This window comes from Lolium perenne, chromosome 6 (genome assembly GCF_019359855.2).
Source record: "Lolium perenne isolate Kyuss_39 chromosome 6, Kyuss_2.0, whole genome shotgun sequence".
Taxonomy (NCBI): Eukaryota; Viridiplantae; Streptophyta; class Magnoliopsida; order Poales; family Poaceae; genus Lolium; species Lolium perenne.
The window spans coordinates 69,340,677-69,412,765 of record NC_067249.2 but is presented as its reverse complement, the minus strand read 5'-3'; the positions used below and the strand labels follow the sequence as shown (position 1 = coordinate 69,412,765).

Genomic DNA, 72,089 nt, shown 5'->3' with positions numbered 1-72,089 from the left:
GTTGACCACCATACCTAATGTTGACCAGGTTGACCAGTATAGTGTTGACAAGAGGGGACTTTGAAACAAAGGGAAGATGATCCACTTTTTGAGAACTTGCAAAACAACACCAAATTGACCACCACCACCACCATTCCATCTCTATGATTATATGAATGAGATCCACCAAAGGAATTTCCAAAATTTGAAAACTTTTCTCTTTCGGCCATTTTCACAAACACCTTGTGAGCAGAATCAAATATGAAGCCCATGCTGGATTTTGGCTTGGACTTGGTCCAACCCTGGCCCTCCTCAGATGCTCTGGCACCTCCTCTCACCTTTCAACACTAGTGCCACCACTTGCCAGCCCTGCACCTTGCTCAGCTTGACCAGAACACCATCATGTCGGCCACCATGTCACTCCACATGCTCACCTCCTCTCCTCTCCCTTCTAGCCGGCAACACCATGTCCTGGAGCTTGCCCTCACTTCACTGACCCTGCTGGTACCGGCCACTAGCCAAGGAGAGACCAGCACCTGCCAGCACAGGACACGCCCATGTCAGCCAGTGACGCCAGGGTCGGCATGGTCGCGACGCAGAGCGCGCCAGAGCGCCCCGGTGCCCCATTGACCTAGCCCTCGCCTCGCCATCAGCGTCCGCCAGGAGAGTCGCCATGACGCCAGGAACCTGCCAGACACGCTCCCTCTCTCCCCCGTGCCCTGTAGACGACGCTACGGTCGACGTCTTCTGCCACGGGCACAGGAACGCGAGGACGGTGACGATCGCCACAGACCCCCATTCCCTGCGCCATCAAGCCCCCTGCACTCGCGCTGACGTCGCCCATCCACCTGCGTCATCGCCAGGACCGCTCCGCCACTCCATCGTCGTCGTCACCATTGACTTGCTCCACGCGCCTCGGCCTTGCCTCGCCCCTATAAATGCCGACGCTCCCTGGACGATTTAAGCACACCCACTCTCCTCCCTCACCTCACAACTCCTCCTCGAGCAGCGCCGCCCCTCAATTTGAGCCGTAGCCGCCCAATTGCAAGCCGGAGTTCCGCAGCACCGCCGCAGAAGCCGCCGACGATTGCGTCCTCCCCAAGCTCTCCCTCGACCATCATCGGCCTCGCCGTCGTCGACCAGTTCGTTTGCCCGCCTCGCCGGACTCGCTAGACGCCGGTAAGACCTCTCCCTGGACCCCCATGGCCGCCAGTAGGGTTAGGACCTCGCCGGAGCTCGTCGCCGATGAGGATGAACAACAGCCGTCGATCCTTCTTTTAATCCCATGGCCAGCATCTGTCCATACCGTTTCGGGAATTCGTAGTCACTGACAACCTTGCCCCTCCTGCCAGGTGGCCCGTCGCGTGCTTGGCGCGCCAGTTGGGCTGGCCCAACTCCTTTTCCCCCTCTGCGGCCCAAATCCTTTCCCGCCTAGCCCATCTCGTTTGAATTTAATTTAAACACTTTCAGTCAAAATTCAATATTGTTGCTGAATTAGAAATTGAATATTTTCAAAACCACTGAACCAATTTTGACAAACTTTATATTTTTGGAAAGCTCATGAAAGGCTCCACCCAACCCCACTAGTTTCAAACCTAGATCTGTTATAGAATTAAAGTGGGAAAATAAACAAGACAGAGACTTTTCTGCCTTAGAAAAATTATTAAAAATCAACCCTTTTGAATTTTGAGGTGATTCCAACTCTCATAATTCACTTTTCAAATACTCTAATTGATTATGTAAAAATATGATAGGGGTACTGTATATGATCATGGGTTAGAATCAAATAATGGTTATGTAGCCATTACTAGCCCATTTAAATTTTTCCAAATTTAAGATTTTAAATCTATGAGGTGTAGCACCTCATTTAAATCATCTTCTCAAGTTGTATGAGGTAGTGTGATGACCCTGGTTGCTTGGTCTCATATTTGCTCACTTAAGAAAATTAAATGTTTGCCATAGTAGCATTTAAATTGTTCCAACAAATTATTAAATCTTATGGGAGTGTTTCTCTCATTTAAATCTTGTCATTGAACAATTCAAAATGAGGTAGAGGCTCTGGTCATTTAGGTCTCATATGAATTGTTGATGATATTAAATCTTTACCATGTTAGGATTAAAAGGTATGAGGTGTTCACCTCATTTAAATCATTTTCTTAAATGATAAGTGTGAAGAGGTTGACTTTGGTCAACCTAGGTCATATATTGTTCATGAGAGAAATTTAAATCTTAATAAGATAATGAGAGGAAATTAGTTTCTCTAAGTAATTAAAAGTAACACCTTAATTAGTATGAGAGGAAATTATTTTTCCTAAATAAGAAAACAACACATTTACCCACTTAATAGTAATGAGTGATGCTAGTTTACTTGTGTAAAATATATGAGGTGTTTCACTTCATTTAAATATTGTCCCAAGTGCTTTCATATGAAGTTTGAACCCCTGGTCAAATACTCTCACATGAAATACTTGGAGATTTTAAATCATAATAGGCATTATTAAATGGTATGAGGTATCCCTACCTCATTTAAATCATTTCTCAAATGATGATGATGAATGGTTGACTTAGGTCAACATAAATTCATGTGTGATGGTTTGAGAAATTAAATCTTAAAGAAGATTCAATGAGAGGAAATTATTCCTCAAGAACTATATGGAAACTATCATCTAGATATAAAATGAGAGGAAATTACTCTTCCTCAAAGCAAGACCACCAATGCACCAAATGGTATTAATGGTGTGAATAGAATAGTTTGTGTGAATATATGTGATGTTTGGAATAGCCGATGAATTGTGTGGTGATTGTATCCTCGTATTCGTATTTTAGACGCTAGTACCGAGGAGTATCCAGAGGAGGAGGAAGTCTACTTTCAAGGAGAAGAAGACCACTTTGATCACCTCAACCACCAAGGCAAGCTAGTATTCTTGCAAGCTATTACCAATGCAAGCTAGACTAATGCAAGTTATATTGTTGCAAGCTAATATTCTTGCAAGATAATACTCTCGCAAAGTGCAAAGCTCCCATGAGCAAGGCATTACCCCATTTACTTTATGCTTATGATCCTATTTCCCAGTTTTACTTTACAAGCTTTATTTACTTTTGTTTTATCAAAGTACTTTTTGGTTTATGATTCGCTTGATTAGTCTTGGATTAGTACAAGAGTATCAAAGTTAGCCTAGAAGCAAAGCAAATTACTTAGCACCCCTCATAACTAGTGGCTAGTGCTCAATATTAAAAGTGACTACTCTAGTTGGGAACTTGTGAAATGAAATGACTTTGAAAACCTTGGAATGATGATTCATTCTATTGAAAGATTTTGAAGGTGAATATGACTGGTGAATGACATGGTGAACTTTACAAAAACTGATGGTTGGGTTCGGATGCGATACCATTTCCAATTTTACAAGTACCCCCGCAATACCTGATATGGGTAGGGCTTAACTAGAAGTTTATGTATCTTAGTATGGGTTCCCTCTAAACAAGCGTCATCGGGGTTATGCCAAGGGCTGCCTCCAAAGAAATATGGAATGATGTGATATGACGTGAATATGAGGTGAATGTCCGGCCCAAGCCCTGTGCAGTTCCCAGGCTGACAGTTTGTCTTCACTGGGAGGCCAAGCTCATGGGGAGAGGTGCCTATACTAGGATATGTAAGTGAAAGGTTATGGTTGGTAGTCCGCACACGGAGTGTGATAAATCAGGGCCAGTTAACCCTGACGGATTATTGCAAATGTTGTGGCACAAGTGTACGACCTCTGCAGAGTGTAGAACTATTCGAATAGCCGCGTCCACGGTTATGGACGGTTGGAAAGGCCATACTGTTCCGTCATCAGAACTTTTCAAAAATGTGACATGTGAAGGGTGACTTGTGTTTTGAACTTGAAAGGTGAATGGTAAACTTGACTTGAATCACAACTGAGTTGTGGGAATGACACTAATGTTCCCACTTGAGTTAGTTAGCAAATGAAGAGGCTTTTACTAATTGTTTGTGAACTAAAATTGGCTTTATGCAAATAAACTTAGAGCTTAGCATCCCCTTCCATAGTTGATAATACTTACCTTAGTATTAGTTTGCGAGTACTTTAAAGTACTCATGGCTTTGTCCCTGGCTATTCAAATGGCCAGACTATGAAGAGGAGTACCAGAACCCGGAAGAAGGACAGCAGGACGTCTACGACAACTAGGATCGCTCCTGACGTCAACAGTTGCCTGTGGAATAGATGGACTACTACTACGCTACTTTCGCTTCCGCTATGTGTTATGTAATGAATAAATAGAACTTCTATTATTGTAATGAGACTGGATCATGTGATCCTTTATTTGTAAGACGATTATGGTATGTAATGAATGATGTGTTGTGATATCAATCTATTATGTCTCGCAAAAACAATATTCCTGGGATTGCGATGAATGGCATAATAGGCATCTGGACTTAAAAAACCGGGTGTTGACAATGTTCCTGTTCAAGTTGCTACTAACTGCTTGATATTAACTGATTTTGTTGTGTTGGAAATGCCTGAAGATGATAATATGTCTATTATTCTTGGGAGACCTTTTTTTAACACCGCAGGGGCTGTTATTGATTGCAATAAAGGAAAGGTTACTTTTAATGTTGATGATAAGGAGCATACCGTCTATTTCCCCAAGAAGATTGATAAAGTATGTGGAGTCAATACTATTTTTAATGTGAGTACTATCAAAGTGGGAACTATTGATTGTCCTATATATGAGCCTAAAGAAGAATATCAAACTCTCGTGATTGGATCCATATCAATACAATTCAAGGTAACATGATTGATTTGAGGTTTATTTCTTCTTATGCTATGTAAAATTTATTTGGTGGCAAGACCTGATCAACCTTGTTAACAAATACTTTTTATATGCATAGAGGAGGTAAACAACATCTCTTTCTTTCTTCCTCCACTTGCTCTAGTTGCTGTAGCACTTTTAATTTGCAAAGTTCCTTAGTTAATTGGAGATTTCAAAATTTTCCTGGCCAGTAATAATAAACTTAATACCCAGAAATGTGTATTTTTCAAAGTTTTCAAAATTTCACAAAAATTATACCGTTGGTCCTATTTTTCGACGAGGCACCTGGGAGCACCAGAGGATGACCTGTGGGGCACCACAGGGTGCCACACCACAGGCCGGCGCGGCCAAGGAGGGGGGCGCGCCACCCTGTGGTGTGGGCCCCTCCTTGCCCCACTATCTCATCTCTTTCTCCCAGCATCTTCTCTCTCCCAAAAAACTCGCACCAGGTTTCTCTCACTCGTATTTTTGCTCAAGAACTCCAGATTTCTCGATCTCTTTGCTCAGCCCAGATTTCTGTCTGAAATTTGGCCCATTTGCTCTCCGGTATGTGACTCCTCCACCTATCCAAGTAGAATTTTGTTTGGTTGAGTATATCTTGAATATTTTGCTGCTGTAGGTAACATGTTTAGTGAGCTTGCATGCTTGTTCTAAGTTGTATAAACTAGTTTTGATGCATGATTAGTACTCTAGCAAGTTCCTATAGTAGTTCCCCTTGATTATATGTCACCAAATCAAAATTTTATATTGTTTGTTGAAAATTTCAGAAAATGGAGTGGAATAGATATCAATTGAACCAACAAGAATTGGAGGTCCAACAAGTTATGAGAGTGAACCGTGAAGAGGGAGTATACCCCTCTTACTACCCGTGCGCGGATTTCATGAGAAGCGCGGGAATATTGGAAGATGTTCGGAGTCTAATTTCTCGAGCAGGGCTGAGTGATTTTGTTGAAGGAGAGCCAAGACAATATGCAAAATTAACTATGTATTTTGTGCAGGACTTTAAGTTCAATTGGTCGCGATCTAACCCCACGGTCCAGTATAAAATTTACAATAAAGCTGTCAACTTGCCATTCAGTGATTTTTGTGCAGCAATTAGAGTACCGCAATGGGGATCATGCGAGAAGATAAGGGGATCGCCGCAAGAACTCTTAAACCTCTTCAAGATGATTTGCTATGGAAGGAGTTTCTCAGAGGATAGTGGTAAAATCACTAGCATTCAGCTCCCGGCTATCCGCTACTTTGCCTATTTCATTACTAAATGCGTTCTTGCTAAAAAGATTGGCGGTAAACTATCTATCCCGGATTTAGCTTTTCTAGCTGCGGCACTGCAAGGTAGTAGGACTTATAATTTGGGGGCATTGATAGCTTATAGACTTGCTACTAACCGTGAGAAAGGTGGAATTTGTGGAGGTCTCATCGCCTCTCGTTTACTAGCTTTTCATAATGTAGAACCTCATCATTTTGATATTCCATTCTCCATAGAAAAACTTGACATAGCCTCTATGATTAAACATGAATTTGTTTCTGATTCCTCCAACTTGGGTAACCTGTTTTACAAGATGACATTTTATAAGAAAGTCTGGAGAATAACTAAGAAAACTGAGAAACTAGTAAGATTGCCTGCGCCTGTTCTGTCTAACCTTGATTCCAGGGAAGATTGGTCGGTCACAGAAGGTGCACTGGATGCACACATAGAGGGAGGAGGCCATCATGCAAGAGACGACACGGAGGTCGAGGAGCACCTCGACTCATCATCCGATGCAGCAAGTTCCTCGCATCAACATGTTGGGCATGTGGAGCCTCCACGCTTTTCTTCTGCACAGGAACTTTACTATGACTACGCCATGAATTATCCACCGGCGAGGAACAGCGACCCTCGTTGGGGTTGAACTCCACTTAGGCCAAAAGCCTAAGCTTGGGGGGAGGTATACCGGCATCACTCATTCTTTGCATATTATGGTTGCTGGATACTTGTACATACTTGTTTAGTCTCTTTGAGTGGTTTTCTAATGAGAGGGAGATGATATTTGGGGAAGTGCTGCCTGAAAACAGATTCTGGACTGTTACTAGAAAAATTCGTGCGCACAGCCAGAACGTTATTTTGAGCTGCCAATTTTTGTGCAGGTTCCCCAGGTTGTTATCTAACTTTCATTAGTTGAAAACTTTTCGATCTGAGCAACGTAAGATTTTTGTAAAAATCGATTTCTGTACTGCTGTCAGGTTTTGGCAGATTTCTGCCATCTCGCTTTTCTGTGTTTCTTCTAGTTTGCTATTTCTTGATTTTTCTTTGTTTCCTTTCCAAAACACAAAAAGACCAAAAATATTTCTGTTGTTTCTCTTCACCATTTGTTTGCTTTGGTTTCTTGCATTTGTTTCGCTTTATTTGCTATTGCTAGTTTGCTACAAGAAAACCCAAAAAGATTTTGCTTTGTTTGTTTGTTTCCTTTTGTTCTTGTTTTCAAATTCGAAAACACCAAAAATATTTGCTGTTCTTCTTTGGTTTTGTAAAGTTCTTTATGAGTTCAATGGTCTTCGATGGCTGGAGCATGGTTTTCATTTCATATTATCCAAGCTACACAAGTGAAAAGGCAATAATGACGATCTACGACAATCTGATTGTGGTGAGAGGCTAGTATGAACTCTATTTGTTTTCATTTTTGTACATATACTCATCCATGTGAGCATGCTTAGTTGGTTCATGTGAGGTATATGTTATTTGAGAAAGTCTAGTAGTTCATGATCTCTCATGTTTAACTCCAATTTATTAATATGAGTAGCATGTCATGGATGTTTGCTTGCATTGTTTTATTCATAAGTAAGTATGGCATTGTGGTGTCCTCCTCTGAATAATTCATTTATATCGACTTGGCACATGCTCACGCATGCATATGACTGAACAAAAAGTCAATTAAGCCTCGATGATCTATATTGCTTCAGAGTTCTTGTATCACTTTTATGCCTCCGTTAATTTATTTTGCCGCAAGCATGATTATGACAGTTTCTGCTCTCTTGATTTGTCGCTCCCTAGTCTATTGCTAGCCTTCACTTGTACTGAGCGGGAACGCTGCTCGTGCTTCCAAACACCTCAAAACCAAGTTGTTCCAAAGTGTCCACCATAAATACCTATGCATGGCATTTCAAACCATTCCAAGTAAATTCTCATGTGTTACCTTTAAAACTTTCAAAATGCTTCTCAATTTGTATTTATGTTTCATAGCTCATGAGGAAGTATGTGGTGTTTAGCTTTCAACCTTGTCATTTACTTTTGACGGACTCTCATATGGACTAGTGGCACATCCGCTTATCTAATAATTTTGCAAAAAGAGCTGGCAATGGGATTCCCAGTCCCGAATTAATTAACTTAAATGGACACTCCTCCATGGTTTGTGATTGTTGGATGGCACCCGAAGATTCGGTTAGCCATGGCTTGTGTAAGCAAAGGTTGGGGGGAGTGTCATCATCATAATAAAACTAAAATAAAAAGGCACTCCTTCATGGTATGAGATTGTTGGCAGGCACCCGAGGATTCGGTTAGCCATGGTTTGTGTAAGAAAGGTTGGAAGGAGTGCCACATAAATATGCAAATAATTCATGGGAGCCGCTCTTGAGAATCCGGTTGGCGAGGTAGTTAGTGTACCCATTACCATTCGTTGACAACAACAAACACCTCTCAAAATGATTTTACTCCTGATTTCAAAAATGAAAAGCTCTAGCGCATGTTAATCCCTGCTTCCCTCTGCGAAGGGTCAATCTTTTACTTTTATGTTGTGTCTCCATTATTTCTTTGAGCACTATCTTGAGAGCACAACTGTCATTCTTAGTATAATATGCTTGTCTCAAAATATGATTGATTGTGGTATAACTTTGATGCTTTTATCTTTGACAATCACTACTTCTAGTCTTTCTATGAACTCCATAGGTGCCTGGGCATTTATGTTTTGCCGATCAAATACGGGCAAGCGAGATACCACTTTATCATACTCTCTTATGAACATTGCAATCCTGCTTATATACATGATTCATGATGCTTATTATTAATTGTTGGTACCTCTCCATGATTGACATAGCTGTTAGATGATCCTATTTGCATATATCTCATTATGAACTGCTTAAGTATTAGCCATAGCATGAGAATATATACATCATATGAGCAAATGTGTTCGTGAAAGTTCTTTTTATCGCTCAGTTGTTAACTGAATTGCTTGAGGACAAGCAATAAGCTAAGCTTGGGGGGAGTTGATACGTCCAAAACGTATCTACTTTCCCGAACACTTTTGCTATTGTTTTGCCTCTAATTTGTGTATTTTGGATACAACTAACACGGACTAACGCTGTTTTCAGAACTGTTCTGGTGTCTCGTTTTTGTGCAGAAATCCAACTTTCGGAAAAATCCTCGGAATTTATGCGTAAGGCCCTATTTTCCCAGAATCGACGGAGCCAGAAGGTCAAGTAAGGTGGAGGCCCGAGGGCCCCACACCATAAGGCGGCGCGGCCTAGGGGGGGCCCGCGCGGCCCTATGGTGTGGCCCCCTCGGCCGGCCTCCGACGCCCTACTTCGGACTATTTATCGGCCTCGACCTAAAAACGCACGGGGAGAAGTCGAACTCGCCAGAAACCCTCCAGAACGCCGCCACATCGCGAAACTCCGTCGCGGGAGCCAGAAGTCTCCGTTCTGGCACTCCGCCGGGACGGGGAATTGGAGGAGATCATCGCCATCATCACCGCCAACGCCTCTACATCAACCAGCCATGTTTCCCCCATCCATGTGTGAGTAATTCCCCCGCTGTAGGCCGAAGGGGATGGTAGGGATTGGATGAGATTGGTCATGTAATAGCATAAGATTGTTAGGGCATAGTGCCTAGTGTCCGCAATTGGTACTTTGATGATATTGTTGCAACTTGTTATGCTTAATGCTTGTCACTAGGGCCCGAGTGCCATGATCTCAGATCTGAACATGTTATTGTTTCATCATGATATTCATTGTTTATTGATCTTACCTGCAAGTTGTATACACATGTCACTGTCCGGAACCGATGGCCCCGAAGTGACAGAAATCGGGACAACCGGAGGGGATGGTAGTGATGTGAGGATCACATGTGTTCACGGAGTGTTAATGCTTTGCTCCGGTACTCTATTAAAAGGAGTACCTTAATATCCAGTAGTTTCCCTTGAGGCCCGGCTGCCACCGGCTGGTAGGACAAAAGATGTTGTGCAAGTTTCTCATTGCGAGCACGTACGACTATAATTGGAACACATGCCTATTGATTGCTTTGTACTTGGACACCGTTTTATTATTATCTGCAAATGCCCTGCTATGATTGTTACATGAGTTTCTCTCATCCATGCAACGCCCGTTCATCCGTCCCCGTGCCTACAGTATTTTAATCCTGCTGTTTACTAAAATCACTACTGCTGTCTTTGTTACTCTGCTGCTGTTATTTCACTATCACTGCTATAAAACTGTTACTACTGATAAACTCTTGCGAGCAAGTCTGTTTCCAGGTGCAGCTGAATTGACAACTCCGCTGTTAAGGCTTCCAAGTGTTCTTTGTCTCCCCTTGTGTCAAATCAATAAATTGGGTTTTACTTCCCTCGAAGACTGTTGCGATCCCCTATACTTGTGGGTCATCATCAGTCACTTAGGCCATTGTATTCTTGTATTGCGTTGTTTTGTATGACACTTCATACCAACCAATATAGTACTAATACCCAAGAATTTCATAGTGTGACTTAACTAGGAATACAACCATAACATGTATATCATTTATATACACCTGAGCTAGACTTTCTAGTCTTTTCTTTTCTTTTTGCCAAAATATCTTTTGCAGTTTCTCTTTTAGCTTTCCTCATTATTCAGAAAAACACTTTAACATTATTAACTTCTAGGTTTGTTGGTCAAATACCAATAACCTTGAGGTTCTTACTTTAAGTTGATCATCATATGACAAGTGTTTCAGATTTCACTATTAGTAACTTTGTAATATGATGAACAATTTCACTCATAATTTTATCCATTATATCATGACGACTGACACGCGTACAGCACGCGACCGTTGGGAACCCCAAGTGGAAGGTGTGATGCGTACAGCAGTAAGTTTCCCTCAGTTAGAAACCAAGGTTTATCGAACCAGTAGGAGTCAAGAAGCACGTTGAAGGTTGATGGCGGCGAGATGTAGTGCGGCACAACACCAGGGATTCCGGCGCCAACGTGGAACCTGCACAACACAAACCAAGTACTTTGCCCCAACGAAACAGTGAGGTTGTCAATCTCACCGGCTTGCTGTAACAAAGGATTAGATGTATAGTGTGGATGATGATTGTTTGCAGAAAACAGTAGAACAATTGCAGTAGATTGTATTTCAGTATAGAGAATTGGACCGGGGTCCACAGTTCACTAGTGGTGTCTCTCCCATAAGATAAATAGCATGTTGGGTGAACAAATTACAGTTGGGCAATTGACAAATAAAGAGGGCATGACCATGCACATACATATTATGATGAGTATAGTGAGATTTAATTGGGCATTACGACAAAGTACATAGACCGCTATCCAGCATGCATCTATGCCTAAAAAGTCCACCTTCAGGTTATCATCCGAACCCTCCAGATTAAGTTGCTAACAACAGACAATTGCATTAAGTATTGCGCGTAATGTAATCAATAACTACATCCTCGGACATAGCATCAATGTTTTATCCCTAGTGGCAACAACACATCCATAACCTTAGAGGTTTCTGTCACTCCCCCAGATTCACGGAGACATGAATCCACTATCGAGCATAAATACTCCCTCTTGGAGTTACTAGCAAAAACTTAGCCAGAGCCTCTACTAATAACGGAGAGCATGCAAGATCATAAACAACACATAGATATAAATTGATAATCAACATAACATAGTATTCTCTATCCATCGGATCCCAACAAATACAACATATAGCATTACAGATAGATGATCTTGATCATGTTAGGCAGCTCACAAGACCCGACAATGAAGCATAATGAGGAGAAGACAACCATCTAGCTACTGCTATGGACCCATAGTCCAGGGGTGAACTACTCACTCATCACTCCGGAGGCGACCATGGCGGTGTAGAGTCCTCCGGGAGATGAATCCCCTCTCCGGCAGGGTGCCGGAGGCGATCTCCTGAATCCCCCGAGATGGGATTGGCGGCGGCGGTGTCTCTGGAAGGTTTTCCGTATCGTGGCTCTCGGTACTGGGGGTTTCGCGACGAAGGCTATTTGTAGGCGGAAGGGCAGGTCAAGGTGCGTCACGAGGGGCCCAGGAGACAGGCCGGCGCGGCCAGGGCTTGGGCCGCGCCGCCCTACATCCTGGCCACCTCGTGGCCCCACTTCGTTGACTCTTCGGTCTTCTGGAAGCTTCATGTGAAAATAGGCCCCTGGGCGTTGATTTCGTCCAATTCCGAGAATATTTCCTTACTAGGATTTCTGAAACCAAAAACAGCAGAAAACAAAGAATCGCTCTTCGGCATCTTGTTAATAGGTTAGTTCCAGAAAATGCATAAATATGATGTAAAGTATGCATAAAACATGTAGATATCATCAATAATGTGGCATGGAACATAAGAAATTATCGATACGTCGGAGACGTATCAGCATCCCCAAGCTTAGTTTCTGCTCGTCCCGAGCAGGTAAACGATAAAAAAGATAATTTCTGGAGTGACATGCCATCATAACCTTGATCATACTATTGTAAACATATGTAATGAATGCAGCGATCCAAACAATGTAAATGTCATGAGTAAACAAATGAATCATATAGCAAAGACTTTTCATGAATAGTACTTCAAGACAAGCATCAATAAGTCTTGCATAAGAGTTAACTCATAAAGCAATAATTCAAAGTAAAGGTATTGAAGCAACACAAAGGAAGATGAAGTTTCAGCGGTTGCTTTCAACTTTTAACATGTATATCTCATGGATATTTGTCAATGTAAAGTAATATAACAAGTGCAATATGCAAGTATGTAGGAATCAATGCACAGTTCACACAAGTGTTTGCTTCTTGAGGTGGAGAGAGATAGGTGAACTGACTCAACATAAAAGTAAAAGAAAGGTCCTTCAAAGAGGAAAGCATCGATTGCTATATTTGTGCTAGAGCTTTGATTTTGAAAACATATAGAGAGCATAAAAGTAAAATTTTGAGAGGTGTTTGTTGTTGTCAACGAATGGTAGCGGGTACTCTAACCCCCTTGCCAGACAAACCTTCAAAGAGTGGCTCCCATTTTATTTTTATTTTTGTGTGGCACTCCTTCCAACCTTTCTTTCACAAACCATGGCTAACCGAATCCTTCGGGTGCCTGCCAACAATCTCATACCATGAAGGAGTGCCTTTTTATTTTAGTTTTATTATGATGACACTCCTCCCCACCTTTACTTTCTCAAGCCATGGCTAACCGAATCCTTCGGGTGCCGTCCAACAATCACATACCATGGAGGAGTGTCTATTTTTATTAATTAATTTGGGACTGGGAATCCCATTGCCAGCTCTTTTTGCAAAATTATTGGATAAGCGGATGAAGCCACTAGTCCATTGGTGAAAGTTGCCCAACAAGATTGAAAGATAAACACCACATACTTCCTCATGAGCTATAAAACATTGACACAAATCAGAGGTAATAAATTTTGAATTGTTTAAAGGTAGGACTCAAGCAATTTACTTTGGAATGGCGGAGAAATACCATGTAGTAGGTAGGTATGGTGGACACAAATGGCATAGTGGTTGGCTCAAGTATTTTGGATGCATGAGAAGTATTCCCTCTCGATACAAGGTTTAGGCTAGCAAGGCTATTTGAAACAAACACAAGGATGAAGCGGTGCAGCAAAACTCACATAAAAGACATATTGTAAACATTATAAGACTCTACACCGTCTTCCTTGTTGTTCAAACTCAATACTAGAAATTATCTAGACCTTAGAGAGAACAATTATGCAAACCAAATTTTAGCGTGCTCTATGTATTTCTTCATTAATAGGTGCAAAGTATATGATGCAAGGGCTTAAACATGAGCACAAAAATTGCCAAGTATCACATTATCCAAGACATTTTAGCAATTACTACATGTATCATTTTCCAATTCCAACCATATAACAATTTAACGAAGAAGAAACTTCGTCATGAATACTATGAGTAAAGCCTAAGGACATATTTGTCCATATGCAACAGCGGAGCATGTCTCTCTCCCACACAAAGAATGCTAGGATCCATTTTATTCAAACAAAACAAAAACAAAAACAAACCGACGCTCCAAGCAAAGCACATAAGATGTGACGGAATAAAAATATAGTTTCAGGGGAGGAACCTGATAATGTTGTCGATGAAGAAGGGGATGCCTTGGGCATCCCCAAGCTTAGACACTTGAGTCTTCTTGATATATGCAGGGGTGAACCACCGGGGCATCCCCAAGCTTAGAGCTTTCACTCTCCTTGATCATGTTGTATCATCTCCCTCTCTTGATCCTTGAAAACTTCCTCCACACCAAACTCAAAACAACTCATTAGAGGGTTAGTGCACAATCAAAATTTACATGTTCAGAGGTGACACAATCATTCTTAACACTTCTGGACATTGCACAAAGCTACTAAAAGTTAATGGAATAGAAAAATCCATCGAACATATCAAAACAGGCAATGCGAAATAAAAGGCAGAATCTGTCAAAACAGAACAGTTCGTAAAGACGAATTTTATTGAGGCACCAGACTTGCTCAAATGAAAATGCTCAAATTGAATGAAAGTTGCATACATATCTGAGGATCACTCACGTAAATTGGCATAATTTTCTGAGTTACCTACAGAGAATTTGGCCCAGATTCGTGACAGCAAAGAAATCTGTTTCTGCGCAGTAATCCAAATCTAGTATGAACCTTACTATCAACGACTTTACTTGGCACAACAATGCACAAAACTAAGATAAGGAGAGGTTGATACAGTAGTAAACAACTTCCAAGACACAAATAAAAACAAAGGTACTGTAGTAAAAACATGGGTTGTCTCCCATAAGCGCTTTTCTTTAACGCCTTTCAGCTAGGCGCAGAAAGTGTATATCAAGTATTATCGAAGGATGGTGCATCTACAGCGGGGTGTGGAGTTTTCTCAACTATGCATTTTATCTTTTCTATGTGAGTTTCAGAGGCTCCCTTTTCATTAGTCTTAGGTTTGCTACTCTCATCAAACAAATCTTCAGGAACAATCCAATCAAAATTCTTTTCTAGTGCCTCGCACATTCCCAAGAGCTTGCAAGGTATTGATGTTTTAATATCCCCCTCATAATTAACTTCATTAGTGTACTTTTGTCTATCTTTTTCCATCTTCTCAAGGGTACTGGCAAAGTTGGTATAAGAGCCTAGCATATTATATTTAGTGAAGACTTTTCTAGCTTCTCTTGCTATTCCCCCAAATTCTTTAAGAAGGGTTTCTAATACAAAATCTTTCTTTTCTCCTTCTTCCATATCACTGGGTGTAAGAAACATATGTTGAATCACAGGATTAAGATTAACAAATCTAGCTTCTAACGCGTGTACTAAAGAAGCAACAGTAATTTCATAAGTAGGAGCAAGTTCTACCAAGTGTCTATCTTCAAAATCTTCAACCGTACTAATATGAGTGAAAAAATCTTCTATATTATTTCTCCCAATTATAGACCCACGTCCTACCGGCATGTCTTTTACGGTAAAATTAAAAGGAAACATATTGAAATAAGTAAAGCAAATATAAGTAACTAATTTTTTTGTGTTTTTAATATGGCAAACAAGACAGTAAATATAGTAAAACTAGCAACTAATCTTTTTGTATTTTGATTTAGTGCAGCAAACAAAGTAGTAAATAAAATAAAGCAAGACAAAAACAAAGTAAAGAGATTGGGATGTGGAGACTCCCCTTGCAGCGTGTCTTGATCTCCCCGGCAACGGTGCCAGAAATTTAGCTTGACACGCGTACAGCACGCGACCGTTGGGAACCCCAAGTGGAAGGTGTGATGCGTACATCAGTAAGTTTCCCTCAGTTAGAAACCAAGGTTTATCGAACCAGTAGGAGTCAAGAAGCACGTTGAAGGTTGATGGCGGCGAGATGTAGTGCGGCGCAACACCAGGGATTCCGGCGCCAACGTGGAACCTGCACAACACAAACCAAGTACTTTGCCCCAACGAAACAGTGAGGTTGTCAATCTCACCGGCTTGCTGTAACAAAGGATTAGATGTATAGTGTGGATGATGATTGTTTGCAGAAAATAGTAGAACAATTGCAGTAGATTGTATTTCAGTATAGAGAATTGGACTGGGGTCCACAGTTCACTAGTGGTGTCTCTCCCATAAGATAAATAGCATGTTGGGTGAACAAATTACAGTTGGGTAATTGATACGTCTCCGACGTATCGATAATTTCTTATGTTCCATGCCACATTATTGATGATATCTACATGTTTTATGCACACTTTATGTCATATTCGTGCATTTTCCGGAACTAACCTATTAACAAGATGCCACAGTGCCAGTTCCTGTTTTCTGCTGTTTTTGGTTCCAGAAAGGCTGTTCGGGCAATATTCTCGGAATTGGACGAAATCAACGCCAAACCTCCTATTTTTCCCGGAAGCGTCCAGAACACCGAAGAAGAGTCGGAGAGGGGCCAGGGGGCCACCACACCACATGGCGGCGCGGGCCAGGCCTAGGCCGCGCCGGCCTAGGGTGTGGCGCCCCCAGGTGCCCCCCTGCGCCGCCTCTTCGCCTATAAAAGCCCTTTCGACCTAAAAACGCAGTACCAATTGACGAAACTCCAGAAAGACTCCAGGGGCGCCGCCGCCATCGCGAAACTCCAATCTGGGGGACAGAACTCTCTGTTCCGGCACCCTGCCGGACGGGGAATTGCCCCCGGAGCCATCTCCACCGCCGTCTTCACCACCATCTTCACCGCCATCGCTGCCCCCATGATGAGGAGGGAGTAATTCACCCCTGAGGCTGAGGGCTTTGCTGTAGCTATGTGGTTCATCTCTCTCCCATGTACCTCAATACAATAATCTCATGAGCTGCTTTACATGATTGAGTATGAGTTTTGTATCACAATTTATCTATGTGCTACTCTAGTGATGTTATTAAAGTAGTTCTATTCCTCCTGCACGTGTGTAAAGGTGACTAGTGTGTGCACCGTGTGGTTCTTGTCGTAGGCTATGATCATGATCTCTTGTAGATTGTGGAGTTAATTATTACTATGATGGTATTGATGTGATCTATTCCTCCTACATATGCATGAAGGCGATAGTGTGCATGCTATGTTAGTACTTGGTTTAGTCTTTTGATCTATCTTACACTATAAGGTTACTAAATATGAACAAATTGTGGAGCTTGTTAACTCCGGCATTGAGGGTTCGTGTAATCCTACGCAATGCATTCATCATCCAACAAAAGTGTAGAGTATGCATTTATCTATTCTGTTATGTGATCAATGTTGAGAGTGTCCACTAGTGAAAGTGTAATCCCTAGGCCTTGTTCCTAAATACTGCTGCGTTACTACTGCTTGTTTCGTTTCTTTACTGCGTTACTACTGCTGCAATACTACCACCATCAACTACACGCCAGCAAGCTATTTTACGGCACCGTTATCTGCTCAAATATTTTCATACCACCTGTATTTCACTATCTCTTCGCCGAACTAGTGCACCTATTAGGTGTGTTGGGGACACAAGAGACTTCTTGCTTTGTGGTTGCAGGGTTGCATGAGAGGGATATCTTTGACCTCTTCCTCCCTGAGTTCGATAAACCTTGGGTGATCCACTTAAGGGAAAACTTGCTGCTGTTCTACAAACCTCTGCTCTTGGAGGCCCAACACCATCTCTGAAAAGGAGGAAGTAGACATCAAGCACTTTTCAGCGCCGTTGCCGGGGAGGAAAGGTAAAAGGCACTCATACTTCGGTTCAGGTAAAGTACTTTTACGGCGCCATTGTGTTTGTGCTCGAAGCTATTTCCTTTAGATCCTGCAATTGCATCTTTTTGTTTCTTGTTTACACTAGTAAGGCATAATGGAAAACATCTGTGAGCTTTTTATTCTATTTCCTGAGTCAAGACATGAATGGTTTAATGCGAAAATTAAAAAACCCATGAAACATGTTAGTATGAACACTTTGAATACCATTGTTGCTAATGATATGGAAAATTCTAAGCTTGGGGAAGCTGGCTTTGATGAACATGATATTTTTAGTCCCCCAAGAATTGAGGAGGAAATTTACTTTGATGATTCTTTACCTCCTATTTATGATGATTATAATAATAGTGGTCTTTTGGTGCCACCTACTATGGAGAGTGAATTTGATTATGATTACAATATGCCTCCTATATTTGATGATGAGAATAATAATGATAGCTACTTTGTTGAATTTGCTCCCACTACAACTAATAAAATTGATTATGCTTATGTGGAGAGTAATAATTTTATGCATGAGACTCATGATAAGAATGCTTTATGTGATAGTTATATTGTTGAGTTTGCTCATGTTGCTACTGAAAGTTATTATGAGAGAGGAAAATATGGTTGTAGAAATTTTCATGTTACTAAAATGCCTCTCTATGTGCTGAAATTTTTGAAGCTACACTTGTTTTATCTTCCTATGCTTATTACTTTGCTCTTCATGAACTTGTTTATTTACAAGATTCCTATGCATAGGAAGCATGTTAGACTTAAATGTGTTTTGAATTTGCCTCTGGATGCTCTCTTTCGCTTCAATTACTATTTCTTATGAGTGCATCATTAAAACTGCTGAGCCCATCTTAATGGCTATAAAGAAAAGAACTTCTTGGGAGATAACCCATGTGTTATTTTGCTACAGTACTTTGTTTTATATTTGTGTCTTGGAAGTTGTTTACTACTGTAGCAACCTCTCCTTATCTTAGTTTTGTGTTTTGTTGTGCCAAGTGAAGCCTCTAATCGAAGGTTGATACTAGATTTGGATTTCTGCGCAGAAACAGATTTCTATCTGTCACGAATCTGGGCTGTTTTCTCTGTAGAAAAATCAGAAAAATATGCCAATTTACGTGCGTGTTCCTCAGATATGTACGCAACTTTCATTAGTTTTGAGTTTTCTGATCTGAGCAACGGAAGTATTTATTAAAAATTCGTCTTTATGGACTGTTCTGTTTTGACAGATTCTGCTTTTTATTTCGCATTGCTTCTTTCGCTGTGTTGGGTGGATTTCTTTGTTCCATTACCTTCCAGTAGCTTTGAGCAATGTCCAGAAGTGTTAAGAATGATTGTGTCACCTCTGAACATGTGAGTTTTTGATTATGTACTAACCCCTCTAATGAAGTTTATGAGAAGTTTGGTGTGAAGGAAGTTTTCAAGGGTCAAGAGAGGAGGATGATATACTATGATCAAGAAGAGTGAAAGCTCTAAGCTTGGGGATGCCCCGGTGGTTCACCCCTGCATATATCAAGAAGACTCAAGCGTCTAAGCTTGGGGATGCCCAAGGCATCCCCTTCTTCATCGACAAATTATCAGGTTCCTTCTCTTGAAACTATATTTTTATTCGGTCACATCTTATGTGCTTTACTTGGAGCGTCTGTATGCTTTTGTTTTTGTTTGTGTTTGAATAAATGCTTGTGTGGGAGAGAGACACGCTCCGCTGGTTCGTATGAACACATGTGTTCTTAGCTCATAATATTCATGGCGAAGTTCTTCGTTAAATTATTATATGGTTGGAATTGGAAAATGCTACATGTAGTAATTGGTATGATGTCTTGAATAACTTGATACTTGGCAATTGTTGTGCTCTTGTTTAAGCTCTTGCATCATATACTTTGCACCCATTAGTGAAGAAATACATAGAGCTTGTTAAAATTTGGTTTGCATGAGTGGTTTCTCTAGAGTCTAGATATTTTCTAGTAAGATGTTTGAACAACAAGGAAGACGATGTATAGTTTTATAATGCTTGTAATATGTCTTCTATGTGAGTTTTGCTGTACTAGTTCATGCTTGTGTTTGCTTCAAACAACCTTGCTAGCCTAAACCTTGTATCGAGAGGGATTACTTCTCATGCATCCAAATCCTGAGCCAAACAACACTATGCCATTTGTGTCCACCATACCTACCTACTACATGGTATTTTCTGCCATTCCAAAGTAAATTGCTTGAGTGCTACCTTTAAAATTCCATCATTCACCTTTGCAATATATAGCTCATGGGACAAATAGCTTAAAAACTATTGTGGTATTGAATATGTAATTATGCACTTTATCTCTTATTAAGTTGCTTGTTGTGCGATAACCGTGTTTACTGGGGACGCCATCAACTATTCATTGTTGAATTTCATGTGAGTTGCTATGCATGTCCGTCTTGTCTGAAGTAAGAGAGATCTACCACCCTATGGTTAAGCATGCATATTGTTAGAGAAGAACATTGGGCCGCTAACTAAAGCCATGATCCATGGTGGAAGTTTCAGTTTTGGACATATATCCTCAATCTCATATGAGAAAATTATTAATTGTTGTTACATGCTTATGCATAAAAGAGGAGTCCATTATCTGTTGTCTATGTTGTCCCAGTATGGATGTCTAAGTTGAGAATAGCGAGAAATCCAATGCGAGCTTTCTCCTTAGACCTTTGTACAGGCGGCATAGAGGTACCCCTTTGTGACACTTGGTTAAAACATGTGCATTGTGATGATCCGGTAGTCCAAGCTAATTAGGACAAGGTGCGGGCACTATTAGTATACTATGCATGAGGCTTGCAACTTGTAAGATATAATTTACATGATACATATGCTTTATTACTACCGTTGACAAAATTGTTTCATGTTTTCAAAATAAAAGCTCTAGCACAAATATAGCAATCGATGCTTTCCTCTTTGAAGGACCATTCTTTTACTTTTATTGTTGAGTCAGTTCACCTATTTCTCTCCACCTCAAGAAGCAAACACTTGTGTGAACTGTGCATTGATTCCTACATATTTGCATATTGCACTTATTATATTACTCTATGTTGACAATATCCATGAGGTATACATGTTATAAGTTGAAAGCAACCGCTGAAACTTAATCTTCCTTTGTGTTGCTTCAATGCCTTTACTTTGAATTATTGCTTTATGAGTTAACTCTTATGCAAGACTTATTGATGCTTGTCTTGAAGTGCTATTCATGAAAAGTCTTTGCTATATGATTCACTTGTTTACTCATGTCATATACATTGTTTTGATCGCTGCATTCACTACATATGTTTACAATATGATCAAGTTTATGATGGCATGTCACTCCAGAAATTATCTGTGTTATCGTTTTACCTGCTCGGGACGAGCAGAACTAAGCTTGGGGATGCTGATACGTCTCCGACGTATCGATAATTTCTTATGTTCCATGCCACATTATTGATGATATCTACATGTTTTATGCACACTTTATGTCATATTCGTGCATTTTCCGGAACTAACCTATTAACAAGATGCCACAGTGCCAGTTCCTGTTTTCTGCTGTTTTTGGTTCCAGAAAGGCTGTTCGGGCAATATTCTCGGAATTGGACGAAATCAACGCCAAACCTCCTATTTTTCCCGGAAGCGTCCAGAACACCGAAGAAGAGTCGGAGAGGGGCCAGGGGGCCACCACACCACATGGCGGCGCGGGCCAGGCCTAGGCCGCGCCGGCCTAGGGTGTGGCGCCCCCAGGTGCCCCCCTGCGCCGCCTCTTCGCCTATAAAAGCCCTTTCGACCTAAAAACGCAGTACCAATTGACGAAACTCCAGAAAGACTCCAGGGGCGCCGCCGCCATCGCGAAACTCCAATTCGGGGGACAGAACTCTCTGTTCCGGCACCCTGCCGGACGGGGAATTGCCCCCGGAGCCATCTCCACCGCCGTCTTCACCGCCATCTTCACCGCCATCGCTGCCCCCATGATGAGGAGGGAGTAATTCACCCCTGAGGCTGAGGGCTTCGCTGTAGCTATGTGGTTCATCTCTCTCCCATGTACCTCAATACAATAATCTCATGAGCTGCTTTACATGATTGAGATTCATATGAGTTTTGTATCACAATTTATCTATGTGCTACTCTAGTGATGTTATTAAAGTAGTTCTATTCCTCCTGCACGTGTGTAAAGGTGACTAGTGTGTGCACCGTGTGGTTCTTGTCGTAGGCTATGATCATGATCTCTTGTAGATTGTGGAGTTAATTATTACTATGATGGTATTGATGTGATCTATTCCTCCTACATATGCATGAAGGCGATAGTGTGCATGCTATGTTAGTACTTGGTTTAGTCTTTTGATCTATCTTACACTATAAGGTTACTAAATATGAACAAATTGTGGAGCTTGTTAACTCCGGCATTGAGGGTTCATGTAATCCTACGCAATGCGTTCATCATCCAACAAAAGTGTAGAGTATGCATTTATCTATTCTGTTATGTGATCAATGTTGAGAGTGTCCACTAGTGAAAGTGTAATCCCTAGGCCTTGATCCCAAAGCCTGCTGCGTTACTACTGCTTGTTTCTTGTTTCTTTGCGTTACTACTGCTGCAATACTACCACCATCAACTACACGCCAGCAAGCTATTTTCTGGCACCGTTGCTACTGCTCATATATATTCATACCACCTGTATTTCACTATCTCTTCGCCGAACTAGTGCACCTATTAGGTGTGTTGGGGACACAAGAGACTTCTTGCTTTGTGGTTGCAGGGTTGCATGAGAGGGATATCTTTGACCTCTTCCTCCCTGAGTTCGATAAACCTTGGGTGATCCACTTAAGGGAAAACTTGCTGCTGTTCTACAAACCTCTCCTCTTGGAGGCCCAACACTGTCTACAGGAAAAGGAGGGGGAAGTAGACATCAGTAATTGACAAATAAAGAGGGCATGACCATGCACATACATATTATGATGAGTATAGTGAGATTTAATTGGGCATTACGACAAAGTACATAGACCGCTATCCAGCATGCATCTATGCCTAAAAAGTCCACCTTCAGGTTATCATCCGAACCCCCTCCAGTATTAAGTTGCTAACAACAGACAATTGTATTAAGTATTGCGCGTAATGTAATCAATAACTACATCCTTAGACATAGCATCAATGTTTTATCCCTAGTGGCAACAGCACATCCATAACCTTAGAGGTTTCTGTCACTCCCCCAGATTCACGGAGACATGAACCCACTATCGAGCATAAATACTCCCTCTTGGAGTTACTAGCAAAAACTTGGCCAGAGCCTCTACTAATAACGGAGAGCATGCAAGATCATAAACAACACATAGATATAAATTGATAATCAACATAACATAGTATTCTCTATCCATCGGATCCCAACAAACACAACATATAGCATTACAGATAGATGATCTTGATCATGTTAGGCAGCTCACAAGACCCGACAATGAAGCATAATGAGGAGAAGACAACCATCTAGCTACTGCTATGGACCCATAGTCCAGGGGTGAACTACTCACTCATCACTCCGGAGGCGACCATGGCGGTGTAGAGTCCTCCGGGAGATGAATCCCCTCTCCGACAGGGTGCTGATAACCCACAAGTATAGGGAATCGCGATAGTCTTCGAGGGAAGTAAAACCCAAATTTATTGATTCGACACAAGGGGAGGTAAAGAATACTTATAAGCCTTAACAACTGAGTTGTCAATTCAGCTGCACCTGGAAAATCACTAGTAACAGGGGTGATGTGAAAGTAGCAGTAATATGAGAGCAGTAGTAACAGTAACACAGCAGCAGTAATAGCAATATGAGAGCAATGGCACCAAAAAATAGTTGATACTACTTCCAATGACATATAGAACGAGTATATAATGATGAGAGATGGACCGGGGTTCCCAGCGATCTACACTAGTGGTAACTCTCCAATAACAAGTGACAAGTGTTGGGTGAACAAATTACAGTTGGGCAATTGATAGGATTGATAAAGCATTAAGAAAGAACATCAATTCATTAATTATGTAGGCATGTTTTCCAATTATAGTCGTACGTGCTCGCAATGAGAAACTTGCACAACATCTTTTGTCCTACCAGCCGGTGGCAGCCGGGCCTCTAGGGAATCTACTGGATATTAAGGTACTCCTTTTAATAGAGTACCGGAGCAAAGCATTAACACTCCGTGAAAACATGTGTCCCTCACATCACCGCCATCCCCTCCGGTTGTCCCGATTCTTGTCACTTCGGGGCCTTTGGTTCCGGACAGTGACATGTGCATACAACTTGTAGATACAATCTAAGCAATAATATAGAGCTTAAATCTAAGATCATGCCACTCGGGCCCTAGTGACAAGCATTAAGCATAACAAGATTGCAGCAACTATAACTTCACAAACTTTATAGATAGACTAATCATAATGTATCATCCATCGGATCCCAACAAACACAACACCGATTACATCAGATGAATCTCAATCATGTAAGGCAGCTCATGAGATCATTGTATTGAAGTACATGGGAGAGAGAGTACCAACTAGCTACTGCTAGAACCCGTAGTCCATGGGGGAACTACTCACGGAGCATGATGGAGGCGGTGGCGTCGATGGAGATGGCTTCCGGGGGCACTTCCCCGTCCCGGCAGGGTGCCGGAACAGAGACATCTGTCCCCCGAATTGGAGTTTCGCGATGGCGGCGGCGCCCCTGGAGTCTTTCTGGAGTTTCGTCAATTGGTACTGCATTTTTAGGTCGAAAGGGGTTATATAGGCGAAGAGGCGGCGCAGGAGGGTCGACAGGGTGGCCTCCCCATAGGGGGGCGCGGCCAGGGTCTGGCCCGCGCGGCCCACCCTCCTGGTGGCCCCCTGGCTCTCCTCCGACTCTCCTTCGGTGTTCTGGATGCTTCCGGGAAAAATAGGATGTTTGGCGTTGATTTCGTCCGATTCCGAGAATATTGCCCGAACAGCCTTTCTGGAACCAAAAACAGCAGAAAACAGGAACTGGCACTGTGGCATCTTGTTAATAGGTTAGTTCCGGAAAATGCATAAAAACATTATAAAGTACGAGCAAAACATGTAAGTATTGTCATAAAACAAGCATGGAACGTCAGAAATTATGGATACGTTGGAGACGTATCAGCATCCCCAAGCTTAGTTCCTACTCGTCCTCGAGTATGTAAACGATAAAAAAGAATAATTTCTGTAGTGACATGCTACTTACATAACCTTGATTATACTATTACAAAGCATATGAAATGAATGAAGTGACTCAAGGCAATAATCTATAGTTGCTAACAAATAGATAACATATAGCAAAACTTTTCATGAAGAGTACTTTCAAGACAAGCATCAAAAGCCTTGCATAAGAGTTAACTCATAAAGTAATAGATTCAAAGTAAAGGCATCGAAGCAACACAAAGGAAGATATAAGTTTCAGCGGTTGCTTTCAACTTTCAACATGCATATCTCATGGATATTGTCAACATAGAGTAATATGATGAATGCAAATAAGCAAGTATGTAAGAATCAATGCACAGTTGACACAAGTGTTTGCTTCTAAGATGGAAGGAAATAGGTAAACTGACTCAACATAAAGTAAAAGAATGGCCCTTCGCAGAGGGAAGCAGGGATTGCTATATTTGTGCTAGAGCTTTGGTTTTGAAAACATAAAGAGAGCATAAAAAGTAAAATTTTGAGAGGTGCTTGTTGTTGTCAACGAATGGTAGTGGGCACTCTAACCCCCTTGCCAGACAAACCTTCAAAGAGCGGCTCCCATGAATTACTTTATTTTTGTGTGGCACTCCTTCCAACCTTTCTTTCACAAACCATGGCTAACCGAATCCTCGGGTGCCTGCCAACAATCTCATACCATGAAGGAGTGCCTTTTTATTTTAGTTTTATTATGATGACACTCCTCCCCACCTTTGCTTTCTCAAGCCATGGCTAACCGAATCCTTCGGGTGCCATCCAACAATCACATACCATGGAGGAGTGTCTATTTTTATTAATTAATTTGGGACTGGGAATCCCATTGCCAGCTCTTTTTGCAAAATTATTGGATAAGCGGATGAAGCCACTAGTCCATTGGTGAAAGTTGCCCAACAAGATTGAAAGATAAACACCACATACTTCCTCATGAGCTATAAAACATTGACACAAATCAGAGGTAATAAATTTTGAATTGTTTAAAGGTAGCACTCAAGCAATATACTTTGGAATGGCAGGAAATACCACATAGTAGGTAGGTATGGTGGACACAAATGGCATAGTGGTTGGCTCAAGGATTTTGGATGCATGAGAAGTATTCCCTCTCGATACAAGGCTTTGGGCTAGCAAGGTTATTTGAAGCAAACACAAGTATGAGCCAGTACAGCAAAACTTACATAAGAACATATTGCAAGCATTATAATACTCTACACTGTCTTCCTTGTTGCTCAAACACTTTTACCAGAAAATATCTAGACCTTAAGAGAGGCCAATCATGCAAACCAATTTTAACAAGCTCTACAGTAGTTCTCCACTAATAGGTTTAAACTACATGAAAAAACTTAATCATGATCTACTTGAGAGCTCAAAACAATTGCCAAGTATCAAATTATCCAAGACAATATGAGGCATTTTCTGTTTCCAACCAAATAATAACAAGTGCAATAACTTCCAACTTTTATCATTGAACATTAAAAGTAAAACGAAGAACAAGTGTTCATATGAAAAAGCGGAGCGTGTCTCTCTCCCAAACAAGGATTGCTAGGATCCGATCTTATTCAAACAAAAACAAAAATAAAAACACACAGACGCTCCAAGTAAAGCACATATGATGTGACCGAATAAAAATATAGTTTCAATAGAAGAAACCTGATAAGTTGATGAAGAAGGGGATGCCTTGGGCATCCCCAAGCTTAGACGCTTGAGTCTTCTTGAAATATGCAGGGATGAACCACGGGGGCATCCCCAAGCTTAGACTTTTCACTCTTCTTGATCATATATCATCCTCCTCTTTTGACCCTTGAAAACTTCCTTCACACCAAACTTCTCATAAACTTCATTAGAGGGGTTAGTACTCAAAAAATTTGAATCCACCTTGGTCCTGTAGTGACACATTGCAAGAACTCAATAAAACATTAGCTACAGCTCTCCACGTGTAGAAAGCCTTGCTTAAAGTCCACAAGAGACAATGCAAAAAACAGAGACAGAATCTGCCAAAACAGAACAGCCAGTAAAGACGAATTTTAAAGAAATACTTCCGTTGCTCAAATCAGAAAACTCAAAACTAATGAAAGTTGCGTACATATCTGAGGAACACGCACGTAAATTGGCATATTTTTCTGAGTTACGTACAGAGAAAACAGCCCAGATTCGTGACAGATAGAAATCTGTTTCTGCGCAGAAATCCAAATCTAGTATCAACCTTCGATTAGAGGCTTCACTTGGCACAACAAAACACAAAACTAAGATAAGGAGAGGTTGCTACAGTAGTAAACAACTTCCAAGACACAAATATAAAACAAAGTACTGTAGCAAAATAACACATGGGTTATCTCCCAAGAAGTTCTTTCTTTATAGCCATTAAGATGGGCTCAACAGTTTTAATGATGCTCACATGAAAAATAGCAAATGAAGCAAAAGGGAGCATCAAGAAGCAAATTCATAACACATTTAAGCCTAACATGCTTCCTATGAAAAGGAATCTTGTACACAAATAAATTCATGAAAAGCAAAGTGACAAGATCAGGAAGATAAAACAAGTGTAGTTTCAAAATTTTCAGCATGTAGAGAGGTGTTTTAGTACCATGCAAATTTCTACAACCATATTTTCCTCTCTCATAATAATTTTCAGTAGCTTCATGAACAAACTCAACAATATAACTATCACATGCAACATACTTTTCATGATTTCCAAACACATAATTTTTGTCAAGTTCAAAAATAGTGGGATTAAAACTTTCAAACACACTTTTATCAATAACATAACAAGATGATTGATCAATCTCAAGAGATATGGGACTCATACATGAAGTCAAGAACTCTCCAATCCCATTTTCATTAGTAGTACAATTAATATTATCAAGTAACATAGGACCATCATCTAGAGCTTTATCATAAACATTTGCTAAGCAAAATTCTTTAGTACCATGCATTTCGACATCAGGCACAAACAAAGCATTATCATAAGATTTATCAAAGTAGCATGGATTATCATAGATAACAGTAGCATAATTATTTTCACAAGTTTTACTCATAAGTACTATTTCAAGAGAATCCACAGGAACATAACATTCAACCTCTTTCGGTAAGCATGGAGGACAATCAAATAATGTAAGAGATACAGAGTTACTCTCATTAGAAGGTTGGCACGGGTAGCTAATCCATTCTTCCTCATTTTGTTCGGCGCTCTCCTCTTCTTTTTCATCCAATGAGTTTTCAGGTTCATCAATTTCCTCCTCTTTTTCATCCAATGAGCTTTCAGGTTCATCAACTTCTTCTTCCACAGGTTCCTGCAAATTGTGAGTGCATTCTTGTGCATTAATGAGTCTCTTTTTATAATCAATGATATAAGGATTATTACTGTAACTTTCATTGAAAAAATTAAGGATAGAAGAGACATAATCTTTAAGGTCCTTACAAACAACACAAGTTTCATAATTCTCAACCATGAAGGATTTTATCTCGGAGGCTCCCATATATATGACAAATTGTTCTACCTCTTCGAACCCATAATGAATATAGCAATTATGATTATAGTTATTAATTAAAAATTCCTCACTAAAGCCACATTGAAATTTAAGATGCTTAGTATCCTGTTGAGAGCAACAGTTTATATCATGGCGTTTAAGCAAGATTTTAGCCATTGTATTCAATTTTTCTATCACAGCACTCATTACTTCACCAGTTCTTGATTCTCTATAACTATTATAACATTCTATAAGCTCCAAGTAGGTTGTAGGTTCTCCCATAACAGCAGTTTTTAATTTTTTGGTTTTTCAAATTTTTATGGATTTTTGGGTATATGAGAAAAATAAAACAAGACAAAAACAAACTAGAGAAAAGTAAACTAAGCAAAATAAAACTAGACAGAAATAAACTAAGCAAAAACAAACTAGACAAAAGTAAACTAAGCAAAACAAAATAAAATAAAACAGAGAGAGAGGTAGAGTGTACTCCCCAGGTGAACTTATGAGTAGAGCTATGCCTCCCCGGCAACGGCGCCAGAAAACAGTCTTGATAACCCACAAGTATAGGGGATCGCGATAGTCTTCGAGGGAAGTAAAACCCAAATTTATTGATTCGACACAAGGGGAGGTAAAGAATACTTATAAGCCTTAACAACTGAGTTGTCAATTCAGCTGCACCTGGAAAATCACTAGTAACAGGGGTGATGTGAAAGTAGCAGTAATATGAGAGCAGTAGTAACAGTAACACAGCAACAGTAATAGCAATATGAGAGCAATGGCACCAGAAAATAGTTGATACTACTTCCAATGACATATAGAACGAGTATATAATGATGAGAGATGGACCGGGGTTCCCAACGATCTACACTAGTGGTAACTCTCCAATAACAAGTGACAAGTGTTGGGTGAACAAATTACAGTTGGGCAATTGATAGGATTGATAAAGCATTAAGAAAGAACATCAATTCATTAATTATGTAGGCATGTTTTCCAATTATAGTCGTACGTGCTCGCAATGAGAAACTTGCACAACATCTTTTGTCCTACCAGCCGGTGGCAGCCGGGCCTCTAGGGAATCTACTGGATATTAAGGTACTCCTTTTAATAGAGTACCGGAGCAAAGCATTAACACTCCGTGAAAACATGTGTCCCTCACATCACCGCCATCCCCTCCGGTTGTCCCGATTCTTGTCACTTCGGGGCCTTTGGTTCCGGACAGTGACATGTGCATACAACTTGTAGATACAATCTAAGCAATAATATAGAGCTTAAATCTAAGATCATGCCACTCGGACCCTAGTGACAAGCATTAAGCATAACAAGATTGCAGCAACAATAACTTCACAAACTTTATAGATAGACTAATCATAATGTATCATCCATCGGATCCCAACAAACACAACACCGATTACATCAGATGAATCTCAATCATGTAAGGCAGCTCATGAGATCATTGTATTGAAGTACATGGGAGAGAGAGTACCAACTAGCTACTGCTAGAACCCGTAGTCCATGGGGGAACTACTCACGGAGCATGATGGAGGCGGTGGCGTCGATGGAGATGGCTTCCGGGGGCACTTCCCCGTCCCGGCAGGGTGCCGGAACAGAGACTTCTGTCCCCCGAATTGGAGTTTTGCGATGGCGGCGGCGCCCCTGGAGTCTTTCTGGAGTTTCGTCAATTGGTACTGCGTTTTTAGGTCGAAAGGGGTTATATAGGCGAAGAGGTGGCGCAGGAGGGTCGACAGGGTGGCCTCCCCATAGGGGGCGCGGCCAGGGTCTGGCCCGCGCGGCCCACCCTCCTGGTGGCCCCCTGGCTCTCCTCCGACTCTCCTTCGGTGTTCTGGATGCTTCCGGGAAAAATAGGATGTTTGGCGTTGATTTCGTCCAATTCCGAGAATATTGCCCGAACAGCCTTTCTGGAACCAAAAACAGCAGAAAACAGGAACTGGCACTGTGGCATCTTGTTAATAGGTTAGTTTCGGAAAATGCATAAAAACATTATAAAGTACGAGCAAAACATGTAAGTATTGTCATAAAACAAGCATGGAACGTCAGAAATTATGGATACGTTGGAGACGTATCAGGTGCCGGAGGCGATCTCCTGAATCCCCCGAGATGGGATTGGCGGCGGCGGCATCTCTGGAAGGCCGTATCGTGGCTCTCGGTACTGGGGGTTTCGCGATGAAGGCTATTTGTAGGCGGAAGGGCAGGTCAAGGGGCGTCACGAGGGACCCAGGAGACAGGCCGGCGCGGCCAGGGCTTGGGCCGCACCGCCCTACCTCCTGGCCACCTCGTGGCCCCACTTCGTTGACTCTTCGGTCTTCTGAAAGCTTCGTGTGAAAATAGGCCCCTGGGCGTTGATTTCGTCCAATTCCGAGAATATTTCCTTACTAGGATTTCTGAAACCAAAAACAGCAGAAAACAGCAACTAGCTCTTCGGCATCTTGTTAATAGGTTAGTTCCAGAAAATGCATAAATATGATGTAAAGTATGCATAAAACATGTAGATATCATCAATAATGTGGCATGGAACATAAGAAATTATCGATATGTCGGAGACATATCAACGACTTTCCGAGACCATGTCTGTACATGCTAGGCTCGTAAAGTTTTAACCTTAGTATTCGCATATGCAAATCTGGCTTGCACCCGTTGTATGCACACATAGAATCTATCACACCCGATCATCACGTGATGCTTCGAAACGACGAGTCATAGCAACGGTGCATACTAAGGACGATTATTTCATGGATATGTGAATATTGTTAGTGCCCCAATAGTTGGAGGATTGGGACGCCTTGCGTCTTCAACCTTCGTACATTCCCATAAAACTTATGAGTTTATGTAGTCTCACCAAATTATATTCTATCATCTTGCAATAAGGTCTTAGATATCACATATATCTCATACCTTGATTATTTCTGAAAACTAAATTTTCAGCTCCTTACTTTTCAAACAAATTTGAACTTCAAGTTTCACGGAGACAAGATAACTTTAGGTACTAATTGAAACCATAGCTCTTTGAATCAACAATGTGAGGTTTACTAAAAGTTTGCAATAGGACTTAATCAATACTTGATTCTTTAACAATACGGTACCAATCCGTAAAGTTTCTTGTCAGATTTTAACAGTATTTCTATCTCAATAACAAGACTAGTGCATGGTAGAAAGCGAATGTCAATACTACAAAATTAATACAAAATACTACTCAGACTATGTTTATGATAATTAGTTCATGTTTTAATCTAATTACTGATGAACTCCCACTTAATACAACATCCCTCATAGTTGTTAAGTGGTACACGATCCAAATTCACTACACCAAAACCGATCATCACGTGAGATGATGTAGCTTCAATGGTGAACATCAATCATGTTGATCATATCATCCATATGACTCGTGTTCAACCTTTAGGTTTCCGTTGTCCTGAGGCCATGTCTGTACATGCTAGGCTCGTCAAGCAAACCCAAGTATTCCGCGTGTGCAACATGGCTTACACCCGTTGTATGTAATCGTTGAATCTATCACATCCGATCATCACGAGATGCTTCGAAACGACGATCTGTACAACGGTGCATACGAGGGGAGAACACTTTATTATCTTGATATTAATGTGAGGGATCATCTTATAATGCTACCGTCACGATCTAAGCAAAATAAGATGCATAAATGATTAACATCACATGCAATTCATATGTGATATGATATGGCCCTTTAGTCTTTGCGCCTTCGATCTTCATCTCCAAAGCACGGACATGATCTCCATCATCAACGGGCATGATCTCCATCATCGTCGGCGTAGCGTCAAGGTTCATGGCGCCGTCTTCATGGTTGTTCACCTCATGTAGCAACTATTACAACTACTTTGAAATACTACTCAACATGAAATTTAAAGACAACCATAAGGCTCCTGCCGGTTGCCACAATACAATAATGATCATCTCATACATATTCATCATCACATCATGGCCATGTCACATCACCAAACCCTGCAAAAACAAGTTAGACGTCTCTAATTTGGTTTGCATATTTTACGTGGTTTAGGGTTTTCGAGAGAGATCTAATCTACCTACGAACATGAACCACAACGGTGATACTAATGTTGTCAATAGAAGAGTAAATTGAATCTTCACTATAGTAGGAGAGACAGACACCCGCAAAGCCTCTTATGCAATACAAGTTGCATGTCGAACGAGGAACAAGTCTCATGAACGCGGTCATGTAAAGTTAGTCCGAGCCGCTTCATCCCACTATGCCACAAAGATGCAAAGTACTCAAACTAAAGATAACAAGAGCATCAACGCCCACAAAACCATTGTGTTCTACTCGTGCAACCATCTATGCATAGACACGGCTCTGATACCACTGTAGGATAACGTTGCATAGAAAACAAAAATTTTCCTACCGCGAGAACGCAATCCAAGCCAAGATGCAATCTAGAAGACGAGAGCAACGAGGGGATGATCAAGACTAACCCTTGAAGATTTCCAAAGCCTATAAGAGTAGGCTCTTATTGCTGCGGTAGACGATCACTTGCCGCTTGCAAAAGCGCGTAGAAGATCTTGATCACGGTGCCACGATCGGGCAGCACCTCCGTACTCGGTCACACGTTCGGTGTTGATGAAGACGACGTCCTTCTCCCCGTTCCAGCGGGCAGCGGAAGTAGTAGCTCCTCCTTTAATCCGGCAGCACGACGGCGTGGTGGCGGTGGCGGTGGAGATTTCCGGCAGAGCTTCGCTAAGCGTGCGGGAGAAGAGGAGGAGAGAGGGGGCGGCTAGGGTTTGGGAGAGGGGGTGGCCGGCCACCTAGGGGTGTGGCCAAGCTATGGGCTTGTGGTGGTCAGCCCCCTCTCCTATGCCCCTCATTATATAGGTGGAAGCCCCAAGAGTTGTAGTCCAAGTCTTCGAATAAGACCCCAACACCAAAACTTCCCAAAGGTGGGAAACCTACTCAAGGAGGGAGTCCTACCCAAGGTGGGACTCCCACCTTTTCCTTAGGTGGGGTGGCCGGCCACCTCAGGTGGAGCCCACCTGGGACTCCTCCCTTAGTGCCTTTCTTCCGGACTTTTCTAGAACCTTCTAGAACTGCCATAAATGCACCGGATCATTTCCAAACTTGGAATATGACTTCCTATATATGAATCTTATTCTCCGGACCATTCCGGAACTCCTCGTGATGTCCGGGATCTCATCCGGGACTTCGAACTCCATTCCATATTCAAGTTCTACCATTTCAACATCAAACCTTAAGTGTGTCACCCTACGGTTCGTGAACTATGCGGACATGGTTGAGTACTCTCTCCGACCAATAACCAATAGCGGGATCTGGAGATCCATAATGGCTCCCACATATTCAACGATGACTTCAGTGATCGAATGAACCATTCACATACGATACCAATTCCCTTTGTCACGCGATATTTTACTTGTCCGAGGTTTGATCATCGGTATCACTCTATACCTTGTTCAACCTCGTCTCCTGACAAGTACTCTTTACTCGTACCGTGGTATGTGGTCTCTTATGAACTTATTCATATGCTTGCAAGACATTAGACGACATTCCACCGAGAGGGCCCATAGTATATCTATCCGTCATCGGGATGGACAAATCCCACTGTTGATCCATATGCCTCAACTCATACTTTTCGGATATTTAATCCCACCTTTATAACCACCCATTTACGCAGTGGCGTTTGATGTAATCAAAGTACCTTTCCAGTATAAGTGATTTACATGATCTCATGGTCATAAGGACTAGGTAACTATGTATCGAAAGCTTATAGCAAATAACTTAATGATGTGATCTTATGCTATGCTTAATTGGGTGTGTCCATTACATCATTCATACAATGACATAACCTTGTTATTAATAACATCCAATGTTCATGATCACGAAACCATGATCATCTATTAATCAACAAGCTAGTTATACAAGAGGCTTACTAGGGACTCTTTGTTGTTCACATAACACACATGTATCAATGTTTCAGTTAATACAATTATAGCATGGTATGTAAACATTATCATAAACACAAAGATATATTATAATAACCATTTTATTATTGCCTCTTGGGCATATCTCCAACACCAACATCATTCTCCGTGGAGTAGTCCTTGGAGTAGTCATATGTGAAGAGTGACCCGGGCTTAGAGAAAGCCAAACCGGCCACCCGGCCTCCTTCTCCTCATCTTCCTCTTCATCATCGGACAAGTACTCGGCCCCAACAAAGGCTCTTCCCTTGTTCTTCTTGTATCGATCATTGATTGGGTTTGGCTTCAATCTTGGCTTGACCCCTTTGATGAATCTTGGCTTGTCCACCCTTTTCTCATAAGGGCACTCATTTGCAAAGTGGCTATCTTCATCACGATTGTAGCAAGTTCTCTTCTTCTTCTTCTCATTGAGGAGCATAGGGAACTTTGCCTTGTACTTCTTGGCAAAGAAAGCAAAGTCGGTAGCAATGTCACTAGTTGAAGTCATCTCTTCATCTTCTTCAATTTCATAGTCTTCTTTGCTTCCATGATCGGCCCTAGCTTTGAGAGCAAGGTTGTGTGGCGCTTCATGGTTGTGTCAGGCTTCATCAACACGGTTCATTGCCATGAGCCTCTTTCCCGCTTTGGCCATGTTTTCATTGGCGACCACATAGGAGACTAGATCATCGGAGTTGAGGTCGGCACTCTTGGTCATGATTTGCAAGTTGAGTGCAAGGTTGGTGTCTTCTTGATTGACGGCAATCATAGCAATGACCTTGGACTTTATGAATGCTTCATTCATCTCGAAGCCGTCATTGTACTTCTCAACACCAAGTCCCTTGACCCTTTCTCTAAGAGCACGAAGTCTTGCATAAGCATCGGCCACGGACTCTCCTTCTCGAATCATGAATTGATGGGCCTCTTGCTTTGCGGTCTCATAAAGAGCTGATTGGATCAAATCGGTTCCCTCTTGGAGTACTATGATTCGATCCCACAACTCTTTAGCGGAGTCTATGTCATTGACCCGATCAAGGAGCTTGCGGTTGATGACACTCCTAATCTTGTCACGTGCGGAGGCGTTGAGTTGACGGTTGTAGAATTCGGTGGAGGTCAACCGAATGGGATCTTGTGGCTCCCGGTATCCATGAACAATGATCTCCCACAACTCGACGCTGCAGCTGCGAGTATGAGATTCCATAGAAGATTTCCAAAAAGGAAAGTGAGTTCCATCAAAATGGGGAACATTCCCACTATGGTTTATATGAGGCATGGGTGAAGTGTTTTTGGGATAGTCATGGTTGACTTCGCGATAGCTCCCTAGGGAGGCCAAAGCCGTACTAGGAGGCCCACTAGTCAAGTTCTTAAGCATGGCAGACATCTCTGCCATTTGGCTTTGTAGCTCATCCTCCTTTTTCTTCTTCTCGGCATCATATGCCAAGAATCTAGATTTTATCTCTTTAACTGAAAGGTTAGAGTCTTCATCTAGACCCTCGAATAGTTTATCCATCTCACTCTTAAGGCGGTGAAGCCCTTAATAAGAGTCCAGGCTCTGATACCAATTGAAAGTATAGAGATGGTAAACCTAGAGGGGGGTGAATAGGTTTCTACAGATTTTAATTCTTTCTTTGCAATATTAGGCTTTGCGGAATATAAAGGTGAGCCTAATGCAAACTAAGTGAAGCAACCTATATGAGGATACAACTAACTCGAGCACGAAGGCTCTCTCAGGCAGTTAAATCACAAGTAAGGAGTTCGGTTAGAGATAACCGATAGCACGCGGAGACGAGGATGTATTCCCGTGTTCCCTTCCTTTGCAAGAAGGTACGTCACGTTTGGAGGGGTGGAGGTCCCACGAAGGATTCCCCACGCCACGAAGGCTCACCCTATTCTTCGGAGCCTATCCCACGAAGGAATAGCTCACTCACTTGTGGTAGACTTTGAGGTAGCCTCCAAACCTTCACAATCTTGCCTGGAGCAAATCCACAGCCCGGATGCTTCCGGACTCCTCTTGCCCACCTAGGGTTTCCAACGAACCCTAGGAAGCAAGCTTCTCGATGAATACAAGGGGGAATGAGATTTGGCTTGGTAGAACAGTAGATCGGGTCCTCCTCTAGCGATTCCCCAGAGGGATTTGAGTTTGGGTGGAGGAGGAGGGAGATCGGAGGCTTTTGGTGTTTCTAGCAATGGAGTAAGAGAGAGAGAGCTCAAGAACAGCTTGTAGTGTAGTGCCTAACTGTTCTGAGGTAGGAGAAGGCCTATTTATAGTGTTCTTCAAAATATGGCCGTTGGTAACTTGCTACCTCAGCTTTTCTCTCGACAAACCCGGTCAACCGGATCCCTGACCGGACTGTCCGGTCTGGAGGCCGGTCAGACCGGACCAGTGGCTGGACCTGTTGGTTGTGACCGGATGGCAGACCGGATCCCACTTTTCTTCGTCCAGAAGCTCCTCCGGTTGGCGCCCGGTTGGCGCCGGTCGACCGTACCATATGCCGGACCCGCCGGTCAGGAGGCCGGCAGACCGGGCTGATGACCGGATCGATTATGCGCTGATTCGAAGCCCGGTTGGCACCCGGTCGACCGGACCACACGCCGAACCAGCCGGTCTGGAGCCCGGTCCAACCGGGTGGCAGACCGGATTTCTGCTGTAGACCCCTTTTCGATTGTTGTTGAAGTGGGGGGTCTCCTTTAGCCTTCTTGTTCCTTTGATACACCATTTATGCCTCTTTGCCTAATACCTGAGATAATCCTTATAAACGTATTAGGTCAAATACTCTAGCACGGTGTCATTGTTACCAAAATAATTGATAAGGGTAAAATACCCTTACACCTCGGACATTAAAATGTCCCAAACTTGCCGCCCTTTCCTACAAGAGCATGTGAGCCTTAGCACTTACGCATATTGTATTTCTTCAGTACTCACTCAAAGTATGTATTTTGTGATAGTACAAACACACCATTAGACCTATCTCGATGAATCTCTATCCCAATGACATACGAGGCTTCACTGAGATATTTCATATCAAATTTGGAAGCCATAAAATTATTGGTAATGTGGAACATATCCTTATCACTGCAAAACATTCATCCACATACATGACTAAACGTGTGAACCTGTTGCCCTTAAACTTAACATAAATGCAGTTGTCCAATTTTTTTCCGTAAAACCAAAAGTTGTAATAATCTTGTTGAACTTGAGGTACCACTGTCTTGAAGCTTGCTTCAAGCCATAGATGGATTCTTCAGACAACAAGCCAAATGTTCCTTTCCTTCCACAACAAAACCTTTCGGCCAAGACATGTAAATATCTTCATTATGGTCACCATTTAGAAATATCGTATTAACATCCATTTGAGTATTAACATCCATTTGATGCAATTCTAGGTCGAAATGAACTACTAGAGCCATGACGGTTGATGTCTACGGGTGCTTCTATTCTTGTAGACAGTGTTGGGCCTCCAAGAGCAGAGGTTTGTAGAACAGCAGCAAGTTTCCCTTAAGTGGATCACCCAAGGTTTATCGATCTCAGGGAGGAAGAGGTCAAAGATATCCCTCTCATGCAACCCTGCAACCACAAAGCAAGAAGTCTCTTGTGTCCCCAACACACCTAATAGGTGCACTAGTTCGGCGAAGAGATAGTGAAATACAGGTGGTATGAAATAGTATGAGCAACGATAGCAGCGCGCCAGAAAAGTGCTTGCTGGCGTGTAGTTGATGGTGGTGATATTGCGGACAGTACAGATGCAGTAGAACAGTAAACAAGCAGCGATTTCAGTATTTAGGAACAAGGCCTAGGGATCATACTTTCACTAGTGGACTCTCTCAACATTGATCACATAACAGAATAAATAAATAGATGCTAGACTCTACACTCTCTTGTTGGATGATGAACACCACTAACTGTGTAGGATTACACGAACCCTCAATGCCGGAGTTAACAAGCTCCACAATATTCGATGTTCATATTTAAATAACCTTAGAGTGCATGACAGATCAACATAACCAAACCAAGTACTAACATAGCATGCACACTGTCACCTTCACGCTACGAAAGGAGGCATAGATCACATCAATACTATCATAGCAATAGTTAACTTCATAATCTACAAGAGATCACAATAATAATCTACGCCAAGTACTAACACGATGCACACACTGTCACCATTACACCGTGCAGGAGGAATAAACTACTTTAATAACATCACTAGAGTAGCACACAGATAAGTTGTGATACAAAACACATTGCAATCATAAAGAGATATAAATAAGCACTTCACTATGCCATTCATAACAGTGAATAAGTATTCTGTGAAATATAGCCTAAGAGACCCACACGGTGCACATACTGTCACCTTTACACACGTGGGACAAGGAGTCTCCGGAGATCACATAAGTAAAATCCACTTGACTAGCATAATGACATCTAGATTACAAGCATCATCATATGAATCTCAATCATGTAAGGCAGCTCATGAGATTATTGTATTGAAGTACATAGGAGAGAGATGAACCACATAGCTACCGGTACAGCCCCGAGCCTCGATGGAGAACTACTCCCTCCTCATGGGAGACAACAGCGTTGATGAAGATGGCGGTGGTGTCGATGGAGGAGCCTTCCGGGGGCACTTCCCCGTCCCGGCGGCGTGCCGGAACAGAGAGTCCTGTCCCCCAGATCTTGGCTTCGCGATGGCGGCGGCTCTGGAAGGTTTCTCGTACCGTGGCTTTTTCGTATTGAGGTTTTAGGTCGAGGACCCTTAAATAGGTGAAGAGGCGGCGTCAGAGGGTCGAAGAGGCGACGACACCATAGGGGGCGCGGGCCCCCCCTTGGCCGCGCCAGCCTATGGTCTGGTGGGCCCGTGGCCCACCTCTGGCGACTCTCGGGTGTTCTGGATGCTTCCGGGGATTCTAAGATCTTCGGCGTTGATTTTGTCCGATTCCGAGAATATTTCCTTACTAGGATTTCTGAAACCAAAAACAGCAGAAAACAGCAACTGGCCCTTCGGCATCTCGTTAATAGGTTAGTTCCAGAAAATGCATAAATATGATGTAAAGTATGCATAAAACATGTCGATATCATCAATAATGTGGCATGGAACATAAGAAATTATCGATACGTCGGAGACGTATCAGCATCCCCAAGCTTAGTTTCTGCTCGTCCCGAGCAGGTAAACGATAACAAAGATAATTTCTGGAGTGACATGCCATCATAACCTTGATCATACTATTGTAAACACATGTAATGAATGCAGCGATCAAAACAATGGTAAATGACATGAGTAAACAAATGAATCATAAAGCAAAGACTTTTCATGAATAGTACTTTCAAGACAAGCATCAATAAGTCTTGCATAAGAGTTAACTCATAAAGCAATAATTCAAAGTAAAGGCATCGAAGCAACATAAAGGAAGATTAAGTTTCAGCGGTTGCTTTCAACTTATAACATGTATATCTCATGGATATTTGTCAACATAGAGTAATATAACAAGTGCAATATGCAAGTATGTAGGAATCAATGCACAGTTCACACAAGTGTTTGCTTCTTGAGGTGGAGAGAGATAGGTGAACTGACTCAACAATAAAAGTAAAAGAAAGGTCCTTCAAAGAGGGAAGCATCGATTGCTATATTTGTGCTAGAGCTTTGATTTTGAAAACAAGAAACAATTTTGTCAACGGTAGTAATAAAGCATATGTGTTATGTAAATTATATCCTACAAGTTGCAAGCCTCATGGATAGTATACCAATAGTGCCTGCACCTTGTCCTAATTAGCTCGGATTACCTGGATTATCATTGCAATGCATATGTTTAAACCAAGTGTCACAAAGGGGTACCTCTATGCCGCCTGTACAAAGGTCTAAGGAGAAAGCTCGCATTGGATTTCTCGCTATTGATTATTCTCAACTTAGACATCCATACCGGGACAACATAGACAACAGATAATGGACTCCTCTTTTATGCATAAGCATGTAACAACAATCAATTTTCTCATATGAGATTGAGGATATTTGTCCAAAACTGAAACTTCCACCATGGATCATGGCTTTAGTTAGCGGCCCAATGTTCTTCTCTAACATTATGCATGCTCTAACCATTCTAGCGGTAAATCTCCCTTACTTCAGACAAGACGGACATGCATAGCAACTCACATGATATTCAACAAAGAGTAGTTGATGGCGTCCCCAAGAACATAGTTATCGCACAACAAGCAACTTAATAAGAGATAAAGTGCATAAGTACATATTCAATACCACAATAGTTTTTAGGCTATTTGTCCCATGAGCTATATATTGTAAAGGTGAAGAATGGAAATTTTAAAGGTAGCACTCAAGCAATTTACTTTGGAATGACGGAGAAATACCATGTAGTAGGTAGGTATGGTGGACACAAATGGCATAGTGGTTGGCTCAAGAATTTGGATGCATGAGAAGTATTCCCTCTCGATACAAGGCTTAGGCTAGCAAGGCTATTTGAAACAAACACAAGGATGAACCGGTGCAGCAAAACTCACATAAAAGACATATTGTAAACATTATAAGACTCTACACCGTCTTCCTTGTTGTTCAAATTCAATACTAGAAATTATCTAGACCTTAGAGAGACCAATTATGCAAACCAAATTTTAGCAAGCTCTATGTATTTCTTCATTAATGGGTGCAAAGTATATGATGCAAGAGCTTAAACATGAGCACAACAATTGCCAAGTATCACTTTATTCAAGACATTTTACCATTTACTACATGTAGCATTTCCCGTTTCCAACCATATAACAATTAACGAAGCAGTTTCAACCTTCGCCTTGAACATTAAAAGCTAAGAACACATGTGTTCATACGAACCAGCGGAGCGTGTCTCTCTCCCACACAAGCATGAATTTATTCAAACAAAAACAAAAACAAACAGACGCTCCAAGTAAAGTACATAAGATGTGATGGAATAAAAATATAGTTTCAGGGGAGGAACCTGATAATGTTGTCAATGAAGAAGGGGATGCCTTGGGCATCCCCAAGCTTAGACGCTTGAGTCTTCTTGATATATGCAGGGGTGAACCACCGGGGCATCCCCAAGCTTAGAGCTTTCACTCTTCTTGATCATATTGTATCATCCTCCTCTCTTGACCCTTGAAAACTTCCTCCACACCAAACTCGAAACAACTCATTAGAGGGTTAGTGCATAATCAAAAATTCACATGTTCAGAGGTGACACAATCATTCTTAACACTTCTGGACATTGCTCAAAGCTACTGGAAGTTAACGGAATAAAGAAATCCATCCAACATAGCAAAAGAAGCAATGCGAAATAAAAGGCAGAATCTGTCAAAACAGAACAGTCCGTAAAGAGGAATTTTATTGAGGCACCAGACTTTCTCAAATGAAAATGCTCAAATTGAATGAAAGTTGCGTACATATCTGAGGATCACTCACGTAAATTGGCATAATTTTCTGAGTTACCTACAGAGAATTTTGCCCATATTCGTGACAGCAAAGAAATCTGTTTCTGCGCAGTAATCCAAATCTAGTATGAACCTTTCTATCAAAGACTTTACTTGGCACAACAATGCAACAAAACTAAGATAAGGAGAGGTTGCTACAGTAGTAACAACTTCCAAAACACAAATATAAAACAAAATTACTGTAGCAAAATAAACACATGGGTTATCTCCCAAGAAGTTCTTTCTTTATAGCCATTAAGATGGGCTCAGCAGTTTTAATGATGCACTCGCAAGAAATAGTATTTGAAGCAAAAGAGAGCATCAAGAGGCAAATTCAAAACACATTTAAGTCTAACATGCTTCCTATGCATAGGAATCTTGTAAATAAACAAGTTCATGAAGAGCAAAGTGACAAGCATAGGAAGATAAAACAAGTGTAGCTTCAAAAATTTCAGCATATAGAGAGGCATTTTAGTAACATGAAAATTTCTACAACCATATTTTCCTCTCTCATAATAATGTCCAGTAGCATCATGAGCAAACTCAACAATATAACTATCACATAAAGCATTCTTATCATGAGTCTCATGCATAAAATTATTACTCTCCACATAATCATAATTAATTTTATTAGTTGTAGTGGGAGCAAATTCAACAAAGTAGCTATCATTATTATTATCATCATCAAATATAGGAGGCATATTGTAATCATAATCAAATTTATCCTCCATAACAGGCGGCACCAAAAGACTACTATCATTATAATCATCATAAATAGGAGGTAAAATATCATCAAAGTAAATTTTCTCCTCCATGCCCGGGGGACTAAAAAGATCATGCTCATCAAAACCATCTTCCCCAAGCTTAGAATTTTCCATAGCATTAGCAACAATAGTGTTCAAAGCATTCATATTAATAACATTCCCATTAGCATGCATATAAAGTTCCATGGGTTTTTTAATTCTCCCTTCAAACACATCATGTCCTAATTCAAGATAAAGTTCATAAAGATCTCTCATATTTTTGTTGTTTTCCATTATGCCTAACTAGTGTAAACAAGAAACAAAAAGATGCAATTGCAGGATCTAAAGGAAATAGCTTTGAGCACAAACACAATGGCGCCAGAAAAGTACTGTTACCTGGAACCGGAGTATGAGTGCCTTTTACCTTTCCTCCCCGGCAACGGCGCCAGAAAAGTGCTTGATGTCTACGGGTGCTTCTATTCTTGTAGACAATGTTGGGCCTCCAAGAGCAGAGGTTTGTAGAACAGCAGCAAGTTTCCCTTAAGTGGATCACCCAAGGTTTATCGATCTCAGGGAGGAAGAGGTCAAAGATATCCCTCTCATGCAACCCTGCAACCACAAAACAAGAAGTATCTTGTGTCCCCAACACACCTAATAGGTGCACTAGTTCGGCGAAGAGATAGTGAAATACAGGTGGTATGAAATAGTATGAGCAGCAGTAACGGCGCCAGAAAAGTGCTTGCTGGCGTGTAGTTGATGGTGGTGATATTGCGGACAGTACAAATGCAGTAGAACAGTAAACAAGCAGCGATTTCAGTATTTAGGAACAAGGTCTAGGGATCATACTTTCACTAGTGGACTCTCTCAACATTGATCACATAACAGAATAAATAAATAGATGCTAGACTCTACACTCTCTTGTTGGATGATGAACACCACTAACTGTGTCGGATTACACGAACCCTCAATGCCGGAGTTAACAAGCTCCACAATATTCGATGTTCATATTTAAATAACCTTAGAGTGCATGACAGATCAACATAACCAAACCAAGTACTAACATAGCATGCACACTGTCACCTTCACGCTACGAAAGGAGGCATAGATCACATCAATACTATCATAGCAATAGTTAACTTCATAATCTACAAGAGATCATAATCATAATCTACGCCAAGTACTAACACGATGCACACACTGTCACTATTACACCGTGCAGGAGGAATAAACTACTTTAATAACATCACTAGAGTAGCACACAGATAAGTTGTGATACAAAACACATTGCAATCATAAAGAGATATAAATAAGCACTTCACTATGCCATTCATAACAGTGAATAAGTATTATGTGAAATATAGCCTAAGAGACCCACACGGTGCACACACTGTCACCTTTACACACGTGGGACAAGGAGTCTCCGGAGATCACATAAGTAAAATCCACTTGACTAGCATAATGACATCTAGATTACAAGCATCATCATATGAATCTCAATCATGTAAGGCAACTCATGAGATTATTGTATTGAAGTACATAGGAGAGAGATGAACCACATAGCTACCGGTACAGCCCCGAGCCTCGATGGAGAACTACTCCCTCCTCATGGGAGACAGCAGCGTTGATGAAGATGGCGGTGGTGTCGATGGAGGAGCCTTCCGGGGGCACTTCCCCGTCCCGGCGGCGTGCCGGAACAGAGAGTCCTGTCCCCCAGATCTTGGCTTCGCGATGGCGGCGGCTCTGGAAGGTTTCTCGTACCGTGACTTTTTCGTATCGAGGTTTTAGGTCGAGGACCCTTAAATAGGCGAAGAGGCGGCGTCAGAGGGTCGAAGAGGCGACGACACCATAGGGGGGCGCGGGCCCCCCCTTGGCCGCGCCAGCCTATGGTCTGGTGGGCCTGTGGCCCACCTCTGGCGACTCTCGGGTGTTCTGGATGCTTCCGGGGATTCTAAGTTCGTGGGCGTTTAGTTCGGCCGATTCCGAGAATATTTCCTTACTAGGATTTCTGAAACCAAAAACAATGAAACAAAGAATCGGCCCTTCGGCATCTCGTTAATAGGTTAGTTCCAGAAAATGCATAAATATGATGTAAAGTATGCATAAAACATGTAGATATCATCAATAATATGGCATGGAACATAAGAAATTATCGATACGTCGGAGACGTATCAACGGTCCTAAAAGAATATTTGGATTACATAGGAGAGAAGGTTTCATTGTAATCGATCTTTTTTTCTCTCTATGTGAAACCTTTTCTCAAAATTCTGCTTTGAACCTTTTGACATTCCCTTTGGAGTCATACTCTGTTTCATATATTCATTTGCAGTCTACTCTTGTGGCACCATTAGAATTTCTACTAAGTTCCAAACATCATTTGCATAGATTTCATCTCGACTTCCATAACAACTTGCCACTTGGAGGGATTCGACCACTTAATGGCTTATTTATACGAGGTTGGATCCTCCACCTTTCAAGTATCATTTACATCCTCACTCATGTAAGTGATAAATCATTTGTGATGATTTTCCTTCTTTCTCAGTGTGATCTTCTCACATGAGAAGGTGGATGAGTATTACTGTAACGAGGAACATCTTCATTATCTGATAGTGATTCTCTTCACCTTATGGATTTTCATTACTATTAGTTTTATGATCACCATTAGGTTGATGACCCGAGTTGTGAGATTCATGATGCACATGAGAGGGATTATCCTATGTATCGATAGACGTTCTCTTGGATAGTCAAGGATGGAGCACACCTCTTTTTTCCAGGATCGACCTTCCTTATTTCCGTGACTTCATTATCGTCAAAACTAACTCGGTAGGTATGCAGATGGAGCTTGTTCTTAAACCTAACAAACAACCGAGCTAACCAAGGATCGAAAACTCTGAAGACCAAGTCGTTCATGTCTGTCCGCAGATCCCAAGTCGCATAAACAAAAGCCTCCATGAAGTAAGGCCCTCTGAACGAGCTGTGTGCCCTTAGGATTCAAGTTGAGATTGAGAGAGAGAGCAATCCTATTAGATTTGAATCCTAGCCCAGCGTGAAGAAGCAAAAGGACAAATGCAAAATAGATGATAGTTTGTCTCAGGTTGTTGCCTATTATAGCGAACACATAAAGGTCCTCTTTCTACTTGCCAAATTCTCATGTACATCAGATCTTTAGTGTTTGTAGCCATGCAAAAACTCTCATATTGGGTAGACACTTGCATCAGAAAACTCCAAAGATGATTTTTTTCTGCAGAGGTGTATTGAGCACTCCCCAACTAAAGTGTCAAGTATCTCATGAATGTGTGACGATCGTCAGAGTTTGGGTTATTCCCTCGACCTCAACGAGTTCATTAAAAACCTACACTAAGAGAGGCAATGCAGACTCTATTGTGATGACGGTGCTTAAGAAACTAGCAATAGTTACATCCCCATTCAGGGCATCGGAAAGTAGCCATGGGAAACGATCACACCAGAGCTCGGCCGATCACTAGAAATATGTCCAAAGGAGCGTAGACCGACCAATAGACGCAGTCATACAATGGTGAAGGCTCGACATCTCTTCTAGCGTATGTCTAGGCGGTGTTGGAGTTTGAGTTTGGCTTCTACGAGTGCGGGAGTCCCTATAATGGTTTTATATTTTGTGTCCTTTACGATCTTTTTTTGCAAAGTTTTTAGGAAAACTATTTTTTCTAGTCCGTTAGTTTCAATGAAATAGTGAATAGAGATTTTGTTTTTCAAGAATCGAGATATTTTGGCTCGTCAACGTCAAGCCTACCGTGGCAATTTATTTGATGTTTTTGAACTACTACAGGGGCCAAACGATCGGCCCGTTCGAACCATTCTGTGGCCGAGTTGACCAAGCAAGTCGCGTTACCAAACCCAAATTCGGCCCGCTAACGAAAATCTCTGCTCATTTTGCACGGCCCTGAAGGAAACCCTAGCCCCATCTTCGCCCCTATTTATACTGACCACCCGGAGGTCTCTACAACCCATCTCAGAAACCCTAGCCGCCATCTGCCTCGAGCCCCACCTCAGAGATTGTAATTCATCTCGTTTTTCCGTTCGTCTCTTGATTTATCGTGTTGCCATTAGATTGGATTAGTAGGAGATTGCTTGTGATGATTCAGGTCCGAGAGGATCTTAGCGGATTTCGGTGAGGCGAATTCGTTCGCCGTTGATCGATTCATGTTGTTACACACACTGAAGCCTTTTCTCCGATTCGATTCTCGATTACCCTTTCTATAGTTCGTACTTTTTATTTCGAAGAGTTTCCGATGCGTTTAGATTGGAATAGGTTGGCTGGTGATGATTCAGGTCCGAAAGGATCTTAGCGGATTTCGGTGAGGCGAACTCGTTCGCCGTTGATCGATTCATGTTGTTACACACACTGAAGCCTATCCGATTCTTTCTCTATTCCATTAGTTTGTCTTCGGTTTTGATTTCCATTGTCGTCTCGTTTTTGTATATAGATCTGTGATGCGATGATGATTCATATAGGTTTTCGGCAGTGGTGGCATCTGTCACCGTGAGCCTACAAACCAAAAACGACTTCTCTTTCCACTGAGCATTGCTTTGATTCATTTCTTCATTTTATTGCTTCTTTTTTCTGCCGTTTCGTAAATTATCTCAGTGAAGAGCTCTTGACCAGGAAGTGCCGTATGACACTGTAAACAACAGCTGCTTCTATGGCGCTGCAAGTGTCCATCCTTGATCATAACCTCTGTGGTTTGGTCTTGGCTGGGATACCATTTTGCATCGACTTGATTCAGCTGTGTGCATGATTTTAAACGGGTCTCTGAGGGATTTCTTATTTATTTTATTTCGTATTTGGTTTCTCTGATTTGGGCACGATGCCACGTCTCCGGTAGCCACAAGCATTGACCGGAGATGCTACATTGTGCCGATAGCAAGTTCTTTCACATTTGATAGGAACCTGTGGCTGCAAATCTATGGTTACACAGAGCCGTTTTTTGTGATTACATTGCAATCTATATTTACGTCGCACTATTTTTTTAGTATTTGTGTGAATTTGGGAATTCAATCCATGGCGATGATGATAAAACTAAGGCTTGTTTCTCAAACATTCGCAGTTGCCGCCTAAGAGCTTTCGCCCAGCCAGGCTTGAGAGCTAATGCTGCTAATTCCTTCCTTGGATGTCTGAGCCATGCTAAATTTCCCCTGATTTCTTCAATGTGCTGTTTTATTTTCTTTTTTTGCTGATGAAAGACCTAGGGGAGTTGCAGATGACGAATGCAATATGCTTCTACTTGAGCTAGACTCAGATGTTTATAGATTGAACGTAGGATTTCGGATTTCGGATTGTGCGGAATCATACATGTAAACGGAGAAGCACCCAAGTTTTGGATACTGGTCCCGTTTCTCTTTAAAACCTGTGTTAGTCAATTTGTACGTGACTTGTTATTATGATTGATATGTGGCTGTGTATTGGAGATTAATGCTGCTAAGTGTTTGGATGTAACGATTTTCCTTCTGGCATGTTGTGACTACTGAAGATGTGATCCTATATTCTAGGATGAAACGTTCGACTATAACTAAAAAATGTCTTTCTGATCCTATCTGATGACATTACTGCTAGTGCTTGAAAATATGTACAAATTTCCTCTGAAGTATCATCATGGTTTCCTTCTGGCTCCTATTCGATTATTACATGTATGCTGTTTTTCTCTTTGTTAGAGCATCTTTAGCTGTTGGGCTCAGGTGGAAATCCCGTCCTAGCCCATGTTCCCAGCGTTATTGAATTTTTTTGACAAATAATGGTGAATTCAGCCAAAACAATCCGAAATTTGTTCAGACATAAGAAATTTTATCATACAGGTGAGTTTGTACATATATAATACTCCCTCCGTCACATAAAAGATGTCGCCACCCCTTCCTCCGCTAGTTCATTTTCGAATTTGCAAAAAAACCCCGACTTCCTTCAAATCGATTCATATCTTGACAAATCGATCTGAAATCTTTGCGATTCTCCTCAGTCCGTTCCTCGCCCCGCAAATTCCGGCGTCCCCGACGACCGCCGCTCCGGTCGATGTCTCCCCGCGGCCGCCTCGCCTGCCCCTGCTCGCCGTTGGATGGATCCCGCGGGTTTCACCGTCGAAGGGATCGAGCAAGGTCGCGCTCCGCTCCCCGACGAAGGAATCGAGCAAAGTCGCGCCGTCGTAGGGCTAGCATCGGCGCGGGGAAGGAAGGCCGCGCCACTCCCGCTCCAGTCTCCTCGGCCCGTTTCCCGTCCGCGAAGTCGACCTCGCCTCGCCGCCGCGGCCGCCGCTCGGGAGGACAAGGATGAGGAGGCCGGCAGCAGCAAGGTCGCCGCCACGAAGACGCAGACGGTGGAGCTCCACATGGTGGGATTCGCCAAGGACGACGTGCTCAAGCAGCGGCGCTGGAACCGGATTGCGCAGGAGGAAGCCCTCCTTACTCGGCGAGGAGGAGCGGGCCGCTATCCTGCTCATGGCGCTCTCCTCGGGCGTCATCTACGCCTTGTTGGATCGATCTTTGGTTGTCTGCAGTAGTAGTAGCCCTCTGACTCTGCAATGTAACAGCAATGGGGATGAATGAACTATTGTACAGTAAAGAGCAGAGAGGTCGTGCTCCTTGCGAGGTCCCTGGGTGGCCTGGACAGAATCAGAAGCAAGCCGGCGGATTCAGATCGGGAAAGACGCCTATTTTGCTCGTGCACCAACTCCCCATCGGCGGCTGCTACTTAGCCGGTGGATTCAGCTCGGGAAAGACGGAGCCGGTGCGCACGGCCTCAGCGCTACCTCGACGTGGGGCCCTCGGTCTCCTAGCTCCGTCCGGAAACCACCACTGCAGTTCTAGCAGCGTCGCTTCATATCCGGCCGCCGGAGGATCCCCTTTTGAACTCGAGGAGGAAGATGACGACACGCGGGAGGAAGAGGAAGGAGTCGGCTTGGGCGGGAGGGGTGGTGGATCAGGGCGGAGGGTGGCTTCCGGTGGCGGGCGGAGCGTCGCGCCGTGGTGGCTGGCTTCGGGAGAAGGCGACGAGGACGGGACGGGATCGCTCGGAGGAAGAAAGGGGAGGTGGGAGGACAGATTCGCTCAGGTGAAAAAATGCGGGGAGGTTATCGCAAATATGGCACTGCGACATCTTTTATGTGACGGAGGGAGTACATATATTTGAATTTAGCTAGTTGAAACATGTACTAAAATTGAAACACGGCATGCTGAAACGGCACCGGCGTTGACGGCGGCATTCCTAGGATGGGGTGTTGTAGCCTTGATGTGTGCGAGTACACTGGTGAGCGTGTGGCTTGGCGCACCCACCGGTCGGCCACCCCTGCTGTTGGCGGATATTGGCCGGCCACCCCCGCTGTTGGGTGCGCCGAGCCTTGTGCATGAGTCCTGCCTTCCACTGGTGGTTGAAGCTGTTGTTTGTCGTGCCTTCGCCGTGGCCTGCTATTTGCTTGCTGGAGATGGATTGGGGAGAGAAGAGAGGGCTGGGGAGAGGAGGAAGATGGTAGTGCTGAATGAGGTCAGACGCGGTAGGTTCCGCGTTAAATAGAGGGAGTCGCGCGTGAGTCTTATGCGACAACATTAGCTCGCCGCGTCAAAGCCACCATGGCGAGGAAGAAGCTGCGCGCTAGCCTCGGCCAACCGCACGCCCCATCGGTAGAGAGGACAGGGTCCTCCATCACAAACCAAAACCAGCATGCTGCACTCCAGCTCCTCCTTGCCACCAAGGCTGTCCAGGAGAGAAGTCACAGCGTACCTTGCTGCACGAAGAAGGATCCCCACCTCGCCTCCACGGCTGGCCTGGGGATCACCGTCTTCACAGCAGGCAAAGGATGGAGAAGAGCCTGTCGCCGCAGACTTATTGAAGAAGACGGCGTTGCTAGCCGCCTCATCTCCCTCCGACCACCAGAGTAGAGAAATCGCCAGCAGCAACCCTAGCTTGGCCAAGATCCGGCGGCGAGGATCCGGGCCACCGCTTCCTCTACGTGGCATCCGCCCACAATGGTGGCAAACAGCCACAAACACCTAGAAATCCTATAGATCTACAACTAAGCTACTTCGGCGCTTCACCTCCACCGCCTCCGGCCGACTATTCCGGTGGAGTGGCTTCGGATCGGCCCGGCGGAGAGAGAGGGGAGGGCCAAGTACTGTAGCAAGGTGAGGGCTATCGGGGGGGGGGGGGGGACTCCCAATAATTGCTAGCTAGTAAATGCACTCCGTGAAGATAGCGCACTCACCAAACTCCCCTCTCATTGAACGCTTCCACAACCTCCTAGCAATTAGACTCAACCTGCAGTCTATTACAACCCATTTGGATAGCCAGCTGAAGACCTGGGGCGGGCGGAGCCGGGGGCCGGCGACCGACGTGGCTAGGGGAAGGGCGGCGAGCAGGGTGGGGATGCGGCCAGGCAGGACTATGCCGATGAGCCAAGGGAGGGGCCATGGAGCTTTCTACCGGCGAAATCACTAGTCCGGCGGCCAGGGGATGGGCGGGTTGCGGTCGACCGCGTTAAGGAGATCGATCCCGATACCACGTTCGTTGGCGAGGAGTTCTGCGTCGAGGCGGTCTGCGACGGGGCGGTCGGTCGTCGGGAACCGTCCAGGGGAGGAGCGCGAGGGGAAGGGCGGCCTGCACGAGTGGATGTGCGCCACGGGGAAGGAGGCGACCTGCGCCAGGGGAGCGGCGGTAGCCTGCGCTAGGAGAGTGCGGCGGCTGCATGCGGCAAAGGGGAGGGGTGAGGAGAAGAAAATGAGCGAGAAGAAGCAGGCGGGCTCGGGTCTAGGGGTCTCTCGCGCGGAATCCAAGGAGTTTTGCGGGATGTGTTCAGCCCGGTTGAGTTGTGAAGCTTGATTTGAGCTTCACAACCCAGCTTGGCTGAGGAGCGTTTTTCGTATGAGGTGGGCTATGCTTAGATGTGTTGGCCCGGGCTAACAAACACATGTATCTCCAAAAATTTCGGTTGAGATGGAATTATCTGAGTTGCCTCGGTCTACCAAACACACCCTGAGTGTTATGGCCCTCCGCCATTACCGCTGAGTCTACATTAGGCAAGAGCATATAGGACGATGCAATAAACTCATCCTTTGCATTGCGCAGAACCGCACTCGCCGCTCCTGCTTTACAATCATCGTGGAAGGCTGCATCCACATTTGGCTTCACATCCACATTTGGCTTCACATAGTAGTCCTCCGGTCTTGTCCATTTAATCCCTCCATTAGAAATATGTTTACCATATACTGTAGATGCATTAGCGACAATAGACAAAATAGAGAACCTGCATTTGATCATGGGAGGGGTTTTGTCATCATGAGTACGTTGTCTCCGAAGCTACTCTATATAGGTACTACCTGGTTGTGAACCACTTCCTTAAGATTAACCGTGGTGAAATCTTGGATATTGTTATCTGACAGACATAACATGTGCTCCAAAATGGCCGATCCTGATCTTTCCACATCAATAGCATCTGATAACTTCCCAAAGCTGTTTCGCTGCTGGGCATAAGAATAGCAGATGACGAACATCTTCAACATCTAAATGACAAATTAGACATTCACTACTCTCCCCAATGAGCCTTTTACTAGCCAAATCGATTTCCAAATAGGGTTTAGAGATGAGGAGCCGGGCAAAGCCAGTTGCTGCGCCCAAGCATCAGAGTGGTGTCTCCACTGAAGGTAATATGCAGACTTTACCGTGTACATTCCATGAGGGGTAACGCCCCATGCAATGAAGTCATTAAAACCATTTTGATTAAGAGGAATTTTTAGAATTCGCACACATTCATCATTGAATAGACTATTGAAAAGTTGCACATCCCAGTAACCTGTAATCGGACTGATAAGTTCACCGACTTTCGTATAAACCGCCCTAGCCCTAGGTGAAAGCACTCTTCCATCAGGACTTGACGGAATCCATGGATACGTCCATACATATATTAATAGACTCGCCAGTGCCGACATGCCAGATATAACCACGTTTAAAAGTTGGCAACCCCACAATAATGCTACACCAAGTAAAAGAAGCAACTGCCTTAGGCCCTGCTTTAAGGATATCACCACCAGGGTAATACTTTACTCTCAACACACTTACACAAAGAGAATCCGATGTCAAGATCAACCTCCAAATCTGCTTAGCCAACATTGCAAGGTTAAAAGACTGGAAAGCCCTAAACCCCATGCCACCCTCATTTTTGGGATAACAAAGTTTCCACCATGCGAACCAATGCATATTTCCCATTCTTATCATCACCCCACCAGAATTGAGTAGCCCATCATCCTTTTACATACTCCTTTTGGAATTTGAAACACTGACATGACATAGACGTCTGGGGTAGCCTGTGCCACTGCCTTCAATAAGATTTCTTTTCCTCCAATAGAGAGCATTTTCTCCTTCCACCCATTTATCCTCTGAATTATTATTTCCACAAAATGTAAGAAGCATTCACTCTTGTCAGCCCCAACAAACGTAGGAAGTCCAAGGTACTTATTAGAAATCGCCTCTGTATTGATATTAAGAGTCTCACAAATTTTCGCCTTAACCAACACATTTGTGTTTGGAGAGAAGAAAATACTTAACTTAGACACACTCACTAATTTACCAGAATTAGCACTGTAGGTATCCAAAACTTATTGCAAGGAAGTTGCATTATTCATTATCAGCTTTCATGAGAATGAGGGAATCATCAACAAAAAGTAAATGTGAGACTGATGGTGCATTTCTGCACAACCTTACCCCATCTATGCCACCAACTTCTTCTTCATACAACAAGAGACTAGACAATCCTTCTGAACACAAAAGGAACAGGCAGGGAGAGAGATGGTAATCCCTACCTAAGCCCTCTAGTGGGAATAAACATATCAGTTTCCTCAAAATTGAACCTAACTTGATACTTCAGAGAGCCATCATCAACCCAATCCACTTATCAACAAACCCCATCTTCCTCATCATATTCTCTAGGAAGATCCATTCAACTATCACAAGCCTTGTGCATAGCAAGCTTGACAGCACAAGAACCATTCGAGCCTCCTCTTTTATTTTTGATTGCATGGATAGACTCATATGCCACCAACACATTATCAGTAATAAGCCTCACATGAATAAAAGCACTTTGCATAGGGGAAATGATATCTGGAAGAATTCCCTTCAGCCTATGAGCCAACATTTTCTTGATAATTTATAAATGACATTGCACAAACTTATTGGACGATATTGTGTAATATTTTCTGGATCATCAACCTTAGGAATAAGGACAACTGTGGTATTGTTCCATTCATCCGAATAACGCTAGAATTCAGAGCTTGAAGAACCTCTTGAGTAATTGCTACTCCAGAGATATCCCAAAACTTTTTATAAAAAACAACATGGAGACCATTAGGCCCTGATGCTTTGAGATCACCAATACTGAAAGCCACCTTCTTAACATCATCAACATCGAACGGAGGAAGCAGCAGGTTATTCATGGCCACATCCACTCTAGGGTTAATTTTCTCCAACATAGCAGGATCTACAGCATGAACCTCCGACGAGAAAATGTTAGTAAAATAGTTAAGAATTAAAGGTTCCAAAGCTTCATTACCTTCGACCCAGGTTCAATTATCATCTTTCAGTTTAGTGATTGTGTTTTTCTTCCTTCTAGCAGAAGCAAAATTATGGAAAAAAGAAGTATTCTTGTCCCCTTGATGCATCCAATTGGTTCCGGAACGTTGCGCCCAATATGTCTCATCCTGTTTCAATAATAATTCTATCAAATTGGCCATCTCCTTTGATGTCGTCTCATTGTCTTGTTTCTTGATGTGTGTTGTTGGAGTATCTGTTGGGCTGTTTTCTTGTTCTTTGTTGTGGCCCATCTGGCCCAACCCAGTCGTGACCTATATAAGGTGCTTCTATGTCTGTAACCCTAAGCTGAGAGAGTTCCTCCCTGCAGCCTCCTTCTACCTCAGGTTAGGCCCTCACCTCTGTCCACATGGTATCAGAGCAAGGGGCAGTGAGGGCAACGACGGGAAGGATTGCCAATCTGGAAGCCTAGTCTGCTGTGGCAGCTAGGAGGAAGAGGAAGAGGAAGAGGAAGAGGAAGGAAGTAGGCTGCTGCGGCGGCTGGGAGGAAGAGGAAGGGAGCAGGCTGCTGCGACGGCAAGGAGGGGAAGGCAGTGACGAGTAAGGAGATGAAGAGGGCATCCTGCGGGTAAGCCCTTTGGTGTTTCTGAGAGGTTAGTTTGGTGTCAAGCATGGGGGACAACGGGGATTTGGCCAAGGCTCTGGAGAAGCTAGCAGAACTTATCACTACCAAATGAGATGGAGGAGGAGGATCTGCTCGAGGGGGAGCAATCGTTTCCCATACCAACATCGGTCAGAAACTTGAGCTGCCGGCGAATGAAATCAAGTTGGAAGGAGTGGCCAACTATCTCCGGTGCTTAAGGAGGGCGTTGTTGATTTTGAACTCGAAAGGGCTGGATGAACGTGTGAGTGGTGAAGCTACAGAACCAGTGGACAAGGCCAGTCCGGAATGGAAACAGTGGAATGCCATAAATTCTCTGATTATGGCATGACTGCTTAACTCTTTGGTTCCTAACATTGCTGCTTCTGTAGAGGCACTCACAAAAGCTTCAGAGGTATGGGACACCTTATGAAATCTATATTCTGGAAAGGGGAACACTATGTTGATTGCTGAGATTGAGGATAAAATGCATGACTTGCAACAAGGAAACAAAACTGTGATGGCATATCTGGCTGAGTTGCAGCATCTTTGGGGAGATTTAGATCATGTTGATCCTCTGGAACTTGCCCATGGGGAATGTGTGAGTGCTGCTGCAAGATGGATTGAACGTCGGCGAGTGATACGTCTCCGACGTATCGATAATTTCTTATGTTCCATGCCACATTATTGATGTTATCTACATGTTTTATGCACACTTTATGTCATATTCGTGCATTTTCTGGAACTAACCTATTAACAAGATGCCGAAGTGCCAGTTGCTGTTTTCTGCTGTTTTAGGTTTCAGAAATCCTAGTAAGGAAATATTCTCGGAATTGGACGAAATCAAAGCCCAGGGGCCTATTTTCTCACGAAGCTTCCAGAAGTCCGAAGGAGAGACGAAGAGGGGCCACGGAGGGGCCACACCCTAGGGCGGCGCGGCCCCCTTGGCCGCGCGGCCCTGTGGTGTGGGGCCCCGTGCCGCCTCTTGACCTGCCCTTCCGCCTATAAAAAGTCTCCGTGACGAAACCCCAGTCACGAGAACCACGATACGGAAAACCTTCCGAGACGCCGCCGCCGCCGATCCCATCTCGGGGATCCAGGAGATCGCCTCCGGCACCCTGCCGGAGAGGGGAATCATCTCCCGGAGGACTCTACGCCGCCATGGTCGCCTCCGGTGTGATGTGTGAGTAGTCTACCCCTGGACTATGGGTCCATAGCAGTAGCTAGATGGTTGTCTTCTCCCCATTGTGCTATCATTGTCGGATCTTGTGAGCTGCCTAACATGATCAAGATCATCTATCTGTAATTCTATATGTTGCGTTTGTTGGGATCCGATGAATAGAGAATACTTGTTATGTTGATTATCAAAGTTATGCTATGTGTTGTTTATGATCTTGCATGCTCTCCGTTACTAGTAGATGCTCTGGCCAAGTAGATGCTTGTAACTCCAAGAGGGAGTACTTATGCTCGATAGTGGGTTCATGCCTCGCATTGACACCGGGACGATGTGAAAGTTCTAAGGTTGTGTTGTCTTGTTGCCACTAGGGATAAAACATTAGTGCTATGTTCAAGGATGTAGTCACTAGTTACATTACGCACCATACTTAATGCAATTGTCTGTTGTTAGCAACTTAATACCGGAGGGGGTTCGGATGATAACCTGAAGGTGGACTTTTTAGGCATAGATGCAGTTGGATGACGGTCTATGTACTTTGTCGTAATGCCCAATTAAATCTCACTATACTCATCATGATATGTATGTGCATGGTCATGCTCTCTTTATTTGTCAATTGCCCAACTGTAATTTGTTCACCCAACATGCTGTTCGTCTTATGGGAGAGACACCTCTAGTGAACTGTGGACCCCGGTCCAATTCTCTTTACTGAAATACAATCTACTGCAATACTTGTTCTACTGTTTTCTGCAAACAATCATCTTCCACACAATACGGTTAACTCTTTGTTATAGCAAGCCAGTGAGATTGACAACCTCACTGTTTCGTTGGGGCAAAGTACTTTGGTTGTGCTGTGCAGGTTCCACGTTGGCGCCGGAATCCCTGGTGTTGCGCCGCACTACATCCCGCCGCCATCAACCTTCAACGTGCTTCTTGGCTCCTCCTGGTTCGATAAACCTTGGTTTCTTTCTGAGGGAAAACTTGCTGCTGTGCGCATCATACCTTCCTCTTGGGGTTGCCCAACGAACGTGTGAAATACACGCCATCAAGCAAATTTCTGGCGCCGTTGCCGGGGAGATCAAGACACGCTGCAAGGGGAGTCTCCACTTCTCAATCTCTTTACTTTGTTTTTGTCTTGCTTAGTTTTATTTACTACTTTGTTTGCTGCACTAAATCAAAATACAAAAAAAAATTAGTTGCTAGTTTTACTTTATTTGATATCTTGTTTGCTATATCAAAAACACAAAAAAATTAGTTTACTTGCATTTACTTTATCTAGTTTGCTTTATTTACTACTACTAAAATGAGTAATCCTGAAGTTGAAGTTCGCACGTTTAAGCAACGAGGGGGAGAATGTTTGAGAGATGCTTGGTATAGAATTAGCGATGCTCATAATAGATGCACTAAGAAGCACTCCACCATTATTTTACTCAGGAATTTTTATGTTGGTATCTCTAGCTGGAATAGATATGTTCTTGATAGTCTCGCAAAAGGTGACTTCCTAAGTACTCCTGCATTAGAAGCTAGTTGTATTATTGAGAGCTTATTTGGAATACCCCCTGTTGATAAAGCTAAAACTGAAATCTCTCTTGAAGATGTTATGAAAAAATTGGAAACCATAGAGAAAATTTTTCCAAGTATTGAAGCTAAATTGGAAATATTACTTGATAAAACTGATGAACTTGATAAATCCTTAGGAGGAATTGATGAAAGAATTAGTGTCCTAGGAACTAATGCTGTCCATGATGATCAAATCAATAGGATTGACGAACTTGAAAAAGCTATGGGAACCTTGGGTTCAACATTTTCTTCTCTTAAATATAAGGAGAAAGCTTATGTGGGTAAGGAGCAAAAGTTTATGTATGTCTCTAAAGTGACTAGACCAAAGAAGTATTATTATAGGCCTAAAATTGACAAAGCCCTTAGTACCACTATGGATGGGGGAGCTCATGATAACAATGCACCATCTCTTGATAATACTTGATACACACTTTCTGCGCCTAGCTGAAAGGCGTTAAAGAAAAGCGCTTATGGGAGACAACCCATGTTTTTACCTACAGTACTTTGTTTTTATTTTGTGTCTTGGAAGTTGTTTACTACTGTAGCAACCTCTCCTTATCTTAGTTTTGTGTTTTGTTGTGCCAAGTTAAGCCGTTGATAGAAAAGTAAGTACTAGATTTGGATTACTGCACAGTTCCAGATTTCTTTGCTGTCACGAATCTGAGTCCACCTCCCTGTAGGTAGCTCAGAAAATTAAGCCAATTTACGTGCATGATCCTCAGATATGTACGCAACTTTCATTCAATTTGAGCATTTTCATTTGAGCAAGTCTGGTGCCATTTTAAAATTCGTCAATACGAACTGTTCTGTTTTGACAGATTCTGCCTTTTATTTCGCATTGCCTCTTTCGCTATGTTGGATGAATTTTTTTGATCCATTAATGTCCAGTAGCATTATGCAATGTCCAGAAGTGTTAAGAATGATTGTGTCACCTCTGAATATGTCAATTTATATTGTGCACTAACCCTCTAATGAGTTGTTTCGAGTTTGGTGTGGAGGAAGTTTTCAAGGATCAAGAGAGGAGTATGATGCAACATGATCAAGGAGAGTGAAAGCTCTAAGCTTGGGGATGCACCCGGTGGTTCACCCCTGCATATTCTAAGAAGACTCAAGCGTCTAAGCTTGGGGATGCCCAAGGCATCCCCTTCTTCATCGACAACATTATCAGGTTCCTCCCTTGAAACTATATTTTTATTCCATCACATCTTATGTGCTTTTTCTTGGAGCGTCGGTTTGTTTTTGTTTTTTGTTTTGTTTGAATAAAATGGATCCTAGCATTCACTTTATGGGAGAGAGACACGCCGCTGTAGCATATGGACAAGTATGTCCTTGGTTTCTACTCATAGTATTCATGGCGAAGTTTCTCCTTCGTTAAATTGTTATATGGTTGGAATTGGAAAATGATACATGTAGTAATTGCTATTAATGTCTTGGGTAATGTGATACTTGGCAATTGTTGTGCTCATGATTAAGCTCTTGCATCATATGCTTTGCACCCATTAATGAAGAAATACATAGAGCATGCTAAAATTTGGTTTGCATATTTGGTTTCTCTAAGGTCTAGATAATTTCTAGTATTGAGTTTGAACAACAAGGAAGACGGTGTAGAGTCTTATATTGTTTTCAATATGTCTTTTATGTGAGTTTTGCTGCACCGGTTCATCCTTGTGTTTGTTTCAAATAAGCCTTGCTAGCCTAAACCTTGTATCGAGAGGGAATACTTCTCATGCATCCAAAATACTTGAGCCAACCACTATGCCATTTGTGTCCACCATACCTACCTACTACATGGTATTTTCCGCCATTCCAAAGTAAATTGCTTGAGTGCTACCTTTAAAATTCCATCATTCACCTTTGCAATATATAGCTCATGGGACAAATAGCTTAAAAACTATTGTGGTATTGAATATGTAATTATGCACTTTATCTCTTATTAAGTTGCTTGTTGTGCGATAACCATGTTCACTGGGACGCCATCAACTTTTCATTGTTGAATTTCATGTGAGTTGCTATGCATGTCCGTCTTGTCTGAAGTAAGAGAGATCTACCACCATATGGTTAAGCATGCATATGTTAGAGAAGAACATTGGGCCGCTAACTAAAGCCATGCTCCATGGTGGAAGTTTCAGTTTTGGACAACAATCCTCAAATCTCAAATGAGAAAATTATTAATTGTTGGTATATGCTTATGCATAAAAGAGGAGTCCATTATCTGTTGTCTATGTTGTCCCGGTATGGATGTCTAAGTTGAAGAATAATCAATAGCGAGAAATCCAATGCGAGCTTTCTCCTTAGACCTTTGTACTGGCGGCATAGAGGTACCCCTTTGTGACACTTGGTAAAAACAATGCATTGTGATGATCCGGTAGTCCAAGCTAATTAGGACAAGGTGCGGGCACTATTAGTACACTATGCATGAGGCTTGCAACTTATAAGATATAATTTACATGATGCATATGCTTTATTACTACCGTTGACAAAATTATTTCATGTTTTCAAAATCAAAGCTCTAGCACAAATATAGCAATCGATGCTTTTCCTCTATGGAGGACTATTCTTTTACTTTCAATGTTGAGTCAGTTCACCTATCTCTCTCCACCTCAAGAAGCAAACACTTGTGTGAACTGTGCATTGATTCCTACATATTTGCTTATTGCACTTATTATATTACTCTATGTTGACAATATCCATGAGATATACATGTTACAAGTTGAAAGCAACCGCTGAAACTTAATCTTCTTTTGTGTTGCTTCAATGCCTTTACTTTGAATTATTGCTTTATGAGTTAACTCTTATGCAAGACTTATTGATGCTTGTCTTGAAGTACTATTCATGAAAAGTCTTTGCTATATGATTCACTTGTTTACTCATGTCATATACATTGTTTCGATCGCTGCATTCACTACATATGCTTTACAAATAGTATGATCAAGATTATGATGGCATGTCACTCCGTAAATTATACGTGTTATCGTTTTACCTGCTCGGGACGAGCAGAACTAAGCTTGGGGATGCTGATACGTCTCCGACGTATCGATAATTTCTTATGTTCCATGCCACATTATTGATGTTATCTACATGTTGTATGCACACTTTATGTCATATTCGTGCATTTTCTGGAACTAACCTATTAACAAGATGCCGAAGTGCCGATTCTTTGTTTTCTGCTGTTTTTGGTTTCAGAAATCCTAGCAAGGAAATATTCTCGGAATTGGACGAAATCAAAGCCCAGGGGCCTATTTTCTCACGAAGCTTCCAGAAGTCCGAAGGAGAGACGAAGAGGGGCCACGGAGGGGCCACACCCTAGGGCGGCGCGACCCCCCCCTTGGCCGCGCGGCCCTGTGGTGTGGGGCCCCCGTGCCGCCTCTTGACCTGCCCTTCCGCCTATAAAAAGTCTCCGTGACGAAACCCCCAGTACCGAGAACCACGATACGGAAAACCTTCCGCAGACGCCGCCGCCGCCGATCCCATCTCGGGGATCCAGAGATCGCCTCCGGCACCTGCCGGAGAGGGGAATCATCTCCCGGAGGACTCTACGCCGCCATGGTCGCCTCCGGTGTGATGTGTGAGTAGTCTACCCCTGGACTATGGGTCCATAGCAGTAGCTAGATGGTTGTCTTCTCCCCATTGTGCTATCATTGTCGGATCTTGTGAGCTGCCTAACATGATCAAGATCATCTATCTGTAATTCTATATGTTGCGTTTGTTGGGATCCGATGAATAGAGAATACTTGTTATGTTGATTATCAAAGTTATGCTATGTGTTGTTTATGATCTTGCATGCTCTCCGTTACTAGTAGATGCTCTGGCCAAGTAGATGCTTGTAACTCCAAGAGGGAGTACTTATGCTCGATAGTGGGTTCATGCCTGCATAGACACACAGGACAAGGATGAGAAAGTTCTAAGGTTGTGTTGTGCTGTTGCCACTAGGGATAAAACATTAGTGCTATGTTCAAGGATGTAGTCACTAGTTACATTACGCACCATACTTAATGCAATTGTCTGTTGTTAGCAACTTAATACTGGAGGGGGTTCGGATGATAACCTGAAGGTGGACTTTTTAGGCATAGATGCAGTTGGATGACGGTCTATGTACTTTGTCGTAATGCCCAATTAAATCTCACTATACTCATCATGATATGTATGTGCATGGTCATGCTCTCTTTATTTGTCAATTGCCCAACTGTAATTTGTTCACCCAACATGCTGTTCGTCTTATGGGAGAGACACCTCTAGTGAACTGTGGACCCCAGTCCAATTCTCTTTACTGAAATACAATCTACTGCAATACTTGTTCTACTGTTTTCTGCAAACAATCATCTTCCACACAATACGGTTAACTCTTTGTTACAGCAAGCCAGTGAGATTGACAACCTCACTGTTTCGTTGGGGCAAAGTACTTTGGTTGTGCTGTGCAGGTTCCACGTTGGCGCCGGAATCCCTGGTGTTGCGCCGCACTACATCCCGCCGCCATCAACCTTCAACGTGCTTCTTGGCTCCTCCTGGTTCGATAAACCTTGGTTTCTTTCTGAGGGAAAACTTGCTGCTGTGCGCATCATACCTTCCTCTTGGGGTTGCCCAACGAACGTGTGAAATACACGCCATCAGCGAGTCATGAAGTTCTTGAAAGGTCTTAATCAAGATTTTGAGGGGAGAAGGGCTGCTTTACTGCATCAAACCACTACCCCTTCTCTCAAAGAAGCCATTGCAGCTATGCCCAGAGAGGAAGTGCGTCTGAATATGACAAAGGGAAGCGATTCTATGCCGCATCCGACCTTCTACACTACCGAGAGACAAGATATGAGAGACTGCTATACTTATGGACAGAAGGGACACTTGAAGCATCAATGTACCTCCTTTGCTACACCCAGTAGGGGGAGAGGAGGATGCACACATGGCAGAGGAAGCTACAGAGGAAGAGGTGATGGAAGAGGTGGTGGACAGCCATATGGACATCAGTATGGCAGAGGTGGTGGACAACCATATGGACAACAGTATGGCAGGGGTGGTGGACAGCAGCATGCTATATCACCCAAAGCACATATGGCAGCAGCTTCAGAGCCAACTACTGGACAATCAAAGGAAGAAGGACAGAATGAAACAACCTTTGGGAACTTTGCTCACTATGTCTACAAAGATGAAGGTAATATTGATCGAGTTTCTATAGCCACTCATAATACTAATTCAGATTGGATTCTTGATTCTGGAGCATCCAAACATGTTACTGGGAATATTAGTGAGTTTGATTCTTATACTAAGTATCCTCCCACACATAGAGGCACTATCCAAACAGCAGATGGCACATCACAATCTATAAAAGGGGAGGGGTCGGTGCAATGTACACCCAACATAAAATTGTCATCAGTTCTACATGTTCCCGCTTTTCCAGTAAATCTGCTATCTCTAAGTGCCCTGATTGAACAGCAGAACTACAGTATAATAGTTGATAGATAAATGTGTTTAATTCAGGAAAGGGAGAGCAGCAGGAAGATTGGGACCGCAACCAGACATAGAGGTCTTTGGCACATAGATCGTAACAAGATGGGGCATGATGCTAGTTCTGTGTTTGCTGCGATTGTTGGAGGAAAGGAGAGTATGGCACTAGTTCAACATTGTCGAATGGGCCACATGGCATTTGATAAAATGTTTCGAGTTTTTCCTGATGTAATGAATGGAGTGGACAAAACCAAATTATGTTGTGATGCTTGCGAATATGCTAAGCATACGAGAACCTCTTATGTTAGTAGAGGTATCAAAAGTGTATCCCCATTTGTGTTAGTGCACTCTGATGTATGGATGTGTCCTGTTGTGTCAGTAAGTGGCATGAAGTACTTTGTGACTTTTATTGACTGCTATTCCAGAATGACTTGGATTTATCTTATGCGTCACAAAGATGAAGTGTTCACTTGTTTTCAGAGTTTTTGTGCCTATGTGAAAAACCAATTCAATGTTCAGGTGCAAGTGATCAGAACTGATAATGGTACTGAATATATCAACAAACCTTTTGCTGATTTCTTATCTTCGCAAGGTATACTGCACCAGACTTCATGTCCGGACACTCCTCCCCAGAATGGAGTTGCTGAGCGGAAGAATAGGCACACACTTGAAGTGGCTCGATCTCTTATGTTTACCATGAATGTTCCCAAATTCTTATAGAGTGAGGCAGTTATGACTGGTACGTATTTGATCAACAGAATGCCTTCAAAGATTTTAGGTATGCAATCTCCTTACCAACTCCTTCTAAATAACAATGACTTTGTTGTACCACCCAAACTCTTTGGCTGTACATGTTTTGTAAGGGATCTGTTGGCAAGCTAGATCATCGGGTTATCAAATGTATCTTTATTGGCTATTCCTCCAGACAGAAGGGTTACAAGTGTTGGAGTCCCACTGACAGGAGGACATTTGTAAGCATGGATGTTACGTTTTGCGAGTCAGAACCATTTTATGATGGTGAGAGTGATCTTAGTGGCTTGTTCCAGGGGCTTGACCATCTTGGTGATGCTCAAGAGGGGGAGCAACAACAAGGTGGTGATCAAGAGCAGCAAGATGGTGACCAACAACAACATAAACAAATTCCTATTGTGGTGGAGATTCCTGCAATTCCTGGTACACCTACACCACCTAGACCCGTACCACCACAAAGATGGCTGCAGAATCCACTTCTGTACTCTAGAAGACAAGTATAAAGGGAGCAAGTAGATGCATTGGCGGAGCAATAAGACCAGGGGCAGGGGGAGCAACCTATTGGACCTGAAAATCAAGGAAGCACAAGTGTAGATTCTGCTGAGGAGAATCAATCTCAGACTGAGTCCAATAATAGCCTAGACTTGCCAATTGCAATAAGAAAAGGGGTAAGGAAAGTTGGGCCCCCAAAGCGACTGAGTTATGATGACTATGGTGTAGGAAATTATATGTGTTACGAGGCATTGTCACCCTCTTTTCGGGATTTTGTTGCCTCACTGCAAACTGTATCTGTTCCTAAGGATTGGAAGGTAGCCAGGTTGGACTCGAGATGGTGCAATGCTATGATGGAAGAATTGGAGGCCTTGAAGAAAAATAAAACATGGGAGTTGACAGATCTCCCTAAAGGAAAGCATACAGTAGGTTGTAAGTGGATCTATTCTGTAAAACATAATGCAGAAGGAAAAGTGGAGAGATATAAGGCTAGACTTGTGGCAAGAGGATATAGTCAGACTTATGGTATTGACTATGATGAGACGTTTGCACCAGTGGCAAAAATGAGCACTATCAGAATATTGATCTCTTGTGCAGCAAATTTCGGATGACCCTTGCATCAACTTGATGTCAAAAATGCATTCCTGCATGGTGATCTTCAAGAGGAGGTGTATATGGAGATGCCACCAGGATTTGTCAGACCTGAAACTAAAGGGAAGGTATGTAGACTGAAAAAATCTCTATATGGTCTCAAAAAATCTCCACGGGCCTGGTTTGATAGGTTTAGACAAGTGATGTGTGGCATGGGATATGGTCAATGCAATGGAGACCATACCTTATTTTACAGACATTCTGAGCAGAAAATCACTATCCTTGCTGTGTATGTTGATGATATTATTATCACGGGAGATGATGATGTTGAAATCGCAAAACTGAAAGGATGCTTGAGTCAAGCCTTTGAGATGAAAGATTTTGGAAAACTTAAATACTTCCTTGGAATATAAGTTGCAAGATCGTCAAAAGGGATATCACTATCTCAAAAGAAAGTATACATTGGATCTCTTAGATGATATGGGCATGCTTGGGTGCTGAGTGGCTTCAACCCCTATTGACCAAAATAATAAAATCACAACAGAGTCTGGAGAACCCATAGATAAGAATAAATATCAAAGACTTGTTGGAAGACTAATATACTTATGCCACACAAGACCAGATATATCATTTGCAGCGAGTGTAGTGAGTCGCTATATGCATGATACGAGGGATGGACACTTGGAAGCAGCTCAAAGAATCTTGAGATACTTGAAAGGCACTCCGGGAAAAGGATTGTGGTTTAGAAGTAATGGACACCTAAATGTAGATGGATATTGTGATGCAGATTGGGCTAGCTTCCTAGATGATCGAAGATCCACCTCAGGGTATTGTGTTTTTGTTGGAGGAAATTTGGTGTCATGGAGAAGTAAGAAACAATCTGTTGTCTCGAAATCAACAGCCGAAGCAGAGTACAAAGCTTTGTCACAGGGCCCGGGTGAAATGTTGTGGGTATGAAACCTTCTAAGAGAGCTGAAAATTTTAAGGCAAGGAAGCTTGAAAGTGTGGTGTGATAATATGTCTGCCATAAACATAGCAAACAACCCTGTCCAGCATGAGCGCACTGATGGCGTGTAACTCACACGTTCGTTGGGAACCCCAAGAGGAAGGTATGATGCGCACAGCAGCAAGTTTTCCCTCAGAAAGAAACCAAGGTTTATCGAACCAGGAGGAGCCAAGAAGCACGTTGAAGGTTGATGGCGGCGGGATGTAGTGCGGCGCAACACCAGGGATTCCGGCGCCAACGTGGAACCTGCACAACACAACCAAAGTACTTTGCCCCAACGAAACAGTGAGGTTGTCAATCTCACCGGCTTGCTGTGACAAAGGATTAACCGTATTGTGTGGAAGATGATTGTTTGCAGAAAACAGTAGAACAAGTATTGCAGTAGATTGTATTTCAGTAAAGAGAATTGGACCGGGGTCCACAGTTCACTAGAGGTGTCTCTCCCATAAGTCAAACAGCATGTTGGGTGAACAAATTACAGTTGGGCAATTGACAAATAAAGAGGGCATGACCATGCACATACATATCATGATGAGTATAGTGAGATTTAATTGGGCATTACGACAAAGTACATAGACCGCCATCCAGCATGCATCTATGCCTAAAAAGTCCACCTTCAGGTTATCATCCGAACCCCCTCCAGTATTAAGTTGCAAAGCAACAGACAATTGCATTAAGTATGGTGCGTAATGTAATCAACAACTACATCCTTAGACATAGCATCAATGTTTTATCCCTAGTGGCAACATCACAACACAACCTTAGAACTTTCATCCTTTGTCCCAGGTGTCAATGCAGGCATGAACCCACTATCGAGCATAAATACTCCCTCTTGGAGTTACAAGCATCTACTTGGCCAGAGCATCTACTAGTAACAGAGAGCATGCAAGATCATAAACAATACATAGATATAACTTTGATAATCAACATAACAAGTATTCTCTATTCATCGGATCCCAACAAACGCAACATATAGAATTACAGATAGATGATCTTGATCATGTTAGGCAGCTCACAAGATCCGACAATGATAGCACAATGGGGAGAAGACAACCATCTAGCTACTGCTATGGACCCATAGTCCAGGGGTAGACTACTCACACATCACTCCGGAGGCGACCATGGCGGCGTAGAGTCCTCCGGGAGATGATTCCCCTCTCCGGCAGGGTGCCGGAGGCGATCTCCTGGATCCCCCGAGATGGGATCGGCGGCGGCGGCGTCTCTGGAAGGTTTTCCGTATCGTGGCTCTCCGTACTGGGGGTTTCGTCACGGAGGCTTTAAGTAGGCGGAAGGGCAAGTCAGGAGGGGGCACGGGGGCCCCACACCACAGGCCGGCGCGGCCAAGGGGGGGGGCCACGCCGCCCTAGGGTTTGGGCACCCCGTGGCCCCACTTCGTTTCGTCTTCGGACTTCTGGAAGCTTCGTGGCAAAATAGGACCCTGGGCGTTGATTTCGTCCAATTCCGAGAATATTTCTTTACTAGGATTTCTGAAACCAAAAACAGCAGAAAACAGCAACTGGCACTTCGGCATCTTGTTAATAGGTTAGTTCCAGAAAATGCACGAATATGACATAAAGTGTGCATAAAACATGTAGATAACATCAATAATGTGGCATGGAACATAAGAAATTATCGATACGTCAGAGACGTATCAGCATCCCCAAGCTTAGTTCTGCTCGTCTCGAGCAGGTAAAACGATAACACAGATAATTTCTGGAGTGACATGCCATCATAACCTTGATCATACTATTTGTAAAGCATATGTAGTGAATGCAGCGATCAAAACAATGTATATAACATGAGTAAACAAGTGAATCATATAGCAAAGACTTTTCATGAATAGCACTTCAAGACAAGCATCAATAAGTCTTGCATAAGAGTTAACTCATAAAGCAATAATTCATAGTAAAGGCACTGAAGCAACACAAAGGAAGATTAAGTTTCAGCGGTTGCTTTCAACTTGTAACATGTATATCTCATGGATAATTGTCAACATAGAGTAATATAATAAGTGCAATAAGCAAATATGTAGGAATCAATGCACAGTTCACACAAGTGTTTGCTTCTTGAGGTGGAGAGAAATAGGTGAACTGACTCAACATTGAAAGTAAAAGAATGGTCCTCCATAGAGGAAAAGCATCGATTGCTATATTTGTGCTAGAGCTTTGATTTTGAAAGCATGAAACAATTTTGTCAACGGTAGTAATAAAGCATATGTATCATGTAAATTATATCTTACAAGTTGCAAGCCTCATGCATAGTGTACTAATAGTGCCCGCACCTTGTCCTAATTAGCTTGGACTACCGGATCATCACAATGCACATGTTTTTACCAAGTGTCACAAAGGGGTACCTCTATGCCGCCTGTACAAAGGTCTAAGGAGAAAGCTCGCATTTGGATTTCTCGCTATTGATTATTCTCAACTTAGACATCCATACCGGGACAACATAGACAACAGATAATGGACTCCTCTTTTATGCATAAGCATGTAACAACAATTAATAATTTTCTCATTTGAGATTGAGGATATATGTCCAAAACTGAAACTTCCACCATGGATCATGGCTTTAGTTAGCGGCCCAATGTTCTTCTCTAACAATATGCATGCTTAACCATAAGGTGGTAGATCTCTCTTACTTCAGACAAGACGGACATGCATAGCAACTCACATGAAATTCAACAAAGAGTAGTTGATGGCGTCCCCAGTGAACATGGTTATCGCACAACAAGCAACTTATTAAGAGATAAAGTGCATAATTACATATTCAATACCACAATAGTTTTTAAGCTATTTGTCCCATGAGCTATATATTGCAAAGGTGAATGATGGAATTTTAAAGGTAGCACTCAAGCAATTTACTTTGGAATGGCGGAAAATACCATGTAGTAGGTAGGTATGGTGGACACAAATGGCATAGTGGTTGGCTCAAGTATTTGGATGCATGAGAAGTATTCCCTCTCGATACAAGGTTTAGGCTAGCAAGGCTTATTTGAAACAAACACAAGGATGAACCGGTGCAGCAAAACTCACATAAAAGACATATTGAAAACATTATAAGACTCTACACCGTCTTCCTTGTTGTTCAAACTCAAAACTAGAAATTATCTAGACCTTAGAGAAACCAAATATGCAAACCAAATTTTAGCATGCTCTATGTATTTCTTCATTAATGGGTGCAAAGTATATGATGCAAGAGCTTAATCATGAGCACAACAATTGCCAAGTATGACATTACCCAAGACATTAATAGCAATTACTACATGTATCATTTTCCAATTCCAACCATATAACAATTTAACGAAGGAGAAACTTCGCCATGAATACTATGAGTAGAAACCAAGGACATACTTGTCCATATGCAACAGCGGAGCGTGTCTCTCTCCCATAAAGTGAATGCTAGGATCCATTTTATTCAAACAAAACAAAAAACAAAAACAAACCGACGCTCCAAGCAAAACACATAAGATGTGATGGAATAAAAATATAGTTTCAGGGGAGGAACCTGATAATGTTGTCGATGAAGAAGGGGATGCCTTGGGCATCCCCAAGCTTAGACGCTTGAGTCTTCTTAATATATGCAGGGGTGAACCACCGGGGCATCCCCAAGCTTAGAGCTTTCACTCTCCTTGATCATGTTGCATCATACTCCTCTCTTGATCCTTGAAAACTTCCTCCACACCAAACTCGAAACAACTCATTAGAGGGTTAGTGCACAATAAAAATTAACATATTCAGAGGTGACACAATCATTCTTAACACTTCTGGACATTGCATAATGCTACTGGACATTAATGGATCAAAGAAATTCATCCAACATAGCAAAAGAGGCAATGCGAAATAAAAGGCAGAATCTGTCAAAACAGAACAGTTCGTATTGACGAATTTTAAAATGGCACCAGACTTGCTCAAATGAAAATGCTCAAATTGAATGAAAGTTGCGTACATATCTGAGGATCATGCACGTAAATTGGCTTAATTTTCTGAGTTACCTACAGGGAGGTGGACCCAGATTCGTGACAGCAAAGAAATCTGGAACTGCGCAGTAATCCAAATCTAGTACTTACTTTTCTATCAACGGCTTTACTTGGCACAACAAAACACAAAACTAAGATAAGGAGAGGTTGCTACAGTAGTAAACAACTTCCAAGACACAAAATAAAAACAAAGTACTATAGGTAAAAACATGGGTTGTCTCCCATAAGCGCTTTTCTTTAACGCCTTTCAGCTAGGCGCAGAAAGTGTGCATCAAGTATTATCGGAGAGTGGTGTATCGTTATTATGAGCTCCCCCATCCGCAGTGGTACCAAGGGCTTTGTCAATTTTAGGCCTATAATAATACTTCTTTGGTTTAGGCACTTTAGAGACATACATAAACTTTTGCTCCTTACCCACATAAGCTTTCTCCTTATATTTAAGAGAAGAAAATGTTGAACCCAAGGTTCCCATAGCCTTTTCAATTTCATCAATCCTATTGATTTGATCATCATGGACAACACAAGTTCCTAGGACACTAATTCTTTCATCAATTCCTCCTAAGAATTTATCAAGTTCATCAGTTTTATCAAGTAACATTTCCAATTCAGCTTCAATACTTGGAAAATTTTTCTCTATGGTTTCCAATTTTTCCATAACATCTTCAAGAGAGATTTCAGTTTTAACTTTATCAACAGGGGGTATTCCAAATAAACTCTCAATAATGCAACTAGCTTCTAATGCAGGAGTACTTAGGAAGTCACCTTTTGCGAGACTATCAAGAACATATCTATTCCAGCTAGAGATACCAACATAAAAATTCCTGAGTAAAATAATGGTGGAGTGTTTCTTAGTGCATCTATTATGGGCATCGCTAATTCTATACCAAGCATCTCTCAAACATTCTCCCACTCGTTGCTTAAACGTACGAACTTCAACTTCAGGATTACTCATTTTAGTAGTAGTAAATAAAGCAAACTAGATAAAGTAAATGCGAGTAACTAATTTTTTTGTGTTTTTGATATAGCAAACAAGATAGCAAATAAAGTAAAACTAGCAACTAATTTTTTTGTATTTTTATTTAGTGCAGCAAACAAAGTAGTAAATAAAACTAAGCAAGACAAAAACAAAGTAAAGAGATTGAGAAGTGGAGACTCCCCTTGCAGCGTGTCTTGATCTCCCCGGCAACGGCGCCAGAAAAAGAGCTTGATGGCGTGTAACTCACACGTTCGTTGGGAACCCCAAGAGGAAGGTATGATGCGCATAGCAGCAAGTTTTCCCTCAGAAAGAAACCAAGGTTTATCGAACCAGGAGGAGCCAAGAAGCACGTTGAAGGTTGACGGCGGCGGGATGTAGTGCGGCGCAACACCAGGGATTCCGGCGCCAACGTGGAACCTGCACAACACAACCAAAGTACTTTGCCCCAACGAAACAGTGAGGTTGTCAATCTCACCGGCTTGCTGTAACAAAGGATTAACCGTATTGTGTGGAAGATGATTGTTTGCAGAAAATAGTAGAACAAGTATTGCAGTAGATTGTATTTCAGTAAAGAGAATTGGACCGGGGTCCACAGTTCACTAGAGGTGTCTCTCCCATAAGACAAACAGCATGTTGGGTGAACAAATTACAGTTGGGCAATTGACAAATAAAGAGGGCATGACCATGCACATACATATCATGATGAGTATAGTGAGATTTAATTGGGCATTACGACAAAGTACATAGACCGCCATCCAGCATGCATCTATGCCTAAAAAGTCCACCTTCAGGTTATCATCCGAACCCCCTCCAGTATTAAGTTGCAAAGCAACAGACAATTGCATTAAGTATGGTGCGTAATGTAATCAACAACTACATCCTTAGACATAGCATCAATGTTTTATCCCTAGTGGCAACATCACAACACAACCTTAGAACTTTCTGTCACTGTCCCAGGTGTCAATGCAGGCATGAACCCACTATCGAGCATAAATACTCCCTCTTGGAGTTACAAGCATCTACTTGGCCAGAGCATCTACTAGTAACGGAGAGCATGCAAGATCATAAACAACACATAGATATAACTTTGATAATCAACATAACAAGTATTCTCTATTCATCGGATCCCAACAAACGCAACATATAGAATTACAGATAGATGATCTTGATCATGTTAGGCAGCTCACAAGATCCGACAATGATAGCACAATGGGGAGAAGACAACCATCTAGCTACTGCTATGGACCCATAGTCCAGGGGTAGACTACTCACACATCACTCCGGAGGCGACCATGGCGGCGTAGAGTCCTCCGGGAGATGATTCCCCTCTCCGGCAGGGTGCCGGAGGCGATCTCCTGGATCCCCCGAGATGGGATCGGCGGCGGCGGCGTCTCTGGAAGGTTTTCCGTATCGTGGCTCTCGGTACTGGGGGTTTCGTCACGGAGGCTTTAAGTAGGCG

At 42.6% G+C, this 72,089-nt stretch overlaps 6 non-coding genes across 6 annotated transcripts; all 6 read left to right on the top strand.

The window, feature by feature from the left end:
- The first annotated feature begins 46,596 nt into the window (after positions 1-46,596).
- LOC127311015 (small nucleolar RNA R11/Z151) lies at positions 46,597-46,696 on the top strand. The gene has a single exon (XR_007857509.1). It is a non-coding gene; the product is annotated as a small nucleolar RNA R11/Z151 (small nucleolar RNA).
- An 87-nt stretch (positions 46,697-46,783) lies between these two features.
- On the top strand, positions 46,784-46,883 carry LOC127311014 (small nucleolar RNA R11/Z151). Its single transcript, XR_007857508.1, has one exon. It is a non-coding gene; the product is annotated as a small nucleolar RNA R11/Z151 (small nucleolar RNA).
- Positions 46,884-46,962: 79 nt separating this feature from the next.
- On the top strand, positions 46,963-47,056 carry LOC127311016 (small nucleolar RNA Z152/R70/R12). The gene has a single exon (XR_007857510.1). It is a non-coding gene; the product is annotated as a small nucleolar RNA Z152/R70/R12 (small nucleolar RNA).
- A 54-nt stretch (positions 47,057-47,110) lies between these two features.
- On the top strand, positions 47,111-47,291 carry LOC127311006 (small nucleolar RNA Z112). Its single transcript, XR_007857501.1, has one exon. It is a non-coding gene; the product is annotated as a small nucleolar RNA Z112 (small nucleolar RNA).
- Positions 47,292-47,331: 40 nt separating this feature from the next.
- On the top strand, positions 47,332-47,471 carry LOC127311036 (small nucleolar RNA snoR2/U65). Its single transcript, XR_007857529.1, has one exon. It is a non-coding gene; the product is annotated as a small nucleolar RNA snoR2/U65 (small nucleolar RNA).
- A 61-nt stretch (positions 47,472-47,532) lies between these two features.
- Positions 47,533-47,652, top strand: LOC127311102 (small nucleolar RNA SNORD14). The gene has a single exon (XR_007857591.1). It is a non-coding gene; the product is annotated as a small nucleolar RNA SNORD14 (small nucleolar RNA).
- The last annotated feature ends 24,437 nt before the right edge of the window (positions 47,653-72,089 follow it).